Raw genomic sequence first — 72,089 nt, 5'->3', positions numbered from 1 at the left:
CGTTGTGTTTCCACACAAGATGGCAAAAATACAGAACAACAAGTAGGATTAATGGCTGAATCTTCGACCTCACCGATAACACCATACGTTACAAACATAGCTACTGCTATGCGCAGTCTCTTTCCTCAAGATGAGGATGATAAGGCTAATGACAGAGCAGCAAGGAAGCAACTCCTTAATTTACAGATCGCTGAAAATAAAAGGTTAAAAGAACCAAAAGGTCAAAGATCAGCTAGGATATATTCAGCACTGGGTGACCTTGCTTTTGAGTTCCAACAGGTGGAGGAAAGAATCCTCAACAGACGTGCGACCAGACGGTTGGACTCGGGTGGTGGACAACACGATGCTTCAAAGCCAGTCCGGGGTGGAAACTGTTTCGGCTGTGACCAGCCTGGTCACTGGAGTCGTGAACATTTTCGAACGGGAAAGGTTCCGTAGTGCCAACAAACGAACACAAAAGCGTGGCAAAGGACGCCCACCGCAGGAGCCCCAGCAGGAGATACAGACTGGCCCCCTGCTGGACATGAGTGTCAACGACAATGTTATCAGTTCATGATTGACACTGGCGCCACCCATTCGATTCTGAATGCAGAGGTACCAAAGAAACTGTGTGCTTCCTCTTTAAAGGTCGAAGGCTTCGCTGGGGTCACAAGGTTACCTGTCACCAAACCACTTCCGGTTCAGATTGCTGGACCTCCTTTACAGACTGTACCCTGACATTCAAATCGCACAGAAGGAACATTCCTGGTGTTACCTGACGGCTTAACCACCAAGCTGCGACACCACTACCAAGGCTCCTACCACAGCCTGAAACAACAGGAATGGCTGACATCCAACTGCTCTAACAGTGAAAACCCTGACTGGCTGAGATGCTTCCGTGTGTTCTGCCACCCGACTCGCCATATGTTATGATCACCAGTTAGACACTCATACCAGGAGACATTTGACTCCTTTGTATATTTATATATGTTGGAACTCAAGGTGTGGTTGCTCATGTTGACCTATCTTTGAAACAACTAGCATGGTATAAGATGGACACAATTGTGTCCCACATTGTTCACTTGCTCTCTGTCTCGCCTACAAAACCAAAGAACTTAGGTGCAATGATAAGACACGGCGTAGCTGCCAAACATTACACCGACACCCAAATACCACATTTTCAATTGTTTAGGTTTAGCACATAGTTGTGTTAAACACATAACTATGGGCTGCACTTTAGACACCTGTAGGCTACGAGGAGCTAGCAGCTACACAACAGCTGAGCTAAAACGACACATTACACATTTAAGCATATCAAATAATTATAGTTGCTCATTACATACACATAGTTGTCAAGACAGAAGTCTGATAGAAAGTATTCAGTAACAAACGTGTCTGCATCATTCAACTTTCTACAACATGAGCTTGACTTAATGAATTATTGGGGCCACCAGGTGTGGTAAAATTTCAAAATACTATTGCTAAAGCATTCGCCACAAGGGTAGTATTTTTCTAGTATTGGTGACAATATAAATATAAGCATATTTGTTACTTTCACCATATTGAATAAGTTACATAAAAGCTAGGGTTTAGTTGAGTTTGAGTTAATTGTGATATTGCTAAGGGGTCCCCTACCCTAACAACACCCCCCAGTGGACCATAGAGGCTAAAGAGACAATCATTGACCTCAAACATGACCTGTCCTCCGCTACTTGACTATTAGCTGACCTTTTTCTTAGATGTTTCTGAAAGTGATAGTATGACTAACACAGTCCTTTTTTTCAGAAACAGAAGGGGGTGAGTGAGGGTGGATACAGACTCCTTGGAACAAAATCGACAATCATCCGACTCTGACACATTCCATAGTTTTAACATTTTTCCCGTGGGTAAGAAGTTATAACTAATTTTAATTTGAAAATAACGATTTTACACATCGATAGTACTTTAGTAAATCAAATTTAGAATATGGAGGAGGTGAGGGTGAACCAGGTATAGTCTTTGATTTCACTGATATGATCAATACGGTACAAGGGAAAAGGTACGTACTGACTTGTGTTGACAATTACAGTGGTTGGCCGGAAGCAACAACAGCCTCAAAAGAGGATGCAACCAGTAATTAAATGACTTGTGAATGACCTTGTACCCCGACATGGTTTCCCCAAAAAGATTAGGTCAGACAACGGCAACCATTTAAAAAAAAAAAAACCTCACTTAGCCTTGGTCGAAAAGGCTTTCGGACTAGAACACAGGTTTGGGGTACCATCCTGAGTCCCAAGGTAAGGTTGAAAGGATGGACCAGAACATTAAAAACTAATTGGCTAAAATCTGTGCACAGACCAAATTTAATTGGATTGACATGTTGCAATTAGCGTTAATGATCATTCGAAGGTCCGTGAATAAAACTGTTTTACCGCCCTTTGAGTTTTTTCACCCTATGAGCTGCATACAGGTCAGCCATTCACAGGACCAGCAGCCGCCATGGAAGGAGGACTCAGCGTAAAACCAAAATGGTATTTTACACAAAAAATGCAGAATTTGTGTGCCAGTTCTTCTGTACAGATACGAGGATGACAGCCCGCCACTCCAGATTCCCTTCCGGCCGCTGAGAGGGTCAAGATCAAGGTCATCAAACGCAAGTGGACGGAGCCCAGGTGGACTGGTCCCTTCAAGGTCGTGGAACGGACGTCTCACGCCCTTCGATTAGCTGGAAAAGGGGACACCTGGTACCACCTCTCCCTCTACACTCCTGCTGAAGAACCTGACAGATTACCAGCGGATGTCATTGCTGACATCGCCACTACATCTGCCCCACTCGACCCCCAGCAGCGCCTTTTGAGCCTGAGGCAGCTGAAGAAGAACGGGAGCAGAAAACGACTCATTTTTAGTGTCATAGAAGAGCGAGGCTTTAATTACACACACATAATCCTACAGCCCAGAAGACGACGCTGAGAGAGAGATTTTCTACCTATATTACTCTTTTTAACTTCTATATTGTATATCCTTATTTGAGACCAGCCTTTATACTCGAAGTTATCCAATTTCTCTTGCTTGTTTTCAGCATAACTATCTGTGTCGTTATATTAAGTGAAAAGTTTGATGTTTATCCCCGTTTCGTTACCTGAATTACTCTGATTTTGATAGACGAAAAGCAGGATGTCACACCCGGTAGTGTTCCCTGACGGACTGGTGCTTGGGCGTGTTCTACTGTCTTTGTGTCTCAGTTCTTCCTTCCTGACGACAGTGACTGACAAGTGTCTAAGAACAAACAGCGGACTTTAAATAGAGTGGGTCAAAGAGGATAGCAAGACTTATTTTTTGACCTTTGCAGTGTGATTAATTACGGGGGACACAATAGCTATTACCGTGGTAATAACCTCTATATTTGTGACGACTCAACCCTGAACCATCGGTGTCGGATGCAGACAACATACTATGGTAAGTGGTGCCCATCGTCCCTTTTATGTTGTTTTGGGGGTTGACCTGACTGATACAGACTCTAAAGGAATTATTAAAATTAATGTCCTTGAGAGGGCGTTAACTACCTCTACACCCTCTGTAGCACCTAAAGTACCACCCCACCTTGGTGGTGTTTCAAAGGCTCTCACATCTGTGCGTGCTAATGACATCACCACCGAAGGCCTGGTAACTTTGACCTTAGGAGCGGGTACAGGTAAACCTGTGGCTCAGGTGGATGCCAAAACCTGGGTGACTGTGTTGCTTGTTCCGCTGGACGTCCTTTTCCCCACACTTACCGCCCCTTTTAAGTTGACTGACATAAATGGCTCAAACTGTCTTATTTCCTTGTTCTCTGAACCCACGCCACCAGGGTGCGATTTGTTGGCTAGTGTGTACCCTCCTGTTGACAATTCCACCCGACTTCTTCCATTTGTGGCCCAAAAGCTGAATTACACGTGTTTTCAATTCAAAGGACCCTCTTCGTCCCCCAACAAATTGGGTGACATTAACCCTTCCTGGTGCACCACACTGATAGATGGCTCAAGGATAGGCCCTTGGGCACGAGCTGACTTATTCTGGTATTGTGGGGAGCACAGATTGTACATTAGAATCCCAACGTTATCCGTAGGGCTTTGTACTATGGTTAGACTGGTGACCCCACTCACCCTAGTGGGTACCAAATTAACTCCCCTTGTAACTCCTGTCTCAGCGGCCTCTCTAACTTCTTGCCGACGCCGCCATGTTTTATCTCGAAGGAGTGTAAAGGGCTCCTTTGATCTGATGAGGAACCCTGATGGTGTTTACTTTGATGCAATTGGACAACCAAGAGGGGTCCCCTCACAACACAAATTGTGGTGTGAATCCTGTGCAGGTTTCGAGAACCTTCCTATCATTGGTGCTATTTTCCCTGTGACTGCTACTAAAAATGTAGAACGCATTAACTATGTTTTTTATAATCTGTGAAGACTGACCAACCTGACTCGTGACGCCGTTGAGGGACTTGCTGAACAACTTGCCCCGACCTCCCTCATGGCCATCCAGAACCGCATAGCCCTTGACCGCATCCTAGCCAAGGAAGAAGGAGTGTGTGTGCAATGTTTGGTGACCAATGCTGTACCTTCATTCCTAACAATGCTGCCCCCGATGGCTCGGTCCAGAGCGCCTTAGAAGGCCTCAGAGCCTAAGAACTTACTGAAGTTTCCGGTGTCTCTGACCCCTTTAAAGATTGGCTTCATAACACCTTTGGCAGGTGGTCTGACCTAATTAAGTCGGCCCTGGTCTCCATTGGAGTTTTCTTGGCCGTCATAACCTCATGCGGATGCTTTATTGCCCCTTGTGCTAGGTCTCTATGCACCCGCATCATTGTTAGAGCTGTCAAAGGTCAACCCCACCCTGGTTCTGGGCTTGCTATGTCACTGAAGGGGGTCAAGCATAGTGGTGACTTTCAGGGACTGTTAGTTTCCTTCCCTGACAATGACGACATTAACGTTGACTCCCTCCTTCTCTCTCCCATGTAACTATGGCTTGATTGTTTATCGATAGCTTGCTCGAAAACCAAAACAGCACCTACTTTAATGTAAGGCGTGCTTTAGAGGTGTTGCTCTCGTAGGAGAGATCTTTTGGATAAGATCTGAAGGGGGAATTGAAAGATATATATATATCTTCATATATCCATATTTTGTGTTACTTATTAATTTTCATAGTCATATTACATATAGCTAATGTTCCATATTGTACTCTTTGCTTTTCTTTTCATCCCATGACAAAGTGCTCGCACTTGGGCCGGCCTTGAAGTAGAAGGCAGAGAGGAGGAATTCCTCCTTCCTGTGCTTCCCAGGCCGACTCAAGATAAGAGACAATGAGCATGTGTTTGAGGTGAGACAAGTGAGGGCGGGGGGAAGATACTGAAGAGGAGAGGGCTTTCCGGGAAGTTTTCAGATCAACTTGGGCTGCGCATTTGTATGTGTTGTTCGAGGCTGGTCTCATTATTGCCAAAGCTTTGACAATAAAATTACAAAATACCTATTCTGTGCTTGGTGGTACGTTTGAGTTCAGTTGATATGTCATTAAGGAACTTGGGACTGACCAGCGTTTTACATCCCACTTGGAGGAACATCTGGTCAAACGCAACAAAACCTATCTTTGTCTTTGTGTGTTGTATGTAGACCACATGGCTTAGCAGAGTTCAGTGATGCAAATGCATGTCAAGTTGATCAACAGATTGTATTATTCTCCAGTGCAATAACAGTACTGAAATGAAGGCTAAAAGGGCTTAAAGGCCTACTGAAACCCACAACTACCGACCACGCAGTCTGATAGTTTATATATCAATGATGAAATCTTAACATTGAAACACATGCCAATGCGGCCGGGTTAACTTATAAAGTGCAATTTTAAAATTCCCGCCACACTTCCGGTTGAAAAACTCCTTTGGATATGATTTATGCGCGTGACGTCACAAAATCCACGGAAGTGGTTGTACCCCATCGACCCGATACAAAAACCTCTTGTTTTCTTCGACAAAATTCCACAGTATTCTGGACATCTGTGTTGGTGAATCTTTTGCAATTTGTTTAATGAACAATGGAGGCTGCAAAGCAGAACGTTGTAGGTGGGATTGATCGGTGTATTAGCGGCTGAGTACAATACTTACAGCAACACAACAAGGACTACTTACTACGCCTAGCCGATGCTTGCCGCCAAACCCACGGATGAAGTCCTTCGTCGCGCCGTCGATTGCTGGAACGCAGGTGAGCACGGCTGTTGATGGGAAGATGAGGGCTGGCTGGCGTAGGTGGAGCGCTAATGTTTTTATCATAGTTCTGTGAGGTCCGGTTGCTAAGTTGCTAAGTTAGCCTTAGCGTCGTTAGCAACAGCATTGTTAAGCCTTACCAGGCTGAGAATTTTTAACCGTGTAGTTACATGTACATGGTTTAATATTATTGTTGGTCTTCTGTCTATCCTTCCAGTCAGGGGTTTATTTCTTTTGTTTCTATCTTCATTTGAGAATGATGCTATCACGTTAGCTCAGTAGCTAAGTGGGTCACCGATGTATTGTCGTGGAGATAAAAGTCACTTTAAATGTCCGTTTCGCATGCTCGACTCTCATTTTCAAGAGGATATAGTATCCGAGGTGGTTTAAAATACAAATCTGTGATTCACAATAGAAAAAGGAGAGAGTACATAGTTCTGTGAGGTCTGGTTGCTAAGTTAGCTTCAATGGCATCGTTAGCACAGCATTGTTAACCTTCGCCAGCCTGGAAATCATTAACCGTGTATTTACATGTCCACGGTTTAATAGTATTGTTGATTTTCTATCTATCCTTCCAGTCAGAGGTTTATTTATTTTGTTTCTATCTTCATTTGAGAACGATGCTATCGCGCTAGCTCAGTAGCTAAGTGTGTCACCGATGTATTGTCTTGGAGATAAAAGTCACTTTAAATGTCCATTTCGCGTGCTCGACTCTCATTTTCAAGAGGATATAGTATCCGAGGTGGTTTAAAATACAAATCCGTGATCCACAATATAAAAAGGAGAGTGTGGAATCCAATGAGCCAGCTTGTACCTAAGTTACGGTCAGAGCGAAAAAAGATACGTCCATCACTGCCTCTCAAGTCGTTCACTGTAACGTTCCTCATCTACGAATCTTTCATTCTCACTCAAATTAATGGGGTAATCATCACTTTCTCGGTCCGAATCTCTCTCGCTCCATTGTAAACAATGGGGAATTGTGAGGAATACTAGCTCCTGTGACGTCACGCTACTTCCGGTACAGGCAAGGCTTTTTTTTTATCAGCGAGCAAAAGTTGCGAACTTTATCGTCGATTTTCTCTACTAAATCCTTTCAGCAAAAATATGGCAATATCGCGAAATGATCAAGTATGACACATAGAATGGATCTGCTATTCCCGTTTGAATAAAAAAAAATCATTTCAGTAGGCCTTTAACTGTCACTTATAACAAACTTAAATAAGAAGCTTAGAGTAGTTACTTATCCGATCTGCAACTGTGGTGAACTCTATCTTCCGGGTAGTATTACCGACGCTCCGCTGCCTGTCAAATGCCGGAGCTCTTTTAAACACTTTTTCTACCTGCCGGCGGAAACTGAAGTGCCCGTCACCATGGCAACCGTAACCGTGGCAACCGGAACCGTAGCAACGGTTAAACAATCTAACGAAAGTACATTACACCTTCCCAAACAACACATATGAAATGGAAATAAATAAATAATAATAATTAATCCCTTAACCGAAATGATCTATCTGTAGAACTAAAATGGACAATTTATACAAATATGCAAACCTTCAGAACAGCCGCCCCCTGATTTATGTGAAGGAAATCAGTTATACTACTGAAGGTTTGATATACAAGCAGATCAGGGGGGTTTAGGGGGAGTCGGGTCAGAGTATGGGGGAGTCGGGTCAGAGTATGGGGGGAGCTTGATAAGGCGAGGCACTGGTCGATGGTAGGTTCTCTGGCCAGTGTCCACTATTGCTGAGCGAACTCTACCATCCTTCCCCTTAGTGACGGTCTTCACTCTGCCCAGGAGCCAATGAGCTCTGGGTAGCGCTGGATCCACAATCATGACTGGCCGCCCCATGAGGAGAGAGTTGGGCGTGATGGGATCGAGGTCAGCCAGGTCGCTACTTGCATATTCCAATGGTTTGGAATTCCGGATTGCTTCCGCTTCGGCTAACACATTGGCGAGGACTTCAGCTTTGGGGACCTGTGTTCCAAGGGTGAAGTTTAGAGTGGGAGGGGCGCTAGGTGGGTTGTACTGGAAGTCAACTTGAAGAGGGGTTAGTTGCTTCTTAAGCTCCTCTGTCATGTTCACATTGTCCTCAATCACATCTGCTTTGATTACCTCAAGGACTGCTTCTATCTCACTGGCAGCCTTATTGGGCTGGTTTGAGGGTTCCTCCATTTTGCACTCGGCCCCGAGGAAGTGCGTTTGGGTCTGGCTGGGATTAGCACTCTTCAGGTTGATAGGACCTTGGAGAGTCCAACCAAGTGAGGTGTCCAGGACGACAGGGCAGCCACGTGGGCCTGGGAGGATGCGCCTTGGGAGGGTCAGCCTTGCTTGATCGGATCCGATTAGGATGGTCGGTACCACTTCCTCTTCTTGATCAAGCCTCAACTCTGCCAGATGGGGGTACTTTGCCTTGAGCGCCTTTATTGGGTAGCCATAGGTAGAAAGGCTCACGTCAGCCGCGGTGAACACATCGCGCAGGGGGTGCACTTCTCCTAGTCGCCCCTTTGCCATGATCTCCAGGGACACTATCTCACCCGCGATCTGGGTGGGCTTGGGTTGGATGGTGAGGATCTTCATCTGATGAGGATGACCTTTGAGCCCGAGGGCGGTGGCTGCCTCCTTCATCAGGATTGTGCACTCTGCACCGTCATCAATCAATCAATCAATCAATCAATCAATGTTTATTTATATAGCCCTAAATCACAAGTGTCTCAAAGGGCTGTATAATCAATCAATGTTTATTTATATAGCCCTAAATCACAAGTGTCTCAAAGGGCTGTACAAGCCACAACGACATCCTCGGTACAGAGCCCACATACGGGCAAGGAAAACTCACCCCAGTGGGACGTCAATGTGAATGACTATGAGAAAACTTGGAGAGGACCGCTGATGGCATAGGTGGACATCTCCCTCCCATCATGGCGTAGGATGACCGGCACCATCTTGAGTAACACTCGGGGGTTGTTACCACGGACTGGGCCTACGTAGTAGGTACGACCCTCCTGGATCTCACTTGATGGGTCCCGAGGGAACTCTCCGGTCTCCGGCTTGTCGCTTCTAGTATTTAGGTCGTGGAGGACCGTGAGGTGTATCCTGCCGCATTCCTTAATACGACAAGGCCTCTTCAGGGTGCATTGCTTGGCCATGTGCTCACGGGCGCACCTCCAACACTGATTGTTGTCCTTGATCCACTGTTTCCTCTCTTCGGTATTATTCTTCCCAAACTCTGGACAGGCGGTTGTGACTTCTTGTCACCCTGCTTTGGGCCGCCCCTCTCACCGTGGGGGGTGTCCCTCTCCTCCTCAGTGTCAGCCCCTGGGATCGTCGTCATCACCCGGACTGACCCTTCCTTCCTCTTGGTTGCTCGATTGGTCCATTCGTGTCCGCCGTACTTCAGCTCAGCTTTTGTTGGGAGACGGATGTGCTTTACCTCCCTTCTCAAAAAGTCAGATAGCTCCTCCAAGCTGGCTGCTGGCTGGTCGGGATTGAGCTGGTCGTGGCGCCGCCGGAATCTTTCCTCTCGGTGTCTGGGCAGCTTCCTTATGAAGCGCTCCACGGTGGAGCCTGTGTTCAATTCCCTGGCTCCAGTCGGTCACTGCAGCTTCAGCATCGTGACCAGGGAGCGGATGCGGAGGGCGTAGTCATCCAGAGCTACGTCGGTTCGGATCTCAGGTAACTCCCCGAGGGCCTCAACTTCGTCGAGGATGTGGTCCCATGGACATTCCCAGCGGCGATCTAGCTCGCTGATGCTATCGGTGTAGGGCGTGAGGGACTTGGCGTGGGAGAAGCAAAGTCTCTTAGCTATTGGTAGCTTGCAATGGAGTTGGAGTGTGAGCCACTTTTGCTGCTCACTGTGGTACGCCTGCGGTTCTCCTAGCAGGTACTCCAGGCTCAGCCGCATCTCCCTGTAGTTCTCCCTGCTGTCTTGAGTGAAGAAGGGAACTATGGAGCCAGGGGGGTGAAGAGGAAGTGGGTCATATGGTCCTGCATTACGGTGGGCTGATGTTGATGGTGAGGAGGGGGGAGGGGCGTGTGGATACGGCACCCTACGATCCAGAAGGGAGTCCAAGCGTTCGTCAGGCTCCATTTCCTCCTCGTGTGCGCTCTGGGTTTCTGGGTCCAGCGCTTGAGACCTCGCGATACTCCTCTTCCTTTCCTCTGGCGAGCCAGGCCTTGAGGTCGCTCTCGATATCCGGACTGGGGGGGAGGGCTCTGGTTGGCGGGAGAGAGCGAGCTTAGCGAGCTCCAGGCTCTGGACTGCCGCCTTCTCTAGTGCCTCCGCGGTTGCATGGGTTTGCCGTTCCAGGCGCTCCTTGTCAGCGCGGGCTTCTTCGTGCAGACGCTCCTCTCTAGCGAGGGCGTCCTGGCGCTGGTTCTCCTGGGTTTCAATCAACTGCTGGAGTAACTTCTCAGAGAGTAGACTCTCCATGCTTGATCGTCCTGAGTGGCTGCTACGGTGACTGCTACGGTGACTACCTGTACGGCTGCTATGGACGCTGCTGCGCCGGCCAGAAGATAGGCGAGACTTTACCTTCGGGGGCTTGCCTTGAGGATCGGAGTTCTTGAAAAACTCACCCGGATGGAAGGTTCGCGGGTCGGTCCTGTCTAGTGGGGTGGCGGCATCAGGGGGAATTATTTCCTCACCGTTCTGTAAGTTGCCACCTCCTGGTGGATCCTCTTTGCCTTGGCTGGCGATTTCTGTCGGCGGGGGAATGACTGCTGTCAGCGGCGGGCCCGCCTTTTCCTGTCTCTCTTTATCCCTTGGTAGTGAGGAGAAGGGGTGAATACTGGGTTGCATAGTCAAATCTAACTCAGGTGTTGCAATATTGTCCTCCGCCACTTGGGGTGCTTTACTCTCTAAACTACTGGGGCTGTCAGTCTCATCTAAGGTAGTCAAGTGATAGTCCTGTAGTCTAGTGGGCAACCTACGCTCTCTAACAGGGCGTGCTGGTGGTTCTGGTTCTGGGGAGGGGCTTAGGGTTCTCTCACTCTTTTTGGACATCCTAACTGATTAGACTAATCCGGCTCGAAGGACCAAAATGTTCGGGAGCCTGTAAAGGACTGTATATTTACTTTAGGGAGATGCTCTAATTTTCACTATTTACCAAATAAAGATAGTCTAGGAGAGAGTGAGAGGACACCACTTATATAGTTAACCAATTCACTATACAATATAACATACAATAATCTGACAATAATGAACACATTGATTACACTCATACACTCATCCCCACTCACACGCTACCTCCCCAATGAAACCTCCCGCACTAAACCAATTACACAACACACACACACAGTCCAACCTGCGCCCCTTGGCTGGGCCAGAAGATAGTCTGTTGTGGTCCAGCTGATCGTTGGTGCACGTATGTGTGGGGTGGGGTGAGTTGCAAATGCTGGATACAAAGGGGGCGTTGGAGAGGGGGGACACCTCCCGTTGTAGAGTAGAGAAGGGGGGTGGGGGGGTGGGGGGGGGGCTTGGCCGTGCTTCCTCTTAGCTCCCTCACGAGTCTAGTCTGGAGCGAGAGGAGAACCAGCCTCGTCCTGGGTCACCTCTCTGTCGACTAGCCCGTGAGCGCGAGCCACTAACACTCGTACCCCTCGCTGTCCACTTCCCTCGCAGCAAGGTAGCCACGATAGCACACAACTAAACTCTACAATCGTTCACGCTCGCTCTCCAAACAATAAATAGTCACAGGGGAGAGTGTCTCTTCAATAAACTTAGTCCAAACGTGACTGAACCTGGCGTTCGTGAAGTCACTGGGCAGCATGCAAACACAGGTGCGAGCTGCGGTGAGCTAACTAGCGGTTAGCAATGCGCTTCACCTCCACTGGCAACGTGAAGCGCCCAAAACGTCCTTAAACTTAAACTAGTGCACTGGCACTTAACTGTCACTTATAACAAACTTAAATAAGAAGCTTAGAGTAGTTACTTATCCGATCTGCAACTGTGGTGAACTCTATCTTCCGGGTAGTATTACCGACGCTCCGCTGCCTGTCAAATGCCGGAGCTCTTTTAAACACTTTTTCTACCTGCCGGCGGAAACGGAAGTGCCCGTCACCATGGCAACCGTAACCGTGGCAACCGGAACCGTAGCAACGGTTAAACAATCTAACGAAAATACATTACACCTTCCCAAACAACACATATAAAATGGAAATAAATAAATAATAATAATTAATCCCTTAACCGAAATGATCTATCTGTAGAACTAAAATGGACAATATATACAAATATGCAAACCTTCAGAACACAGGTTTTGGAGCAACATATGTTGCCATCCAAGCAACGTTAGCATGGACGCCCCTGCTTATTTCAGCAAGACAATGCCAAGCCACGTGTTACAACAGCGTGGCATCATAGTAAAAGAGTGCGGGTACTAGACTGGCCTGCCTGTAGTCCAGACCTGTCAAGCAAGAATGGGAAATAATTCCACCTGAAAAGCTTCAAAAATTTGTCTCCTCAGTTCCCAAACGTTTACTGAGTGTTGTTAAAAGGAAAGGCCATGTAACACAGTGGTAAAAATGCCCCTGTGTGCCAACTTTTGTGCAACGTGTTGCTGCCATTAAATTCCAAGTTAATGATTATTCGCCCCCCAAAATTACGTTTCTCATTTCGAGCATTAAATATCTTGTCTTTGCAGCCTATTTAATTGAATATAAGATGAAAATGATTTGCAAATCATTGTATTCTGGTTTTATTTACGATTTACACAACGTGCCAACTTCACTGGTTTTGGGTTTCGTGGTATCATCATGTTGTCATTTTTTTTGCAGTGCTGTGTCATATTTTTCAGACATGTGAGGGATATACTTTTGTGAGGTATGGTATGGATAACGGTTGGGAAGCTTTATTAAGAAAATTAGTTTTGTATGGAAGTAGGGCTGTGAATCTTTGGGTGTCCCACGATTCGATTCAATATCGATTCTTGGGGTCACGATTCGATTCAAAATTGATTTTTTTTTTTCAATTCAACACGATTCTCGATTCAAAAACAATTTTTTCCTGATTCAAAACAATTCTCTATTCATTCAATACATAGGATTTCAGCAGGATCTACCCCAGTCTGCTGACATGCAAGCAGAGTAGTAGATTTTTGTAAAAAGCTTTTATATTTGTAAAGGACAATGTTTTATCAACTGATTGCAATAATGTAAATTTGTTTTAACTATCAAATGAACCAAAAATATGACTTATTTTATCTTTGTGAGAATATTGGACACAGTGTGTTGTCAAGATTATGAGATGTGATGCAAGTGTAAGCCACTGTGATACTATTGTTCTTTTTTTTTTTTTTTAATGTCTAATGATAATGTCAATGAGGGATTTTTAATCACTGCTACGTTGAAATTGTAACTAATATTGAGACTGTTGTTGATAATATTCATTTTTGTTTCACTACTTTTGGTTTGTTCTGTGTCGTGTTTGTGTCTCCTCTCAATTGCTCCGTTTATTGCAGTTCTGAGTGTTGCTGGGTCGGGTTTGGTTTCGGAATTGGATTGCATTGTTATGGTATTGCTGTGTATTGTTTTGTTGGATTAAATAATAAAAATAAAAAAAAAATAAAAAAAATACATAATAATAAATCGATTTCTTAAAAATGAGAATCGATTCTGAATCGCACAACGTAACTATATGGAAGACAATGCAGAGAAGCGTACAAGTGGGCGTGGCCTGACTTTTGAGGGAGGAGACCAAAAAGAAAGTCAAGGTTTGTAATGTCTCTCTCTCTCTCTCTCTCTCTCTCTCTCTCTCTCTCTCTCTCTCTCTCTCTCTCTCTCTCTCTCCTCTCTCTCTCTCTCTCTCTCTCTCTCTCTCTCTCTCTCTCTCTCTCTCTCTCTCTCTCTCTCTCTCTCTCTCTCTCTCTCTCTCTCTCTCTCTCTCTCTCTCTCTCTCTCTCTCTCTCTCTCGTCAGACGCTTTCTCTGTCTCTCTCGCACACACGCTTGAAGAGAAAAAGAGGAGAGGACATTCTCTTTGTACTGAATAAAGAAGAGTTGACCGCCGTCCTTTTTTTTAAGTAAGCAGGGTTTGCATGCCGTAAATAGCCCATTAAGCCGCGGTGACTCTCTTTACCCGGAACTGTCCGAGTGGGGGCGAGCTGCTCGGACAACAAAAGCAGCTCTTCTTCCTGAACCAGGGATTTTTTTTTTTGGTTGCCTTTTCTTTCCCCGATTTCCTCCATCGCTGCCAGGCGAAAAACAAATCGAGCGTCGCTTCCCCCAACCCACCACCCCCATCTCCGGATCTACTCGCCCGCCGCCGAACCGAGCGAGCATGGCGGCCGTCACAAGCCCGGAGACAAGCCCTCAGCCCCGGGTGTATTTCCAGACGCCGGCCGGCACCACGGAGGAGCCGGAGACCCCGGTCCGCAAGCAGGGACGCGTCACCGTCAAGTACGACCGCAAGGAGCTGAGGAAGCGACTCAACCTGGAGGAGTGGATCATCGACCAGCTGACGGACCTCTACGACTGCGAGGTACCGTGGAACACCCCGTCCGATCGAAGCTATCGATCAGGCGGCCCTACTAAGTAAACGAGCCGCGCTAATTCAATGGATCGCTTGAATAATCCTATTTTTTAACTTGAAGTTTAGTGCAATATTGGGTAAAATTGAATGTCAATTACACGTCACGATGCGTTGGGGGCTCCTGTTCGACACCACGTTGCAGGTGCTATTCATAGCTCATGCAGCTTTTATAGGCACAATCCTCACACAGGCAGGCTGTGCTGCAAACTGATTGGCCGAGAGAGCTTTAAAGCACACCTGTGCAATAGCCATTGTGATAGCCTGTTTTTTCCCCCTTTAGAAATAACGTTTAGCTCAGGGGTGTCTAACTCAGAAAACCACTGTGCCGCGGCACACTATATTGCCTGGTGTGCCGTGGGAAAATATGCAACTTCACCTAATTGGTCCAAAAAATATTTTTTGCAAATCAATAATCATAATAATGTGCCGTTGTCTAGTGCCTGTGCTGTGTAGAGCTTGGCAGGGTAGCCATGTAATACTCCATATCAGTAGGTGGCAGCAGGTAGATCATTGCTTTGTAGAAGTCGGAATGTGTCGAGGATGGTTTGTCGTGATCCCAATATGCAGAGCACAGCGGGAGACAGCGTGCAGGTAAAAAGGTATGTAATGCTTAAAGGCCTACTTACTTTTTTATCACATCCACGGTAGCTCGCATTCTCGTTGTCTCTCCTTCAACAAATGGACAGAGATTTTCGGTAAGTAGAATCACAGCTGACCTGGACATTGGAAAGTTCTCTTGCCGTCTAAGAAGTGTTGTATCCCAAATAGCTGCAATCGCTTTCTCTTAAGGTATTCATGTGTGATTTCCCCAAGCGTCTGTACGCTTGGGGAAACACGGGCATGTCTGGATGACTTGCCTCCATATTTCCAGTGGTTAGCTCCGAGTTCCGAAACCGCTTTATTATGAAGCTGGCTGTGGCACATTCTTTCTGACGTCACTTCCGGTGTGGGCCGCAGTCTTTCTGGCGTCACTTCCTCTCCGAACTCAGTTTGTAAACGATCAATGAGTCCATACAAAGTTAAGAATACACGGCGCACTTACCCGTGTAAAAATTTGTCAGAGGAGGGGAACCTTAAACGCTGGTTTAGTGTGGCTGAAACGGGACTTAGGCTAAATAATTATTCATTTAAGGGGTTATCCGGCTTAGTGTAGATATAGCCTAATTTTAAGTCGGGGGCAACGTTGAGAAAAATCTACTCCCAAGTGGTAATATCATGGCACGATAACTTAAAAATAAAGACAACTTCAGATTGTTTTCCTTGTCTAAAAATAGAATGAGCATATTCTGAAAATGTACAAATCATAATGTTTTTGTTTTTTTCCCATACTTACATGTTGCGGTCAATAGTATTCTATCTTAATTTGTCGTTATTTATATTTTTGTTACGTGTACAGGGGAAGAAGATGGCACAGGACAGCAGGGACTTCGTTTTAGCCCTGTTTATAACCATATACAATAATATGAAGTGTGAAAACTAACCCAAATATGTGTGGTGTGCGACTATGGCCATGTCTACACTAAGTCGTTTAATTTTTTTAACTAATAATTATTTAGCCTAAACCCTGTTTACACTAAGCCTAATAAGGTTATTCAGGGTAAATGACACCTAACCTTATCCGTGTCCACACACAACAATGCCACCCTGTAAGACCCCACATCCACAACACTGGATATTGTTTAGATAAGTTAAATCTAAGAACTTGTACACAAAGCAACACTGGAGATGTCTATGACGTGTGTATTTTCCGCGCATGCGTACTAGGTCACGTTCCGCCGGCGGACGGAGGGGGTCTTAAATGGTTGCATTGTTGTGTGTGGACATGGAAAAGGTTAGGTGTGGATAACCTTATCCGGCTTAGTGTAAACGGGGCCTATGTGTGGTGATTAGCTGTTGAGTGTTACCGGTAGTGTTGAGCGAGGTGCGGAAGTCCAAGAGGGGCAAGGCATGCTCGGAGGTCCGTGAGGCGGGCAGGAAGTCGGGGGCAACAGCGAGGCGTCAAAGTCTGTGTCCTAGGCGGGAGGTCAAGATCCAAGGTGCAGCCAGGGAACACAGGGAAACGAGACACACCACTCGTGACGCTGGAACGAAAGGTAGGCTGGTGGAAGGCGACAAGGGGAAACACGACACGAGTTTGTACATATGTAGCATCATCTACAAAGATACCGATAATTGCTATTGCGATATCCAGTGGACACATTTAGAACAGCTGTTTCTTTCATTAAAAAAATTTCAGGTTAATTTTTATACTTAGCAAACTCAGTGAAAACATTCAACAGAGCTGCCGAAACTGCCGACAAACTGCCACTGCTAAGCTAACAAACACAACTGAGCTAATTGCTCTGTCACACCTCGCTTGGCATCAGGCTCCGCCTTTTAAAGGCACACTCACAAGCACACTCTGCTCCAATATGAAACGTCTCTCGACTGCATAAGCCAGGTATTTAGATTTTTATTAAGTAACGCATTAATAACTTTGCTTACTAACTAATTACTTTAATAAAAGAGTAATTACATTTTGGTAATGTCATTAGTAAGTATAATAATGACTTTTCAAAAGTAATTTTCCGAACACTGATGATGATACACATGGCCGTAACTACCATTGAGGATATCGAGCTCATGTCCGCAGTATTTTTTAAGCAAATAAAAGAAGATGATATGACGGACTGCAAATATATTTTGTGAAGGACATCGTGTGGATCCTCCTCTCTCAATATACGATCTTTTGTCATGTATAGCCCAGTCCAACTCTAGACAACATAACGCAATTTACTCCACTTTTACTTTAAACATCATCTGATCTGAAATGCGCTGTCAACATAACGTTAAAGGCCTACTGAAATGAGATTTTCTTATTTAAACGGGGATAGCAGATCCATTCTATGTGTCATACTTGATCATTTCGCGATATTGCCATATTTTTGCTGAAAGGATTTAGTAAAGAACATCGACGATAAAGTTCGCAACTTTTGGTCGCTGATAAAAAAAAGCCTGGCCAGTACCGGAAGTAGCGTGACGTCACAGGTTGAAGAGCTCCTCACATCTGCACATTGTTTTCAATCATGGACGCCAGCAGCGTGAGCGATTCGGACCGAGAAAGCGACGATTACCCCATTAATTTGAGCGAGGATGAAGATTTGTGGATGAGGAAAGTGAAAGTGAAGGATTAGAGGGCAGTGGAAGCGATTCAGATAGGGAAGATGCTGTGAGAGACGGTGGACCTGATATTCAGCTGGGAATGACTAAAACAGTAAATAAACACAAGACATATATATACTCTATTAGCCACAACACAACCAGGCTTATATTTAATATGCCACAAATTAATCGCGCATAACAAACACCTCCCCCCTCCCGTCCATATAACCCACCAATAACAACTGGGACGGCGTGGCGAAGTTGGTAGAGTGGCCGGGCCAGCAATCGGAGGGTTGCTGGTTACTGGGGTTCAATCCCCACCTTCTACCATCCTAGTCACGTCCGTTGTGTCCTTGGGCAAGACACTTCACCCTTGCTCCTGATGGCTGCTGGTTAGCGCCTTGCATGGCAGCTCCCGCCATCAGTGTGTGAATGTGTGTGTGAATGTGGAAATAGTGTCAAAGCGCTTTGAGTACCTTGAAGGTAGAAAAGCGCTATACAAGTATAACCCATTTATTTATTTATCATAACTCAAACACCCGCACAACACCCTCAATCCCACAGCCCAAAGTACCGTTCACTTCCGTAAAGTTCATACAGCACATATATTTCCCAAAGTTACGTACGTGACATGCACATAGCGGCACGCACGGACGGGCAAGCGATCAAATGTTTGGAAGAAAGCTGCATACTCACGGTAGCGCGTCTGCTATCCAACTCAAAGTCCTCCTGGTTGTGTTGCTGGAGCCAGCCGCTAATACACCGATCCCACCTACAGCTTTCTTCTTTGCTGTCTTCATTGTCCATTAAACAAATTGCAAAAGATTCACTAACACAGATGTCCAGAATACTGTGGAATTTTGCAATGAAAACAGAGCTGTTTGTATTGGGACACAATGGTGTCCTAATACTTCCGCTCAATCCGTGACGTCACGCACAAAACGTCACCATACCGAGACGTTTTCAGCCGGATATTTCCCGGGAAATTTAAAATTGCACTTTATAAGTTAACCCGGCCGTATTGGCATGTGTTGCAATGTTAAGATTTCATCATTGATATATAAACTATCAGACTGCGTGGTCGGTAGTAGTGGGTTTCAGTAGGCCTTTAAACATTCAACTTAACTGACGTAACTAATGTTGGTTTCACCTGAATAAAATGAAAGTGAAACGCTGACGGTACGATACCGTTGTCATGTCAGTTAGGTGCCGCACCGCCCTAAACGCATAACACACGTAGGGCTTCGCGATACGTGGGGTAGGGTGGTGTGGGTGCTTTTTGCGTTAAGAAGCGCATGTCAAATGTACATTTATGAATGACAAGACACCTAATACATAATTATACCCCACAAGTATTCCTGGCCACATCATGCTCTTTACAATATTGGGACAGATTCCCATCCATCCATTTTCTGCTGGAATAAAGTTAAAGTGCCAATGATTGTCACACACACACACTAGGTGCGGTGAAATTATCCTCTGCATTTGAACCATCCCCAGAGGGGAGCAGTGAGCAGCAGCGGTGGCCGCGCCGGGAATCATTTGGTGATTTAACCCCCAATTCCAACCCTTGATGCTGAGTGCCAAGCAGGGAGGCATTGGCTCCCATTTTTATAGTCTTTGGTATGACTCGGCCGGGGTTTGAACTCACCACCTACCGATCTCAGGGCGGACACTCTAACCACAAGGCCACTAAGCAGGTCATACCCATGATTTCAGCCTTTCAAAGCTCCTGTTAGACCAAATGTTGACTTCGGTAGTCCTCAGGTTCGCTCCCTGCCTCTTGCCATCCAAAATACTGCCGGTTTGTCTTTGGGTAGGACACTTCACCCTTTCCCCCAGTGCTGCTCACACTGGTGAATGGTGGTCGGAGGGGCATTAGGCGCAAACTGGCAGCCACACTTCCGTCAGTTTACCCCAGGGCAGCTGTGGCTACAAATGTCATGTCAGGAGTGAATGTGGAGTAAATGAATGATGGGTTCTCGCTTCTCTGTGAAGCGCTTTGAGTGTCTAGAAAAGCGCTATATAAATATAATCTATTATTATTATTATTAATATTATACTTGTAGTAGCAGTAGCTGGCAGTACATGACAATTTGCAAAGAAAGAAAGAAACAAACAAACCCAATTTACACCACAACAACTTGGTAAAGATCCGGAACGCCTTTAAAAGCTTCAATGTAAACACAAACGTGTAAAAATAACTACTTAAAGTGTAAAGTAAATAGTGTAAAACCAATAGTTGGCAGGATAGGGCATTTTTGTGAAGATATTAAGTTGGACTAGTTTACACCAGCACAACTTAGTAAAGAACAGGAAATTTTTTAGAAACTAATGTTCATGCACGACATGGGGACGGCGTGGCCTGAGGGTTCCTGGTTAGTATCCTAGTCACGTCTGTTGTGTCCTTGAGCAAGACACTTCACCCTTAATCCTGATGGGTGGTGGTTAGGGCCTTGCATGACAGCTCCCACTGTCAGTGTGTGAATGTGTGAATGTGGAAATAGTGTCAAAGCACTTTGAGTACTTTGAAGGTTGAAAAGCGCTACACAAGTATGACCCATTTACAACGTGGAAAAATAATACCAATGCTGTAACATGCATGCTGGGCCAGGAGCTGGCAGTAGATAACATTTTGAAAAGAAACAAACTGGGCTTTTGTTGTCCCAATTTACACCACAACAACCTGGTCAAGGTCCGTGAAGTCTTTAAAAGCTTCAACGTGCGCACAGAATATATTCAAAAGTGTAATATAAAAAAAGCTGGCAGGAGATTGCATTTTGTAAAAAAACACACAGACGACACAAGACCAACCTAACATAGAACCAGAACATCGTTGAAAGCTTCAACGCTCACACAGATGCGCCAATATGACCAGGGTTACCTCCTGCGTCTCGATCCCCAGTAGTAATGGTTCTCCTTCCACACATCCAACCCGTTGCGGCGTCAGTCGCTGGTAAGCTGGAAAGCTCATGTCATCTCTCCTGAGCTGCCACTGACCCACAAGCTATTCGTAGAGACTTAGCAGGTTCATTGTCTTCCTTGCAGAGGGACGAACACCTGGTTGTCATATCGGATGTGGCACTCGTTTGCATCAGTGTGGAATATCTCCTGTGAAGTGTCAGGAACTCAACCCACTACTTAAAGGTGATTAAGTGGCCCAGAGAGTATTCTGTGATCAATGTGTTTTGATTGTCTGTCAATAATGGATGGACCTCTGAGACTTCGGGCAGGCAGAAAGTACATCATATGGAACATAATGGAAGATGTAGGGAAATCGGGAGTAGGTCTTCCCCTTTGCAACTTTACTAGCTTCTATTCTTCTAGGAATACTTTTTCTGATATCTTGAAGTGAGCCTGAGGGGATTTCTGCACATCTGCAGGATTGTAGGTCAAGGTCTGTCACTGTGACTTCGAAGCTCTTCAGTCAAGTGTTGTAGCTCCCTTCTGAGATTTTTTCAACACCAAAGTGAGTAAAATTTGCATATTTGAAAAGAGTTGGATAATTTCCGACTGTCTCTGAGGCCGGGAATGAGTACAGGCTGGGATCCTGAGGCGCATGGAAGACAAGAAAAGAGGAAGAAACTTTGTGTGCAGTGAGAGATGTGCAAACCCTGGGGTAAGCTAACCATGAATGAATGCATGCCAAAAAAAAAAATTGTGAAACAAAACATTTTAAATAGTTTCATTTTGAAAGGACAGATTATTTTGCATGTCAAATAATTAAAGATTACACATTTAAAAGTTTAGACCAGGGGTGCCCATTAGATCGATTGCGAGCTACCAGTCGATCACGCAGGGTGTGTCAGTTAATCGGCAGCCAGGCATTAAAAGAAATAGACCTAAAAATTAGCGATCATCAATCTTTACTCTGACGTCACTTTCGACACTTGATTGACATTCACGGCACCCGAGGATCTTGTGAGATGAGGCTGGCTTCTGCGAGTTCAGTATTAAGAAAAAAACGACCGTCAGGAAGGCGAGAAGCACTTTTTATTTCAACATACTCTCGCACTGTACCTCCTGTGAAAAGCCTAAAGATCGACCGCACAGTTCCCGTCTTCACAATAAAAGCACTGCAGCATCCTGCCTTCGCTAACAAAATAAGAGTTTCAGAGTTTGCCGTCAGTGTATTTCTTGTAAAATTTTATAAAACGTGTATGGAAGCTGGACACATTAGATGCCAAAAACCAACCACTTTCATTTGGTATTGGACAGAAAAGAGGACTTTTTTTCTCTACACAATGTAATTTTGAAATTGTTGAAGCTATCAACACTACTGTGAATCCTTTCTGATTCCAGTCAATGCAAGTCATCAGAATCAAGTAATACAACAACTTCTATTCTTGTCTTCATGAAAGAAAGGAATCTATATGTGTTAAACATGCTTGTTTTTTTATTAAACACCTCTAACATGTTAACAAAACATGTCAGTTTCATAAATAAATTTACATAAATATTATATATATACAGTATTTTCCGCACTATAAGGCGCACCGGATTATAAGGCGCACCTTCAATGAATGGCCTATTTTAAAAGTTTGTTCATATATAAGGCGCACCGCATTATAAGGCGCATGGAATAGATGCTACATTAGAGGCTGGGGTTACGTTATGCATCCATTAGATGGAGCTGCGCTAAAGGGAATGTCAACAAAACAAATAGTGATTGTACTGACACTTCTACTTGCTGCTCTCTGTTCAACAACGCACTGTTCGAGTTTATCCTCCAACTGTAGCCATCTCGCTTTGTTCCCTCGGAAACTCTGTTTAGTCTTCCTTACTTGACGCAGGTCATCATGTTGCTTCCTCCACTTCCGCACCATTGATTCGTTAATGTTAAATTCTCTCGCTGATGCTCTATTCCCGTGTTCTACTGCGCGACTGATCGCCTTGAGTTTAAACTCTGCGTCGTAAGCCTGTCTCTTAATAGGAGCCATTTTTGGGTCTTTACATAAAGTTTAGGTCTCGCAACTACGGGACTTCATTTTCCCCCGTAGAAAAAGAAGTTCTTCTTCTACGGTAAGCAGCCGCCGACTTCATTTTCCCCCGTAGAAGAAGAAGCGCTTCTTCTATTTCTAATACGAAGTAGCGTACAGTTCTAACTTATATCTGTCAGTAGACTCGCTACGGAAGCGCTAAAAACTACAACATGGCTGACAGGGAGAAGACGCAGTGGAGGTGGAGGTACTAAAATAACACCGCCCACAAAATGGCGCATCCTTAAGAGACGGTCAGAAAGCGTATCGAAGACACTCTGTAAAACATAATCTATGCAACATTTTAACCAAAGAACCGTCATTACATGTTACAGTGTTTCCCATAAACTGCCAAGATACCTGTGGCGTTGGGGGTGTGGCTATAGGCGTGGTCACCGTGACATCATCGAGTAATTTGCATAATTTACTACAATGATATGATTTTCTCTAAAAAGGCTAAAAAAAAATATACTTACTAATTAATAATAACAGTTTTGTTTTAAACGTCCATCCATCCATTTTACAATATAATTACAACACTGTATGTACATATTTATATACAGATTTGAACAATAAGTTATTCACTGAAATATATTCATCAATTGTGGTTCTTACAAAAAATATATCTTATAAAATATAAAAGCTGAAATGTCTCAAAGCTCTGCCCCTTTAATTAGTGCATACTAAATAATTTAACTTTAGCCTACTACTACAACCATATTATTTACCAGCAACATAAAGTGAAACAGAGGCAGAGGTGTCCTGCCACAGTCAGTAACAAATAAACAGAAAACAGTAGTGGTGGTAGATAGACACAAAGCTTCATCAAACATCTGATCCACTGAACAAAGAGCTCCAAAAATCTTGATCCTACACTTCTCTTTTGTAAAGTAAATCTGAACAGCTGATATGGGCATCTACATCAACTATATGATTTGCCTGAGAACCTTGACAGGACACAAAAAAAAAAAAAAAAAAAAATTGTTTTTTTTTGTTGCGGCCTTAATTCTTTCATGGCGGGCCACCACAAATAAATGAATGTGTGGGAAACATTGTAAGTAGACCACAAGGAAGTGTTTTGATTGTAAGAAAAAAAATACAACCCTTTTTAAAGAAGTCCAGCCCAAACGCTGATTAATTGATTGGTAATTGTTTCCCAATAGAGCGATGAGTCAATAGAAAATCCTCAATCCTCATGGAGTCCTTTAACATTGACAACTTCTTATCACAACCCTGCCCCTCTACAAAAATGCGAGGATACTTTTGGCTCAAATGTGACGCACGTGCTGCGAACAGTATAACCAGAGACTTCAGCTTGGAGCGGATATGAGAAGACCCCCTAATCGTCGACTCAAGAGCTGCAAAGCTCGTCTTTCCTCTTTTGTTCGCCACGTGTGTCTTTATTAGGGTCTGACTGACTGAGGCCCTTTAAGAAAGGCTTTTTGAGTCTATTCGGAAGGGTATTGGTGATGTTCCTCACTCATGTAATCCTTTTGAAGAACACCACCAGTCGTCCTGGCATTCCTGCCTGCCAGCGTGTCGTTTTTTCATCCAGCCACCTGCTCCATCAGTCCCAACAACAAGGAGACTGGCGCCATGGCAACAAAGCGTGGCAATGTTTTACCCGCGTAATGAACCCATCCTTGAAAAGCCCCCGCCTCCAGACTCATTATTACTTCAGGATTAGAATGGGAGTCATTACAGTATTCTAAGGTTTAAATAAAACTGACTGGTTTTTATATTGGAAGACAGCCATCTTGACTAGTAAAATTATTTTTAGCGTTTGAATGATTCCCATTGTAACTAGTTTGTTTGTTAGCAATAAAGCCCAAGTTGTGTTGAGAGTCCTTCCTTTGAGAATCTACAGAGTTAACAACACAATGAGTAAGTGGGAAGTCCAATCCGTGTACTCCAGGACACTACGTACACACACACCCGCACACAAAGATTGGGTTACAAGTGGGAAGCGGGACTTGAATGAATTGGTGAGCAGGAATGCAGTCAACGGGGGGAGGGTCTCACGAGGAAAATGTCTAACACGGGACAAAAATATAATGGGCTTCTGCAGGAGGTGATGCATTCACTCGCTTACCAGTTAGTACATACTAGCCAAAACATACAATCTCTACATGCACCATGCTATCCAAAGCAAGAGTAGCAACTTCATGCTACGTGCTAATCTAAATATTCATTTATTGTAATCACAATCCCCCCCGCCCCCAGAACAATTAACTTTGGCTCAGGGATAAGCGGTATAAAATGAATGGATGGACGGACGGATAATTAAGTCATTCAATGTCAGGGTTTCCCCTTAACTGCCAAGATACCTGTGCCGTTTGGGGCGTGGTTATGGGTGTGGTCACAATTACATCATTGAGTGATTTGCCTAATTTGCTATGATTTGATTTTCTTTAAAAAGGCTCAAAACATTTATACATATATTTAAAACAAATCTGTTTTTATTAATATATTTTGTTATCGTTTTGCCATATTTTCAATTATTGCTGCTTTTTTGTACATGGTATTGTATGAGATTTTTTCAAGTGTTTACAGACTTTTCATGATTTTTTTTAAATAAAAAAAAACCGACTAGCAACAAATCTAGCATCTTCTTTTGGTGTTATATAATGTACTCGTGGTGTGAGACTCTACTTCTGTCCCTCAATGTCCCTGACTAAGGAGGCTAAAACAAACATGACGTCACACTTGCTTGGCGCTGTTGCTCTAGTTGGACTTTTTCTTCTTAAAAGTCGCCACTGTCCTCTTAATATTTGCACATTTTGTAGATGGCTGTCCGCGGGTATATCTACAATATATACCGTATTTTTCGGACTAAAAGTCGCAGTTTTTTTTCATAGTTTGGCCATGGGTGCCACTTATACTCAGGAGCGACTTATGTGTGAAATTATTAACACATTACCGTAAAATATCAAATAATATTATTTAGCTCATTCACGTAAGAGACTAGACGTATAAGATTTCATGGGATTTAGCGGTTAGGAGTGGCAGATTGTTTGGTAAACGTATAGCATGTTCTATATGTTATAGTTATTTGAATGACTCTTACCATAATATGTTACGTTAACATACCAGGCTCGTTCTCAGTTGGTTATTCATGCGTCATATAACGTACACTTATTCAGCCTGTTGTTCACTATTCTTTATTTATTTTAAATTGCCTTTCAAATGTCTATTCTTGGTGTTGGGTTTATCAAAAACATTTCCCCCAAAAATGCGACTTATACTCCAGTGCGACTAATATATGTTTTTTTCCTTCTTTATTATGCATTTTCGGCCGGTGCGACTTATACTCCGGAGCGACTTATACTCCGAAAAATACGGTATATAAAAATCACGTCCACATCATAGACATGCTGACAACGCTCCAAACAATGGCGTGTGTTTTGTTTACATCCGGTTTCGGTAACATCAACGTTTTTTTTCAGTGGTCAAGTTTTCGGTACATTACTTAGGCTATATATATATATATATATTAATTCATGCTGTAACGACCAGCTAATGTTAATGGTTTATGGTCGTGTGGTTTGGATTTGACATACATTTTTCCCATGTTTGTAAACACACCGTCCGTGCCTGAGAGGTGATTGGCAGAGAATGAGGAAGTGTTGTTGTGTGTCCGGGGGGTAAGCGAAGACTCAAGGAGACGAAAGTGTTTTCATGGGAGGTAAAACCTGTTGGAATTGTGCCGTTGTTTGTTGTCATAAATTTGGTAATAAAAGTTATAAAATAGCATCGGACGTGATTTCTTTCGGGGGCTATAATATATTATATTACCTTAATTTGTTTTCAAGTACAAAAAAGCCCTTGTTTTCAAGGTGTGGAGGTAATAAAAATGCTGTAGGGGAGCACCACATTTAATCAAGCGGAATCCCTGAATGTTAAGATAGCCAGCATCATTAGCTGTTTCATTAGAAATAAATGACACTTTAATTAATCTGACAAAAAAAAGGAATAACTTTTTTAGGGCTGTCAAAAATAACAAGTTAGTTCATGTGATTAATCACAAAAAGGTATCGCATCAATCATATGAAGTTGCAGACAAATCGCGCAATTCATTTTGAGCGTACATGCTCCTTTACCTTAATCACGGATAGTACCTGAAAGGTGTGTTGTTATACAGTCAGTGTAGACAGTGCAACGATGATACTGACTGTTGTGCTCGCTGGTAAATTTCACTTCAAAATAAACCCAGACTGCACTTTAAAAAAAAAAGTTATGATGAAATATATTAACATGCGTTCATGTAAAACATTTAAAAAGGTTTCCTTTAGGACATTCTGCAGTAAAATTGCATTTGTGTCCAAATATTTGGCTCTTTTTTATGATAATTTAAACTACACATGCGAGTAATAACCCGTGATTAATCATGATTCATCTAAAATTTAAAAATGTAATTGATCCAATTCAACAAATGTATTATTTGACAGCACTAAATGTTTTGATGGTCACTTTTGTCAGAATGTAAACATGAACTCCCATCATGCCACTTTTTATCTTGTTTTAATTAGATAGCGGGTGGCAGAAATAAGTAGTGGGTCATTTTTACAGGCAACTGTTACCTAAATAGACGAGTATATACAGTGGCACGTCAATTTAAGAGTATTTTGAGGTACGATCTGGGCCTGCTTTTTGTTATGTTTTAGTTTGTGACCATCAATTTAAGTTACGAGCTTGCTCAACGAGCTGGTAAGTTGAGGTACCACAGTCCTGTCCTTTTACTATCTGCTTCTTCCTACTATCTTTTGGACATGTTGGATGGTGAATTTGTAAACAAGAGCTCTATTCTAATGTAACCTTGAAATAAACTCAACGTTTAGATGAGTAAACATCTTAACACAAATGCAGTGACGTCATGACAGTGAACTGAATATTTAAAACTTTTGAAGTTGAGATAATTACTGGTAGTATTATTAGTTCAGAAAAAACGTCTTCATTTTGCTGTTATAAATAGCTTGTGGTTAGACATAGTGCAGAGGGAACTGTAATTTCCTAAATTGGCCTCAAGTACGCACTGCCACGCACATAAAAAAACATGCCGCATTTATGTAGAACTCGCACTTTAAAGGTCTAAATAGTAAACAGTGTTTGACTAGGGCTTCACTACAAAGAGTAGTTGATGCACGGCTGGACTGAAAGACCCCAGTGTGTCTCTGCATGCAAACCCCCCACCCACATTTGTGTTAATAGGTTACATGTGGCCCCATGCGGTGTGCACACACCCAGTTTGATGGTGTGAGGTGAGTCAGCATGTCTTGTGTTTTTCTAAAAGTGTAAAAAAAATGGGGGAATCACAAGGATCGGATGTTTGCGAAAGAGAGAGAAAAAAACGTAGACGGAGGGAGGGCACAAATGTAGAAAGAGAACAGGGGATGTGAGTCATTAAGCGGAATGTTTAGGCATTTTATCAGAGGAAGTGGACAAAAATAAACACTACCTAGAAGTATAAACAACATGAACACCGCACTTTCCCCTTCATAACGTACCGTACACACTCATGAAATAAATAAGTCATCATAACTACAGTGGAACCCTGCCCAGCATTCATATTTGCGGATTTGTAAAAAAAATATGTGTATACCAGTTTAGATTGGTGATAAAGTCAGCCCATTTGTGCTTTTTCTCTGCAAAAATAGGGCATTTGTTCACAGAAACCAATTTGATAATTTGATTCATCATAATTTATAGATACCATATTTTTCGGACTACAAGGCGCACTTAAAATCCGTTCATTTTCTCAAAACTCGACAGTGCGCCTTATAACCAGGTGCGCCTAATGTACGGAATAATTGTTGTTGTGCTTACCGACCTCGAAGCTATTTTATTTGGTACATGGTGAAATGATAAGTGTGACCAGTAGATGGCAGTCACACATAAGAGATACATGTAGACTGCAATATGATGGCAGTTACACATAAGAGATATGTGTAGACTGCATTATGACTCAAGTAAACAACATCAACATTTTATATGTTTCATTGAAAATATAGAACATTACACACGGCGCTCAAAAATCTATCAAAATGTTTTAGTACGACTTTTGTAAGCAATGAAGCCGCACCGCTTGATGGATTGTACTGTGCTTCAACATACGAATATTATTCTGGTGTGTAAAAAAGAACAATTTCCCTTGTGGATCAATAAAGTTTGTCTAAGTGTATAAAGTAAGACACATTATCTGGCGTTTTGTTTCACAATACTATGCAAAAGCAACTTTTCTTACCTTCTGGTACCTGCTGATCTGTATTTCAGATCTGCAAAAGTCCGCCTTTGTCGTCCTTGATGACACCGTAGTCGATTATCTTCTTTTTCTCTATCTTCTTGTTATGGGACATTCATCCTGCGCTGTTGCCATTTCTAATATATAGTAGTGTTAAGTTCTTACTTATATCTGTCAGTAAACTCGCCATGAAAGCGCTAAAACATACCGGTGTAGTGAATTTACATTATTCACCCAAGGAACTTTAGTTATTAGAGTTTTCCGGTCGGACGGTTTTTCACCGGTACAACAAAGATGACGGAAAAAAGACGCTGCCGAAGGTGAGCCACGTAAATAAGAAACCGGCGCATCCTGAAGCGACTGTCAGAAAGCGGCTTGAAGATGATCTGTAAAACATCATCCATGCAACATTTTGACCAAAGAACCACCATTACATGTTTTGTAGACCACAAGAAAGTGTTTTCAATTTAGAAAAAAAAGAAAGAAATATGACTCCTTTAATGCGCCCTATAATCCGGTGCGCCTTTTGTGTGAAAATAAACCTGACTAGACCCGCTCATCGGCAGTGAGCCTTTGATAAAGCATAAACAAACCAGCATAATGATGTTTGATTGATTGATTGATTGAGACTTTTATTAGTAGGTTGCACAGTGAAGTACATATTCCGTACAATTGACCACTAAATGGTGACACCCGAATAAGTTTTTCAACTTTTTTAAGTTTACAGTTTTGATTATGTAGCGACCTGTTTGGTTCCGCCCTCAAAACATGCAACAAGGTGAACACAAGTGAATATGCAATCATAAATCGTTACTCCAATTACAACAGACAAGCGATCTGGATCACATTTAAAAAGGAGAACACATCTATAATCTCAGATTGATAGGAAGGGGGATTCAGCAGGAGATGGTGACACAGGAGACGGAAGCATGTGTTGTCACTAGGGCTGCACGTATAATCTATTTTAAATCGTAATCAGATTAATTACAAAACAAATATAATGGAACCGTGGCGGTATTAATCGGAACTCCGCTTCACAACGCACCTGGTCTGCCAGAGAATAAGATGTAGCAGAAGAGATCTGTGGCGCTAATGTGGCAACATTTTCGCTACATTTTGCAAGTAGAGGTACAAATTCAAAGTTAAAGAGTGTGTTTTACAAGCGATCACAAAAGGCCAAACTGAGTTCCGCCTCCACAAGCCCAGAGAGTGTGCATAACCACCTTCGTACATGCATACAGAAACTCCCCAAAAGTGTGCAAACCAACCTTTATCACTACCATAAGTGCTATGAAGACACAGTTTAGAGACATTTTAGCAACACTAAAGCCTGGAATATACTCTTGCGTCGCGTAGCTTGGGTAGGCGACGCTGTCGTGCCCCCTCCCCCTGCGTTGCGTAGCCTCCCGCAAGGCTTGTGTGCGTTGCCAAAAAGTCCTAGTTTCGTGTCGCGGGCCACGCAGAACGCAGAGCTGTGATTGGTCAGTTTTTGCCGAGGAGGGTCCATGAACACAGGCGAGCAGACTTTGTGCTTGAAATGCACACATTATTGTATGAAAAGTGATTAAACATTTGCATAAAAACTGATATTGTGTACTTGCGCTCTAAAAATAATTACTGAATGTGTGTTTCTCAGCTTTGTGTTGTTGTTGCGTCCAGAAGAAGTCACAAAGTACGACACTCTTTTTACCTTTTATTGCCAATCTTGTGCTAACAGGGTCGACACATTCCTTCTCGTGCACACACATATTTTTCATATTCCTCACGCACAACACTTCTCATTCTCCATCTATAGTCTGTAATCTATAACATTTGTGAACTCTGAACATGACCATACAGATTAACACCAGCATGTCGTTGCCTCAACTTGTTCAGAAGTTGCACAGTCCATCGTCACGAACATATTTTCCTCTGGTTTGTAATTAAAACATCCATTAAAGGTAAACTGATGTTTCTGAATAATTAGTTCCAGTGTAGACAAATACGTCGATGTTGTGGTTGTCGTCTATCGTCACTCTTCACAAGAAGGAAATACAGTATCTCGTCAACAACAGCTGCAGTTGCTCCTTCTGGAAACACTGCCCCTTAGTGTTTTGGAAAATAATTACAAGTCTGGCACCACCCGCCACGGAAGAACTATACCTCAAACAAGACGCCGTCAGAGGGGCACGCGATCTACGTGACGCGAGAGTAATACACCAGGCACAAAATGCACATGTTGAAAGCCAATATTTACGTACAGTAGCAAAGGTTTGAAGTCTGGCTAAACCACCAGTGTCATTATTATGAAAATCATTAATTACACTTATTATTTACATTTGTACGCTTCTCTGGGTTTCTGGTTTGTAATCTTTCTCCTCGCGCTCGATCGTGTAGGGAGGTCTGCGAGCTCACTTTGCTTCGAGGGAGGTACTTCGCCCTTCCCCCCTACCTGGCGGATAATTCAAAGGCCTTTGGATTGACGTGAATGTCATGATTCGTTGCCCGGGTTATGTTTTGTTTAGCTTGGTATTTCCTTAGATGTTGGTTAGTTCTGTTTCAGCAACTTTTTTTGTTTTCTTAGTTGCCGATTTTTGTCACCTGCCTCTGATTAGTGGTCGGGATGCTCACCTGCTCCTGGTCAATAATCAGAGAGCTTTTTTTTTTATGTCTAGATGATGGTAAAAGTGATAGCAAAGAAGCAGTTAGTGAAATAAATAATACAGAAATGACAATGAACATTATTACACTACAAATGCAGCAATAAAAATACCAATAGAAATAGCACTATTGATAATGAATAATAACAATAATTACCTCTATTATCAACAATACAATTGTTTTTCAAATGCAACAATACATATATGTAATGATTACTTGAATGACCAAAGAAAGCAGATAAATGGAGGGAAAGAAGGAGAAGCGAACTGTATTAACCTTGTAGATTGTTATAGTAACAATAGGTTAAGCTTTGTCAGTGTGCTGTGTATTACCCAGTTTGCCATAGGGCAACAACGTTAATATATGTTTAATGAAACGTGATTATATGCATGACTTGTATACTGTATGTACAGTATGTGTATATGTATGTTTGCACAGTGAATGTATATGTACAGTATGTGTATATGTATGTTTGCACAGTGAATGTATATGTACAGTATGTGTATATGTATGTTTGCACAGTGAATGTATATGTACAGTATGTGTATATGTATGTTTGCACAGTGAATGTATATGTACAGTACGTGTATATGTATATTTGTACAGTGAATGTGCGTGTGGATGTACGAACTTTGAGTGTGTAGGTATGTACTGTATTTGTGTATTTTTGTGGGAGCGCAGGTACCTAAGTGTGCGCGTATGTATGTACTGTATATATGTATGAATAATTGTGTGTATGTGAGCCTTAGCCTTTTTGATGAAATACATAAACAGGTTGTGTCCAAAGTGTGGCCCAGGGGCCATTTGTAGAACGCAAATGTTTTATTAACCCATGGCACACTGTATAAACAATTTTTAAAAATGGAAAAAATTGAGCAAAAAGGCATAAAGTTTCGAGAAAAAGACTAAGGATAAAAGACAAAATTATCATTTAAAATCCCGTTTTGGGGAATATAATGAAATTGACATTACAGTTTTTGCCAAAATTGTGAAAATCATGTTAGCTACTTCACTAATTTCCTTTGACCCTTAACACCAGGGTACGATGTGGATGTTTTGTTCAGATAGGTTAGCATATATTGTACTACATTGGATTGGTTATAGCATCCTTCAATGTTTATGTATCCAACCCTTGGTGAAAATTGCTTAATCTGTATTTGATGTAAATTAAGTAAGACATTTTTGCCGACTATAATCAAAAGCACCTATAATAATAATAATAGTAATTTAATAGTTACAATAAATATCAAACAGAAATTTTCCATGAACATGTAAAAATAATACAAAAACGACGACGCATTGCATGCATTATTTTGTCCCGGGTCAAGTCGGGCTGTTGCCGCACGCAGCGATGACCTCACTGTTTCCAGTGTTGTGTTTCAGTACTGGCTCAACTTGACAAGCTTGTCGTTTTGTGCCATGTCCCACGGGTCGGCCTGTCAGCCATTGGTAAGGGATTAAGAAGAAAATGGTTTCTGCAAAACCACTGAAAGATATGCCATGGAGGTATTTCACACTGCTGCTTGCAGTCACTTCACTGCCCTTCACGGTCATGTCAGTGTAACATGTATACGTTGACGCCGCATAGAGCGCTGAATCGTCCGTCAACGCCGCTGCCACATTGACGCTTAGAGTTAACATTTATAATCATCATGAAAAGTTACATTTTTTCATGCCTATTTGTTTACCAAATACTATATGTAGTGTTTGTGTGACACATACAGCAACACGTATACAGCAACACATATACATATACACATTCCGGCTGTCACCATTAGTACTAACAGGCGTAACACCGTACTGAAGCCTTTAAGGTCGCAATCATAGGCAAACATGGCATAACTCTTCTCAACTCCGCACTAAACTAAATTAGATTTCTTTGTAATTAATTCATGAACTGATGAGACAGTGTTTTAACTCAATGTTATTGATTTGCATGTCAGTGATGGTGCACCAAAATAGAAGCTAACACTTTTTACAAAAGGCTAAGGAGTCATTGAGCCATCGACAGAGCAAATGTGTGAATTAATTCCTATGGTTCGTGCATGCCAGCCAAGTGTGACATAATGCTATTCTGTGATAATCCTTGTTTGTGTGCGTTCTTAATTTTTAATCTCTGGTTGAAGTGAGAATGTGTGATCTTTTACCTGCATCACACTCGCACACACAGACACATTGAGTAAATGACTTAAAGGGGTCAATTTATGATTTATTTTCTGCATTTAAAACATTTCATTGTGGTCTACATAACATTTAATGGTGATTCTTTGGACAAAACTTTGCTTGGATTATGTTTTAAAGACCATCTTCAAACTGTTTTCTGACCGTCTCTTCAGGATGCACCATTTGGTCGTCTTCCCACCGTCAGCCATGTTGCAGTTTTACCGCTTCCATATCGAATCTACTGACAGATACACTACAGTTCAAAAGTTTGGGGTCACATTGAAATGTCCTTATTTTTGAAGGAAAAGCACTGTACTTTTCAATGGAGATAACTTTAAACTAGTCTTAACTTTAAAGAAATACACTCTATACATTGCTAATGTGGTAAATGACTATTCTAGCTGCAAATGTCTGGTTTTTGGTGCAATATCTACATAGGTGTATAGAGGCCCATTTCCAGCAACTATCACTCCAGTGTTCTAATGTTACAATGTGTTTGCTCATTGGCTCAGAAGGCTAATTGATGATTAGAAAACCCTTGTGCAATCATGTCCACACATCTGAAAACAGTTTAGCTCATTTCAGAAGCTACAAAACTGACCTTCCTTTGAGCAGATTGAGTTTCTGGAGCATCACATTTGTGGGGTCAATTAAATGCTCAAAATGGCCAGAAAAAAAGAACTTTCATCTGAAACTCGACAGTCTATTCTTGTTCTTAGAAATTAAGGATATTCTACAAAATTGTTTGGCTTTATTTTATCAAAAAACATTAAACATATGTTCCAACTCCTCCACTTGGGGCATTAAACATATGTTTCTTATTGCAAGTTTGTCCTTAAATAAAATAGTGAACGTACGAGACAGCTTGTCTTTTATTAGTAAGTAAGCAAACAAAGGCTCCTAATTAGTCTGCTGACATATGCAGTAACATATTGTGTCATTTGTCATTCTATTATTTTGTCAAAATTATTAAGGACAAGTGGTAGACAATGAATTATTAATCTACTTGTTCATTTACTGTTAATATCTGCTTACTTTCTCTTATAACAAGTTCTATCTACACTTCTGTTCAAATGTAATAATCACTTATTATTCTGTTGTTTGACACTTTACATTAGTTTTAGATGATACCACAAAATTGGATATGAATCCGATACCAAGTTGTTACAGGATCATACATTGGTCATATTCAAAGTCCTCATGTGTCTAGGGACATATTTCCTGAGTTTATAAACATAATATACATTTTTTTAAAACCAAAGAAGATGTTGTGATGCTAAAAAAATTTGATGTAATCATAGTAGTATCGACTAGATACGCTCCTGTACTTGGTATCATTACAGTGGATGTTAGGTGTAGATCCACCAATGCCGTTTGTTTACATTCAGGAACGGCGTTATGGGACGGTGTGGCGAAGTTGGTAGAGTGGCCGTGCCAGCAATCGGAGGGTTGCTGGTTACTGGGGTTCAATCCCCACCTTCTACCATCCTAGTCACGTCCGTTGTGTCCTTGGGCAAGACACTTCACCCTTGCTCCTGATGGCTGCTGGTTAGCGCCTTGCATGGCAGCTCCCGCCATCAGTGTGTGAATGTGTGTGTGAATGGGTGAATGTTGAAATACTGTCAAAGCGCTTTGAGTACCTTGAAGGTAGAAAAGCGCTATACAAGTATGACCCATTTATCATTTATCATTAGCGGTGACGCCGGGGAGATACGGTGTGTAGTGAAGCATGTTTAGCTATTCCTCGTCCTGCAGGGATGATATTTGTAAGAAACTTACTTTACCGGTACTTTTAGAGGCGGTATAGTACCGAATATGATTAATTAGTATCGCGGTACTATACTAATACCGGTATACCGTACAACCTACATTGTATTAGTCTTATTAGCAACAAATTGGCAGTTTCTTGTGCTCGCTGGTTAGACAGCATGTTGTCCTCTCTGGTTTGGTGGATGTGACCCTGAGGGGACATGCTGAGTCAAAACACACGCACAAAATTAAACAACCAAAAAAAGCAACCCAGTGAATGGCCGGGCCAGACCAAACAAGTCGATGTGCAGATCGTTTAACTGTTACAGTGTGCACCTATGACTCTGGGCGTCTTTTGGAGGGTCAGGCTTCGGTGACATTGGTACTTTGAGCAACTGTGGTGGTTGTAAGAGAGCAATGATGTGGAATCTTTGCTGTAAGATTGTGCAAGCAATTGACACCGCATCCCTGATTATAGCAATGAATGTTTCCTGGCATGCTGTGAGCAGCCAGCCTGTGTGGTTTGCTGTTCTTCTTTAGCCCAGCATGAGATACTGGAGGCTCTAATTCCTTTTACATGACATGACAGGGCTGCTTTTGCATTTTATCTATGCTGATAAAGCTGTAAGGCTCCGGCAGGGGGACTGAATGAGGAACATGAAGGCACCAGATGACTTTAGAATAGCTTATTTGTCTGAGTACTTGAGAACAGTTGGGACTGACCCAAAATAGATACTACTGTATTTGGATGCTTCCAACTTTCAGAGCAGTTAGAGGAAGTGCTGCCAATAAACACAAGAAGAAGAACTGAAAAGGTGTGGCATACTGTACTTATTAACCAAAACAGGATGTCACAGGAGGATTGATTATGGATTCATCTACAACAGCCACTTAACTTAATTGTGCTTCTGCTTTAAGATATACTCCACCTCTATTCCCTTTACTCCCCCTTCTTCCTGGAGTCATGTGACCAAACAGGAAACTGTGTTAACCCCTCACTCTATAGTGTAGAGCAAATCAACCCCCATGCACCCAAAAATGCATAAAGTACAACGCCAATGCTTCTTATTGGAAGAGACAGCGTCTGATAAGGAGAGAATATGGAAAGCGACAATGACAATGGTGTGATAACTTCTCCAGACTGTTTATCTCTCCTAATGCTGATTAATTGAAATTTGAATACAAATTCAGATAGAAGCGTAAGTTTTGTTTACATATATTTGCGACACTGTCACTGTTGCATATGCTTCCTGGTACACCATGTCCTCAATTGAAGTTCATATGTGATTCTAGCACAGTGTTTTTCAACCATTGTGTGCCGTGAGATACAGTCTGGTGTGCCGTGGGAGATGATCTAATTTCACCTAATTGGGTTAAAAATACTTTTTGCAAACCAGTAATTATAGTTTGCAAATTATGTGTTGTTGTTGAGTGTCGGTGCTGTCTAGAGCTTGGCAGAGTAACCGTGTAATATTCTTCTCTATCAGTAGGTGGCAGCCGGTAGCTAATTGGTTTGTAGATGTCGGAGGCAGTGTGCAGGTAAAAAGGTATCTAAGGCTTAAACCAAAAATAGACAAAAGGTGAGTGCCCCTAAGAAAAGGCATTGAAGGTTAGGGAAGGTTATGTAGAACGAAACTAAAACTGAACTTGCTGCAAAGTAAAAAAAAAAAAACAGAATGCTGGACGACAGCAAAGACTTACTGTGGAGCAAAGACGGCGTCCACAATGTGCATCCGAACATGGCATGACAATCAACAATGTCCCCACAAAGAGGGATGAAAACAACTGAAATATTCTTGATTGTTAAAACAAAGTAGATGTGAGAAACATCGCTCAAAGGAAGACATGAAACTGATACAGGAAAATACCAAAAAAAAGAGAAAAAGCCACCAAAATAGGAGCGCAAGACAAGAACTAAAACACTACACACAGGAAAAAAGCAAAAAACTAAAAATAAGTCACAGTGTGATGTGACAGGTCGTGGCAGTACACCTACTTTGAGACAAGAGCTATATTGATGCATGGTTGGTTATGGTTTAAAGTCATATCCAACAATTGCGACGACTTTTTGCTGTCAACTGAGTTTCGTTTTTTAATGATTTCTGCTGGTCGGGTGCCTCCGGATTTTTTTCAACGCAAAAAATGTGCCTTGGCTCAAAAAAGGTTGAAAAACACTGTTCTAGCACACAGGAAACAAAAATAGACCTGCCATATTGCTGCATCTTGTCCCGCACTCATATTTTCATTCCAGTTCTTGTTTGGACATGTCTGTCGTGTATTTACCTCTGTTCTGAGCGCTGGTCTTCTCACCTCTTCCTGATTAACACTAATCCAGCGTCGTCAGCTGCATGGCGCTGGTTGGTTCATTGTATGCTTGCTGTTTCGTTAGTCTATCTGGATCTTGCATGTGTTTTGCACTACCTTCTTACTTTTTTGTGATACACTCATGGTCGATTGCCCTGTCCATGCTGGTTTCAGCTGCTTTTCCCTAGTAAAAATACTTTCTACCTGCAATTGTGCACATTAAACCTACTGACTGGGCTTTCTTGGCACAGAGTGATCAATCTATATTTGAAGGAATATGACAACAGGAAGGGAATTTGCGTTGTTTGTCACATAAACGGAATGTGGGTTTTTTCTTTATCATTAAAAAAACAAACATTTTTACAAAATAAAACAAAAGAACTCAAATAAAAATTATATGGTTCTTAATTGCTCTTAATTAACCTGCTCAGTGGCCTTGTGGTTAGAGTGTGTGCCCTGAGATCGGTAGGTCATGAGTTCAAACCCCGGCCGAGTCATACCAAAGACTATAAAAATGGAACCCATTAACTCCCTGGTTGGCACTCAGCATCAAGGGTTGGAATTGGGGGTTAAATCACCAAAATGATTCCTGAGCGCAGCCACCGCTGCTGCTCACTGCTCCCCTCACCTCCCAAGGGGTGAACATGGGGATGGGTCAAGTGCAGAGGGTAATTTCACCACACATAGTGTGTGTGTTACTATAAGTGGTACTTTAATTTTCTAAACTTTAATTAGCCAGAACAATATCATTTTATAACATATGTCTTCTGCCAATAAAGTATATATTGTGTGGCTATTTATTTATTAACTTGGTTATTAGTGTGTTTTAGTACTAGGGCTGCAACAACTAATCGATTAAAATCGATCATAAAAATAGTTGGCGATTAATTTAGTCATCGATTCATTGGATCTATGCTATGCGCATGCGCAGAGGCTACTTTTTTTTTATATATATAAACCTTTATTTATAAACTGCAACATTTACAAACAGCTGAGAAACAATAATCATATAAGTATGGTGCCAGTATGCTGGTTTTTTTCAATAAAATACTGGAAAGGATAGAAATGTAGTTTGTCTGTTTTATCCGATTATTAATCGATTAATCGAAGTAATAATCAACAGATTAATCGATTATCAAATTAGTTGTTAGTTGCAGCCCTAATTAGTACTTTTTGAGCATGTTCAACAATACTGTTATAGCTTTAGACAAGACTTAGACATTAGACTTAGACTTATTCAAACTTTAATGATCCACAAGGGAAATTGTTCCATACAGTAGCTCAGTTGCAAAGTATGGAAAGGATAATGCACACAAGGGCACACAAAGAAGGTGAAAACAAAAGGTATAAAGTAGACAAAAAATGTACCAAAGTAGCAATATAAAATATAATATATGTCATCCATCCATCCATCCATTTTCTACCGCTTATCTCTTTTTTGGGGTCGCGGGGGGTGCTGGAGCCTATCTCAGCTGCATTCGGGCGGAAGGCGGGGTACACCCTGGACAAGTCGCCACCTCATCACAGGGCCAACACAGATAGACAGACAACATTCACACTCACATTCACACACTAGGGCCAATTTAGTGATGCCAATCAACCTATCCCCAGGTGCATGTCTTTGGAGGTGGGAGAAAGCCGGAGTACCCGGAGGAAACCCACGCAGTCACGGGGAGAACATGCAAACTCCACACAGAAAGATCCCGAGCCCGGGATTGAACCCAGGACTACTCAGAACCTTCGTATTGTGAGGCACATGCACTAACCCCTGTCCCACCGTGCGGTATAATATGTAAAAATTACATATTATATATACAGCATATAATATATACTAATATATTATATTATATTTGTATATACTATATACATTATATAACAAATCCCAATTACCATGTACAGTATTACAGTATATGTAACATTATTATTATATATTATATTATTATATTATATTATATTTTTATATACTATATACATTATATAACAAATCCCAGTATATGTAACAGCTGCAGCAAAAAAAAGGGCAGCATAAAATAGAGGGTAGATCCAGCAGAAAATATTCATTATAAACAAAGAGAGGTAGTTAACATAGAAGCAGTCAGATAATAGACCATTATCATCTTTTGCTGTATGTCGAGTGATTATACAGCTGGATGGAGTGCGGAATGAAGGACTTCTTGAATCGCACACTGTGGGAGCGAAGCTGAAGGAGCCTGTTGGAGTATGAGCTCCGCTGTCCCTCATGTGTCTGGTGGAGTGGGTGGGCAGGATTGTCCATGATGGCCAGCAGTTTCTCCAGTTTCTCCAGTGTCCTCCTGTCCCTCACTGACACAAACGCCTCCAGGTGCGTGCCGTTTGGCCGGCTTTCCGTATCAGTTTGTCAATCTGGTTTAAGTCCCTTTTGCTGGTGCTGCTCCCCCAACAAACCACTCCAAAGTACAGGGCACTGGCCACAACAGACTGATAAAAGATCTCCAACAGCTTGCTGCACACATTAAATAACCTGCTTCCCTTCTTGTATGCAGCTTTGCTGTTGTCCTTCTAGTCTAGTCTGCTGTTCAAGTGGACTACCAGGTACTTGTACTGCCACCTCCCGGCCCTGGATGTTGATGGGCTCCACAGGGGTCATTTTCTTCTTGAAGTCGATGACCAGCTCCTTGGTCTTGTCCACCTTAAGGAGCAGATGGTTCGCCTGAGACCACTCCACATTGTCAGCGATTAGTGTCCTGTACTCCAATTGTATTATAATAATGACAACTGTGATAATTTTGGTGATATGAATTGTTTTATATCGTTATGTCCTGAATAAGATACTTGCTGTGTTTTTTGTTATTTGCAGGCTATCTTAATTAGTTTCACTTTTTGTAGTCTGATCTTGCTGCACGGCCAAGACTATGCTAATTTACATACGTTGTATGAATTGTTGCATCTGCTTTAGTGTCACATAACCATGCAGTCTTTTTTTTAAACATAAGAATATTACATACATTGACATTCAGATTTTCTGTTTACGAACTTTGGTGGACACAGCTGTGTTACATAAAGTTGTGTTTCCACTTTTGTAATTTAGTGCTTTTATAAATCTACTGGCTAGAGTTACAGGGCATTGAACATGTGCTAATCACTTCCTATGACAGTCCTGATATTGTGGGTGTCTTAAGGGTCCAGTTGTCCAGTTCATTTTGTGCTTTCGCATTATCATTGCTTTTAAACAAAGTAAACATTTGCAGCTTTCTTTTAAAAGAAGAGAGTCTCGTGTTAGGCTGTGTCACATGGGACATCCTGTCTTTCAAGACACTGGCCACATGTCTCATTCTGCTCAAGAATTGTTTAACGCCACGCGGCCTACTTTTCCTACCATTTCCTGCTTGGCTCCGGCCATCACTTCCTCTATCTGGAGTCGCCTCCACCTCCCCTCACTCTATTCATCCACCCTTCCCCTCCATTCTCTCAAAGGTTGTTGTTGATGAAGCAGGCCAGCAGCCATCCTGAAGTCTATTTTTACTCTTCCTTACCAGCGAAAAAAGCCATTATGTCACCCATTTTCAACCCGCTCGACCCGTTTTAAGGGGAAGGATGCTTTTGTCCACACACCTCCTCCAGCGAATCGGTGTAAAAATGTTGGTTATCAGTAAAAAAACCAAGGTGATTCTTGTTGGTGACCATATTTAGACATCTTCACGCACACAATACACATATCTTTTTACCCTCTGGCATGTAACTCATGGCTGGTGGGGATTTCACATACAATTTACCATAATACCTGTATATGTACTATAACAACACCTTACAGTAGAGGTGTCAAACTCATTTTAGATCGGGGGCCACATGGAGAAAAATCTACTCCCAAGTGGGCCGGACTGGTAAAATCACGGCACGATAACTTAAAAATAAAGACAACGTCAGATTGTTGTCTTTCTTTAAAAATAGAACAAGCACAAATTTACACTTACTGTCTGCGGGGGCCGTTCTCCCAGGATGCAGACGGACCACTCCGGACGAAGCGTGCAGGTAGGAGTATGATTTATTGTCATAAAACTTCCAACATACCAAACGACACGAAACAAACAAAAGGAAAGCGTGCCGATCGCACGATAAGCTAAGGAACAAAACTTAGTCCAGGAATCAGGAGTCGAGAAACAGGAATAAACCCAATCGTAACTGTTGCATATAGCAAACAACGAAGCCAAACAGTGTGTGGCGAGCAACGTGAATAAATAGCTCTCTGATTAGTGCCCGGCAGCAGGTGAGCATCCCGGACACTAATCAGAGGCAGCTAATGTGGTAACCAAAACAAACCTAGGGGTGCACAAAACAGGAACTAAGTGAGTCCTAAACTAAACAGAACATGACTAAACAAAACATGATCTGGGCCACGGATCATGACACTTACATGTTGCGTTTAATAATTTATTTGTCGTTATTTATATTTTCTGAATAAATCGTGTGATAATGTTCATCAGTCAACTCATTGCTGTTAATTTTCAATCTATCAAGATAAAAAATTATATCAAAATCAAATTACAGGATGTTATTTATGTAGTTTGATCATTTTCCTTGACTGACTGACTAACATCATGTGGTTTATTTTGTACATATGTAGCATCATCTACGAAGATATAAATAATTGCTATTGTGACATCCAGTGGACACATTTAGAACAGCAGTTTCTTTCATTCAGAAATTTCAGGTTAATATTTATACTTGGCAAACTCATCCCGCGGGTCGGATAAAACCTGTTCGCGGGTCTGATCCGGCCCTCGGGCCATACGTTTGATACCCCTGCCTTACAGTGTGGGATAGGGCTGTAGTTGGCTATGTAAAGCCTATCGTAACAAAATGACTGAAAATTATCAGTTGCTTCTCTGCGCTGCTTTGGTGTGCACGTGCTGTGGGCGTGTACGTGTGGATGAAACAGCTGTGAGTGACAGCTATGAACGCCTGACTAATTCTTCAGCCCAGCGGGCAACTTTCAGTCAATGTGATTGTGAAAAATATAAATAACTAGAAAATTCCTGCGCTTCCGGCCGGATGCAACTGAGATAGGCTGCAGCACCCCCCGCGACCCCGAACGGGACAAGCGGTAGAAAATGGATGGATGGAATTCCCGCTGAAATTTTGATGGGCCTGCTATATAAGCCCTGGACCTCTTGCCGGGGGTCGCCGGTAGCTGCCGTCCTTATTAGATTGTGCTGAGTGTCTGAATCTGTGAGTTTTAGGTGTAACTGTACAAAATGAGCCACAGGGCTAGCGTAAAACTGTAGCATATTTACAAAAAAATGCTAACACTTAGCATCTGTGCTAACGATAGCATGATAACAGTCAGCATGTTTCATATACCAAGTTATACAACTCAAAAGTGTATGGCTGCGGAAATAGAAAAAAATGTGTAAAAATAGATGGGAAAGTTAGCAAGCCTAAGTTATTTGGCTGGCATGCTATCAAGTGCGGCCCTGCGATGAGGTGGCGACTTGTCCAGGGTGTACCCCGCCTTCCGCCCGATCGTAGCTGAGATAGGCTCCAGCGCCCCCCGTGACCCCGAAGGGAATAAGCGGTAGAAAATGGATGGATGGGCTATCAAGTGCATGCTAACAGATACCAAGTTATATGACTCTGGGCTAAACAGTAGCAAAAGTAACTCAAAAGGTTAGCATGCTAATGTTAGCATGCTAGCAAGCTAAAGTGAGCATGATAAAAGTTAGCTTGTGTCACATACCTAGTTATATGACTCTAAGGCAGGGGTCACCAACCTTTTTGAAACCAAGAGCTACTTCTTGGGTACTGATTAATGCGAAGGGCTACCAGTTTGATACACACTTAAATAAATTGCCAGAAATAGCCAATTTGCTCAATTTACCTTTAAGTCTATGTTATTGTTAATAATTAATTATATTTACACTTAATTGAACGGTTTAAAAGAGGAGAAAACACGAAAAAAAAAACAATTACATTTTGAAACATAGTTTATCTTCAATTCCGACTCTTTAAAATTCAAAATTCAACCGAAAAAAAGAAGAGAAAAACTAGCTAATTCGAATCTTTTTGAAAAAATTAAAAAGTAATTAGTAATTTTTCCTGATTAAGATTAATTTTAGAATTTTGATGACATGTTTTAAATAGGTTAAAATCCAATCTGCACTTTGTTAGAATATATAACAAATTGGACCAAGCTATATTTCTAACAAAGACAAATCATTATTTCTTCTAGATTTTCCAGAACAAAAATTTTAAAAGAAATTCAAAAGACTTTGAAATAAGATTTAAATTTGATTCTACAGATTTTCTAGATTTGCCAGAAGAATTGTTTTGAATTTTAATCATAATAAGTTTGAAGAAATATTTCACAAATATTCTTCGTCGAAAAAACAGAAGCTAAAATGAAGAATTAAATTAAAATGTATTTATTATTCTTTACAATAAAAAAAAAATAATTTACTTGAACATTGAATTAAATTGTCAGGAAAGAAGAGGAAGGAATTGAAAAGGTATATGTGTTTAAAAATCCTAAAATCATTTTTAAGGTTGTATTTTTTCTGTAAAATTGTCTTTCTGAAAGTTATAAGAAGCAAAGTACAAAAATTACTGAATTTATTTAAACAAGTGAAGACCAAGTCTTTAAAATATTTCCTTGGATTTTCAAATTCTATTTGAGTTTTGTCTCTCTTAGAATTAAAAATGTCGGGCAAAGCGAGACCAGCTTGCTAGTAAATAAATACAATTTAAAAAATAGAGGCAGCTCACTGGTAAGTGCTGCTATTTGAGCTATTTTTGGAACAGGCCAGCGGGCGACTCATCTGGTCCTTACGGGCGACCTGGTGCCCGCGGGCACCGCGTTGGTGACCCCTGCTCTAAGGTGTATGGCGGAAATAGAAAAACGAGTGTAAAAATAGATGACAAGGTGTCAGTTGGAAATATTTGCCATTACAAAGGTGCGTACCTATTCAATGGGCCCGCAGCGATTCTTTTTCGGAATAGCGTTGCCATTGTAACACGAAAAGTACCCCACTTGAAGTACTGCTCTTGCCCTTACCGAGACCTTTTCGACGGTATAACATATGTGGGGGTTCGTTGGGCGGTTCGTCTCGTATTAAGCGTAAGAGAAACGTGCGGAACAAGAATAATACAAGTTGAAGTATGAGCAATAATAATATGGGCTGCTTGCATTGCAGCAGGCCCATAACTAGTTCTTGTTTATTATCAATGTTTTTGCCAACAATTCACTGAAAGCAAGTAGCAGCTACAAAATGACCTGAGCAAATGTAAAGGTTATCCACATTTTTGTCTGCGCTTCCTGTTTTTCACAACTTTGTGCAGACGGTAGTACTGTAGATGTTTTTCCCTGTTTGCTCAATTCTGACAGCCCGAAACACTAAATCCTGCCAACTCACGGTCAGGTTTTTCCAGCTCAACCAAACTGTTGGTGAAAAAAGCTAGACTTGCTTCATCCACAGCCTAATGGGAGTGTAAAATGTTAGTGCTGACCCACTTTGTGTGTGTGTGTGTGTGTGTGTGTGTGTGTGTGTGTGTGTGTGTGTGTGTGTGTGTGTGTGTGTGTGTGTGTGTGTGTGTGTGTGTGTGTGTGTGTGTGTGTGTGTGTGTGTGTGTTTGTGTGTGTGTGTGTGTGTGTGTGTGTGGGTGTGTGTGTGTGTGTGTGTGTGTGTGTGTGTGTGTGTGTGTGTGTGTGTGTGTGTTAGATTAGGAGTGTATGCTTCTGTTTTTACAACCGTACGTGTCATTTGATCTGTTCACGCCTGCTACTACTACTACTAATACTACTACTGCTACTACTACATACCAAGAGAAATCTTACCTGGGCATTCCTACTCCTCTCAGCACACACACACAAAACTTATTTCATGCTGTCACATCTCATTCTCCTTCGACTTTGCACACAGATAGCATGTTTGCTTCCAAATTTAAAGTCCAGTCGTATAGCTTATCATTTTTTAATGAGGGTATAAGTTTTAGATGAAAGAGAACATAATTAGATGTACATATGTGAGTGGGGGACTTAAAACACAACACTTTAATCTGTGTCAGTTTAATATCCTAACAGAAGGTCTTTTTGGGGGATGATTCATCGCTGAGCTGTCAGGCTTGTTATGATCCTCCAGTGCAGGTTGACAAGCAGGAAGTAAGCTGCTCAACAAAACGGCTTTTATATTTGTTGGATTTATTTTAATACATTTTTTTAAAAATGTGTCGCCCTTTTGGATCTCCTGCGCATCAATTTTAATACATGCGTTCATGTTTGGGATTCCAAACTTTTTTCTCGAGGGTTGCAAACTGAAAAATCTAAGAACCATTTACAAATGATTAATTTTATAAAAATGCTATAACCAATAGATAAATTATATATATTTAAAGAAAAAAGCAGCAATGATTTTTTTTATGGGTCACAAAGCGTATTAATATTAGTTTTTAATAATAAATAATAAATACCGTATTTTTCGGAGTATAAGTCGCTCCGGAGTATAAGTCGCACCGGCCGAAAATGCATAATAAAGAAGGAAAAAAACATATATAAGTCGCACTGGAGTATAAGTCGCATTTTTGGGGGAAATTTATTTGATAAAACCCAACACCAAGAATAGACATTTGAAAGGCAATTTAAACTAAATAAAGAATAGTGAACAGGCTGAATAAGTGTACGTTATATGAGGCATAAATAACCAACTGAGAACGTGCCTGGTATGTTAACGTAACATATTATGGTAAGAGTCATTCAAATAACTATAACATATAGAACATGCTATATGTTTACCAAACAATCTGTCACTCCTAACCGATAATCTTATACGTCTAGTCTCTTACATGAATGAGATAAATAATATTATTTGATATTTTACGGTAATGTGTTAATAATTTCACACATAAGTCACTCCTGACTATAAGTCGCACCCCCGGCCAAACTATGAAAAAAAACTGCGACTTATAGTCCGAAAAATACGGTAAGCTTGGAACTTTTTTGTCTGTCACTCACTTTATTCTCAAATATTTGGACCTATTCCCCTAAAATTATGACTTTTTTCTTTTATTATGATAGCTTTATCCATCTAATATTTCAACTTTATTCTCATAAAATGACTTGTTTTGGGTTGCTTGTTCAAATATATTTTGTGAATGCGCTGCTGGTTCATAAAAATAAGCAGCGAGCCGTAAATGTGGATACCCCTGCACTAACTTGACATGCTTCTATCACTCGGCGGGCTTCTTATCAACACAGAAAACTGCACTCTCTTTGTTTGGGGGGGGAGGAAAACTGCCGAGTGTGCAAATATCTGGCAGCTATCTTTGACACCTGGCAGCACAAAGAAACCCGACCTAAAGTCAGCCACTCCGGAGGGTTGTTTTGGGAATCCTGCGCTTTCTTTCTGTCTCCCCCTCTGAAGCCTGTCTTCCGGACTTTTCCAACCCCCACCCCCTCTCTCGATACGCTGGCTAACCTCCTGCCTTCCTTCCCTTGGCGCAATCCCTCCCTCATGCTCTTTGAATCCACGCCAGCAGCCAAATCGATTTCAAGTAGGGAGTTTTAAACAAGCACGTTTGCGTGTTGGACAAAAGAAAAACACTTTTTGGAGTGTGTTTTTATCCCATCCATAGCTTTAGTTTTCTTGCGCAATTTCCAAGAAAACTCTTATAGTTTGGCATCTTTTTATGCTGCAGCCATCTTTTTTATTGCCTTCTAGTAGCACGTGGTAGCCACATGCTGATAGCAGTCTGTCTGGCTGTGAGGATGTCTCCTAATACTTTGCTGCTACCTTCTGAAAGGGTTTTGTGTGTATCTCTCACACGCACACACACACCCGCTCAGAATGTAATCCTTATTAGCTGCACTGAATTTACATTAACACACACACACACACTCTTCACTGCGGCTTTTTAATCTCCATGTGTGTAACAGATACTGCTGGTGAAGAGTTTCCACCTTCAAAAAAAAAAGGTGGATTTGGTTAATGTGACACACACCGAGCATGTAGTGCCTGTTTACTGTGTGAGTGTGTGTGAGTGTGTGTGTGTTCTTGTATTTCTACCATTCTTGAGACATCAACAAGGAAAACTACCTTCCATATGAGGACCGGTGAACAAGTTACGACCGAAATCATGGTCCCAATACGGAAAAACCATTGCATCTAATAGAGAATGTCTCATTTGCACCCCTGCTGGTGAAATCCATCAAAATTAGGGTGGTCCCAAAAAGGAAGGATTTTTCAAATTGACTGTGTGACGGTTTTAAAAGTGCTCCCCCTCTGGCCAACATATGTAATAACAAGTGTATGTAAGAAATTGAAATGCGCCCCCTTTGGCCAAAACTTTTTTTTTTTTAAATAAAAAAATATGTATATAGAGACATACTGTAATAACTTGAAGTAAATAATGAGGATTAAAAAACAATTACAGTATTTTTCGGAGTATAAGTCGCTCTGGAGTATAAGTCGCACCGGCCGAAAATGCATAATAAAGAAGGAAAAAAACATATATACATCGCACTGGAGTATAAGTCTCATTTTTTGGGGAAATTTATTTGATAAAACCCAACACCAAGAATAGACATTTGAAAGGCAATTTAAAATAAATAAAGAATAGTGAACAACAGGCTGAATAAGTGTACGTTATATGACGCATAAATAACCAACTGAGAACGTGCCCGGTATGTTAACGTAACATGTTATGGTAAGAGTCATTCAAATAACTATAACATATAGAACATGCTATACGTTTACCAAACAATCTGTCACTCCTAATCGCTAAATCCCATGAAATCTTATACGTCTAGTCTCTTACGTGAATGAGCTAAATAATATCATTTGATATTTTACGCTAATTTGTTAATAATTTCACACATAAGTCGCTCCTGAGTATAAATCGCACCCCCGGCCAAACTATGAAAAAACTGCGACAAACGATAAAAAAAAAACTAAAAGCAGTCTTTTTCTCACAGTGTCGATTTTTTTCTTATAAAATTGGGAACAACTTCTCATATTATTTCTGTTTCTGTAATATTGCAATATTTTCTCGTGCAATTATTACTTTTTTTATGTAAAATTATTTATTTTTAATGCAAAAGAGTGACACTTGTCCTATACAATACGACTTGTATCACAATATTGCCAATTTTTTTGTTGTTCTTGTAAAATAGTGACATTTTTGGTGTAAAATTCTGATTATTATTATAATGTTGCCAACATTTTAAAGTTTTCTTATAAAATTGTGACTTTTGTCGAGTAAAATTACGACTCTTTTCATAAAAATTGCCAAAATGTTCTTGTGAAATTGCGACTGTTATTGAGTAAAATTCCAACTTTTGTAGTATTGCACAAATGTTCAGTTTTTCTTGTAAAATTTTGACTGCCGTTGAGTAAAATTACGACTTTTATTATAATACTGCCAAAATTCGAAGTTTTTGTTGTGAAATTGTGACCTTTTTCTTGTGAAATTCCAACTCATTTTTCACAACAAGCTTTTTTATATTTGCATAGTATGTATATAATATTAACGTTGTAAATACAAATCTTTATATATCTAGAAAGGGTGGTCCGAAAGAGGTAGGCATTTTTCGGAGGTCTCAAGAAGGTAACAAATACAAGAATGTGTGTGTGTGTGTGTGTGTGTGTGTGTGTGTGTGTGTGTGTGTGTGTGTGTGTGTGTGTGTGTGTGTGTGTGTGTGTGTGTGTGAGTGTGTGTGTGTGTGTGTGTGTGTGTGTGTGTGTGTGTGTGTGTGTGTGTGTGTGTGTGTGTGTGTGTGTGTGTGTGTGTGTGTGTGTGTGTGTGTGTGTGTGTGTGTGCGTGTGGTAGGGCACTGGGCAGGTGCAGAGACAGCTGGTGTGGGCAACTCGGACCAAGAGCAAGATTCCTGGAGAAGCATTTGAAAATAGGGAGGCCGCTGAGCATGGGAAGAGGGGAAAAAAAACATTTTGAGTTCTTGTTACCAATCGTGCCACCTATCACACACACATACGCACACACCCTCGTAGATGATACACTAAGCCAGTACATGTACACGTACATGTATACCAACCTCAGCCATGTTCACTTGTGATGAAAAAGAGGAACATGGAATGAAAGGATAAGACATTCATAAATAGAGCCAAATATTCTGTTAATTTAAATTACATTGTGTTATGATTGACCGCACGGTGGCCTTGTGGTTAGCGTGTTGTCCTCAGTCATGGGGTTTTTGGTTTGAATCTCCGTTTGGTTGCCTCTGTGTGGAATTTTCAAGTTACCCTGGTACAGAGGTGGGTAGAGTAGACAGAAATTGTACTCAAGTAAGAGTACTGTTACTTTAGAGATGTATTACTCAAGTAAAAGTAAGGAGTAGTCACCCAAATATTTACTTGAGTAAAAGTAGAAAGCATGTTGTGAAAAAACTACTCAAGTACTGAGTAACCTGTTCTTTAATGATGACGGCAACAAATAATGCATAAAAACATAAAAATAGCAATGAGCAAATTCAGAGCCAGGAATATCTCTAAGCAACTAAAACAATAATATATATTAAATAATAATACATTAGCATAAAAAAAATTAAGGCAAATTGAGCCACAATAACTTAACAGCACCATAGGCTCAGTAGGCAGAGATTACAAAGGAAAATAACAAGTTAGCCTTTACGCAAACCATAAACTGATAGGTGTGGACTGCACCTGGGAACACACTGATTGGTGTTTCTATGCATGCATGCGTGCGTGCCTGTAAATGTGTGTCTCTGTCTGTCTGTCTATGAGGCTGCAGTGCGTTTTGTCCCCACACAATGTACATTTGACAGTGATTCATAGCAGGGAAGCTAACATCAGCCTACGGTTACAGCCAAAATATCTACTAATGTTACTTACCGCGATGTGCTTCCTCAAATTTGACGTTGAGTTCATGTAAGCTTAAACTTGTTATTTGCCGCTGAAACTTTATGTTCAGTTAATCATGTGACCGCCTGGCTCTGTTTGATTGGTGAAACGGAGTGAAACATCACCAGTGACTGCATTTGATTGATGAAACACAGGCATGCGATAGATCCTACTTTGAAGTTCTGTCTGACAAACCAAAACAAAAAAAGCGTGCATTAACAGATCGATAAAAATCCATAGTGAGTAGCGAGCTGAATGTAGATTAATGGAGCGGAGTAGAAGTAGCGTTTCTTCTCTATAAATATACTCAAGTAAAAGTAAAAGTATGTTGCATTAAAACTACTCTTAGAAGTACAATTTGTTCCAAAAGTTACTCAAGTAGATGTAACGAAGTAAATGTAGCGCGTTACTACCCACCTCTGCCCTGGTACAGGGGTCGGCAACCCAACATTTTTAAAGAGCCATATTGGACCAAAAAAAAATCTGTCTGGAGCCGCAAAAAATTAAAAGCCTTATATCAATCAATCAATCAATATAAGTGTTATAATGAAGGCAACACATGGTGTAAGTGTCTATATTGGCTATATTAGCCTACTATCAAAGGCTGACGCAAATCTTCGTTGACAGAAATGTTGTATTTTAATTTTTATTCTACACATTTTTACAACATTGGAAATCATTAGTAAAATGGAGCCTTCTCACAGGATGAGATAACTTCTGGAAATGACTGGCTCAGAATGGTCAAAGGTATAGATGTCTGTGTCCAAGTTTAAGGAAACGACAGGCTGTCTTCTTCTAATATATTTATTACAATCTTTGCAAGCTGGGTAACGTTTGCTGTGGTCTGGAACAACATGGCACACAAACAACTATGAGAATTGCAGCCAATATTACATACAGATAATGTGTCATGAGACATGCAAATATAGATTAAATACACAGAGGAAATAAGTGAAGGAAATTAAATGAGCTCAAATATACCTACAAACAAGGCATATTGATGCAATATGTACATACAGCTAGCCTAAATAGCATGTTAGCATCGATTAGCTTGCAGTCATGGATTGACCAAATATGCCTGATAAGCACTCCATTAAATCAATAAAATCAACAAAGCTCCCCTTTGTGCATTCACGTACAGCATAAAACGTTTGATGGACAAAATGAGACAAAGAAGGAGTGGCATAGAACAAGTCTTTCTGTGGCAGCATCGGAGAAAGTTGTACATGTAAACAAACTACGATGAGTTCAAGGATCGCTGAAATTAGTAGGACAAAGCGGTGTTTGCCAAATAGTTTCATCAGTGAAGCATGTATAACACAAACAGTGGGATTTCTAACAATTAGGAAGGTTTGTGTCATGTTTGTTCTCCTACAGAAAATATATTAAAACAAATTTCTTCATCTTTTTCCATTTTCACACATCTCTGAAAGAGGTCCAGGGAGCCAATAGGGCGGCTCTAGAGCCACGGGTTGCTGACCCCCGCCCTAGTGTGTGGGTTTTCTCCGTGTACTCGGGCTTCCGCCCACATCCAAAAATCGTACATTTCAGGTTAATGAGAGACTTTAAATTGTCCATAGGTGTGAATGTTTGTTTGTCTATATGAAGTCAGCTGGGGTAGGCTCCAGCTCACTTGTGATCCTAACAGGGTGATTTATCTTCAACATGCATACAGTTACAATACCAGGAAATGGGTGAATGCAATATGATTCCATGTTATAATTCGGTATAGCTCGGTTGGTAGAGTGGCCGTGCCAGCAACTTCAGGGTTCCAGGTTCGATCCCCGCTTCCGCCATCCTAGTCGCTGCTGTTGTGTCCTTGGGCAAGACACTTTACCTACCTGCTCCCAGTGCCACCCACACTGGTTTAAATGTAACTTAGTGTGAGATGTCTCTGTCTCGGGTTCCTCTTGGACCACCAGGGAAGGCACAACACTCTCGGATGTGGTTTTACAATTGTTTTAATTATTTTCTCACACAAGTCTCTCCCGGCTTTTCAGCCTTTGCTGCGGCGTTTTACAATTGTTTTACTTCTTTTCTCACACCAGTCTCTCTTGGCTTTTCAGCTCTTCTTCCGCACAATGTCTCTCCTTTGGCTTTTCAGCCCTCTCCTCCTGTACCCGCTCCTGCTTTCCAGCTCCGCTCCCCTCATGGTCTCTGATGCTGCTAATAAAGGGACAGGTGATTAGATAACTCGTTCCAGCTGAGCCATCCACTCACCTGTCTGCTGCTTCATGGCCGGCCCCCGCACACACCCCGCCCGCAGGGAACGCGCGAACCACGCCCCTCTCCACATGCCTCCACGGCCAAATTTAGGCCGGGCAGCCGTCCGGCCGCGCCCACTACCCCTACCCCCCCCCCCCCACCGCGGGGCGAAAGAGGAAGTCCGCCACGGCCATCTGCGTGCCCGGCCTGTGGACCACCCGGAAGTTGTAGGGCTGTAATGCCAGATACCAGCGGGTGATCCGCGCGTTGGCGTCCTTCATGCGGTGGAGCCACTGGAGCGGTTTGTGGTCTGAGCAGAGACTGAAGGCACGCCCCAACAGGTAGTAGCGGAGGGCCCCGACCGCCCACCGGATGGCAAGGCACTCCCTCTCCACCGTGCTGTACCTTGTCTCCCGGTCCGAGAGTTTCCGGCTGATGTACAGCACGGGGCGGTCGACGCCCCCCACCTGCTGAGACAGCACCGCCCCCAGTCCCCGGCCCGACGCGTCCGCCTGCAGACAGAAAGGGATGTCAAAATTAGGCATGTGCAGCACCGGCTCCTCGCAGAGTGCTGTTTTTACCTTCTCAAACCCCCGCTGGCACTGCTCCGTCCACTGGACCAGTTCTGGAGCACCCTTTCGGGTGAGGTCAGTCAGCGGGCCGGTCCAGTCCGTGAACCGGGGAATGAACCGGCGGTAATAGCCCGCCAGTCCCAAAAACTGCCTCACCTCTTTTTTTGTCTTGGGGGGTGGACAGGCCGCGATCGCCGCCGTTTTGTCCACTTGCGGCCGCACCTGTCCCCCTCCCAAGTGGTACCCCAGATACTGTACCTCCCGCCGGCCAACCCCGCACTTTGCCGGGTTGGCGGTGAGCCCCGCCCGCCTCAGGGACTCGAGCACCGCCCCCACCCATCGCATGTGTTGTTCCCAGCTGCTACTCTGGATGATGACATCATCCAGGTAGGCAGCCGCGTATGCAGCGTGGGGTCGTAGCACGCGGTCCATGAGACGCTGGAACGTGGCGGGCGCACCGAACAAGCCAAACGGAAGTGTCACAAATTGGTACAAACCGTCCGGAGTTGAAAAGGCCGTTTTTTCTCGGGATTCTGGTGACAAGGGAATCTGCCAGTAGCCCTTGGTCAAATCCAGTGTCGTGAAAAAATTAGCAGTGCCCAGCCGATCCAGGAGCTCGTCGACCCGAGGCATTGGGTACGCGTCAAACCATGATTGTGCATTCACCCTGCGGTAATCCACACAGAACCGCACAGTCCCATCCTTCTTCCCAACCAGAACAATTGGACTGCACCACGCGCTGTGGGATTCTTCTATCACCCCCAACTCAAGCATGGTTTTTAATTCCTCCCGAACTATTTTGCGCATGTGTTCGGGAAGCCGATATGGCCGAGACCGCACCGTAACCTCCGGGCTGGTCTCAATATGATGGCGGAAGAGACTCGTGCGACCGGGCCGCGAGGAGAACACATCAGAGTAGCGCCGCTGTAACTCAGCAACCTCCGCTCTCTGCGCCAATGTGAGCTGGTCATCACAGGACAGCTGAGGGGCCGGGCCAGAGCGCGGGATCTCCGGCCCCAACTCCTCCTCTTCCCTCACCACTGTCACCATGGAAACAGGCTCCGCCTCCTTCCATGCCTTCAGCAGGTTCAGATGGTAGATCTGAGTGTCTCCACGTCGGTCCGAGCGCCGAACCTCATAATCGACATCACCCACTTGCCGTGCGACCTCAAAGGGCCCCTGCCACTTTGCAAGTAATTTGGAGCTTGAGGTTGGAAGCAATACAAGCACTTTTTCTCCCGGTGTGAATTTGCGTAGTTGGGTCCCCCTGTTATACGTGCGCCGCTGACGCTCTTGGGCACGGAGCAAATTCTCACGTGACAAGTGCCCCACCTTGTGGAGTTTTGCTCGCATGTCCATGACGTACTGAATTTCATTTTTGCTGGAGCTTGGACCCTCCTCCCAGCTTTCTTTAATGACGTCCAGCACTCCGCGAGGCCTCCGGCCGTACAATAACTCGAAAGGTGCAAAACCAACTGAGGCCTGAGGTTCCTCCCACATCGCAAACATTAAGGGGTCCAACCATTTATCCCAATTCTGTTTGTCCTCGTGCATAAATTTACGGATCATGGTTTTCAGCGTTTTGTTTAATCTCTCCATCAGCCCATCCGTTTGTGGATGGTACACGCTGGTGCGGATCGCTTTAATTCCCAGTAACCCGTAAAGTTCCTTTATCGTGCGTGACATAAAGGACGTGCCCTGGTCAGTCAGAATCTCTTTCGGGATTCCAACTCGGGAGATGACCTGAAACAGTGCTTGCGCAACACTCTTGGCAGAGATAGAGCGCAAGGGCACTGCTTCGGGATAGCGCATTGCGTAATCCACCAGGACTAACACAAAGCGGTATCCCCGTGTGCTCGGGTGAAATGGTCCGATGAGGTCCATCCCAATTCTCTCGAACGGGACCTCCATGAGCGGTAATGGGCGCAAGGGCGCCTTTGGGGTGGCCGCCGGGTTCACCAGCTGGCAGTCCGGGCAGGCCGCGCACCAACGGCGCACGTCTGCCCGGAGGCCTGGCCAATAGAATCGGACCATGACCCGATTGAGTGTTTTCGCATACCCTAAGTGGCCAGCCATAGGATTAAAATGCACCGCCTGAAAAACCATTTCCCGGCGGCGTTTTGGCACCAACAACTGGGTGTGTTCCTCCCCGGTTTGCGTGTCACGGCCCACTCGGTATAATCTATCCCGAATAATTGAAAAATGGGGTATACCCTCGCTTTCCCCGGGCGCACCAGCTGACCGTCAATATAATCCACCTGGTCCCAGGCCTCGTGCAAGGTTTCATCACGGGACTGCTCGAGGGGAAAATCCTCAGTAGGTTGCCACCGGGGGGCCGGGGGGGGCTCCCGCGAAGCCCCCACCGGTTCCCGCTCGGCAGTACCGGATGAAGCCGCGTCGCCGCTGAGAACTGCGCGGATACTCCCCTCTCCTACTGTCCGTGAACGCACCCCCACGCATTGTGTCACCAAATGGTTGAATCCCGGCCAATTCGTCCCTAGAATTACGGGGTGCGTAAGGTGCGTGCTTACGGCAACCTTGACATTATGCTTTTGATTATTATATAAAATTTCCACTGGCACCATAGGGTACTCGTGCACATCCCCATGAATACACCTCATTTTCCCCCGTGTCGCCTGCCTCAACGCCCCGGGTCGAACCAGGTTTTGGTGGATCATGGTCTGTTTGCAGCCCGAATCCACCATCGCCCGATATGTACCCCCTTGTACCCTTACCGGGACACAGTACGTCTCCCCTCGATCGGGGGCGGGTGCTGGAGGCCCGACAACCCGCATCACCTGCCCCACCTCCATTATGGAGCACTCCCGGCGCACGTGCCCGGGCCGTCCGCACCTCCAGCACACCGGCCCTGGTGTTTGAGGTGCCATCTGCGAGGGAAGCCCTTTCTCCGCAGCGCCGGTACCCTGGAATTCACCAATCGGAAAGATATTATACCCCCGTGTGTCCCCCCTTGTGTGTCTCTGGGTGCGTGTGGGTGTGTGTTCTTTTTGCATGCCCGCTTGGGGAACCTGTTCGCGGGCCCACCCCATCACCCCGCCGGGCGTGGTCGCCGCTCCAGAGACGCCCACCCCCCCCCCCCTCCCCCCCATAGCGGGGCGAGTCGCCGGCGGGGTGATGGGGTGGGCCCGCGAACAGGTTCCCCAAGCGGGCATGCAAAAAGAACACACACCCACACGCACCCAGAGACACACAAGGGGGGACACACGGGGGTATAATATCTTTCCGATTGGTGAATTCCAGGGTACCGGCGCTGCGGAGAAAGGGCTTCCCTCGCAGATGGCACCTCAAACACCAGGGCCGGTGTGCTGGAGGTGCGGACGGCCCGGGCACTTGCGCCGGGAGTGCTCCATAACGCCGGGCGTGGTCGCCGCTCCAGAGACGCCCCCCCCCATAGCGGGGCGAGTCGCCGGCGGGGTGATGGGGTGGGCCCCTCGGCCGTCTTGGTTTCCGCCTCCCGCTGGACCGCCAGGTGTTCCTCCGTCAATTTCACCGCTGCTTTGACGTCCGGGGGGCTGTGGTACCTGACCCACGCGGAGGTCCTGGCCGGGATGGCCTCCACGAACCGCTCCAGGACGATGGCCTCCAGCATTTTTTGATCCAACCCGTTAGGCTGGAGCCAACGGGTTGCTGCGTCTCTCAGTTGGAACGCCAGCACGAATGGCCGGTCCCCTGGTCCCAACTTCATGGCCCGGAACTTTCGCCGATGGTCTTCGGGGCTGCTGCCGACCCGGTCCAGTATGGCGTGGCGCAAGTTTGAATACTGCATGCGAGCGGCCGCCGGGAGACTCAACGCCGCCCGCTGCGCCTCCCCCACCAGGAGCGGCAGCAGCTTCGCGCCCCATTCCTCCTCCGGCCACTTGCATGATGTCGCCGTGGCCTCGAAGACATCGAGGAATGTCTGGGGGTCCTCCCCCTCCACCATGCGCTTCATGGAGGACATCCCTCCCGCCGCCTCTGCTCTGTCCATTAGCGCCTGCAGCACCTGTGTCTGCTGCCGGCTTGCCGTCAACACTTCGGCCAGCACTTGGCCCAGTGCCTCCAGCGGGGATGTTGTCGACATACCTTCTGTGGTCCGCCTTGTTGGGTGCCACTGTGAGATGTCTCTGTCTCGGGTTCCTCTTGGACCACCAGGGAAGGCACAACACTCTCGGATGTGGTTTTACAATTGTTTTAATTATTTTCTCACACAAGTCTCTCCAGGCTTTTCAGCCCTTGCTGCGGCTTTTTACAATTGTTTTACTTCTTTTCTCACACCAGTCTCTCTTGGCTTTTCAGCTCTTCTTTCGCACAATGTCTCTCCTTTGGCTTTTCAGCCCTCTCCTCCTGTACCCGCTCCTGCTTTCCAGCTCCGCTCCCCTCCCCTCATGGTCTCTGACGCTGCTAATAAAGGAACAGGTGATTAGATAACTCGTTCCAGCTGAGCCATCCACTCACCTGTCTGCTGCTTCATGGCCGGCCCCCGCACACACCCCGCCCGCAGGGAACGCGCGAACCACGCCCCTCTCCACACTTAGTTATTGGGTTTCTCTATGTAAAGCGCTTTGAGTCACTAGAGAAAAAGCGCTATATAAATATAATTCACTTCACTTCACTTCATGAACACATGGATTTTGAGGTAGGGCATGTAAAATGTCACTTAATAAATGACAGGACGCTTCATATCAAAACAATGTATCAGATTCCGCGCCTTGTGCTGCTCTGTCATAGATAAGTATATACAGACATGCAGCATGGTGATAAGTATATACAGACATGCAGTATCGTGATAAGTATATACAGACATGCAGTATTGTGATAAGTATATACAGACATGCAGTATTGTGATGAGTATATACAGACATGCAGTATTGTGATAAGTATATACAGACATGCAGTATCGTGATAAGTATATACAGACATGCAGTATCGTGGTAAGTATATACAGACATGCAGTATTGTGATAAGTATATACAGATATGCAGTATTGTGATAAGTATATACAGACATGCAGTATGGTGATAAGTATATACAGATATGCAGTATTGTGATAAGTATATACAGACATGCAGTATAGTGATAAGTATATACAGAAATGCAGTATGGTGATAAGTATATACAGACATGCAGTATTGTGATAAGTATTTACAGACATGCAGTATTGTGATAAGTATATACAGACATGCAGTATGGTGATAAGTATATACAGACATGCAGTATTGTGATAAGTATGTACAGACATGCAGTATGGTGATAAGTATATACAGACATGCAGTATGGTGATAAGTATATACAGATATGCAGTATCATAATAAGTATATACAGACATGCAGTATCACTATAAGTATATACAGACATGCAGTATCATGCTAGGATTGTACGCAGAAGCTCCGGAATTGGATCTCGGCCAGACATACCAGGAAGATATGTAATTGTAAATGTGTTTTTTGCACTAACAAAAAAAGAAATTGAAAAATGTATCTCCATGAATTTGTTTAATTACACAACATGCACCAAATGTAATTCAAGTTTGATTGAAAAACATTAAAAAACCAGTATAAAAACCTTTTCACATAAATCAAAAAAAGTGGCTTTTTTTTTGTAGGGAGGGTGGGATTAGGGACTCAAAATCAAACACTGCCCCGATTTAACTGGCCAATTGTATAAGACTGTGTAGTATGTGTTTTTATATCTAATGTTATGTCACTAACATACTACCTGTAAAATCCGGATAAAATAATGTCTCATCGGACTTTTCGAAAACATTGCCAATTATTATTCAAGCGAAATGAAACTATGTATTCTCTTTCTAAACACATGATTCTGTAGAGCAGTGGTCCCCAATCACAGGTCCGTGGACCGGTACCGGTCCGTGGCGCATTTGGCCGCAGAGAAACATTAAATCATTTATAAACGACTGCATTTTCTCCAACTTAACTTTCGCCTGTCCCACTAGACACGCCAATAAGCTTGTTTATAGATGTACAATATAACACCCCTCATAGTAAGTTGTCATTTGTTATATTTGTTATAGCTTTGTGACATGATACAATGCACATTAATGAACATATAGAATAGAATTGTGACAGATTGTAGCCAAAGGCTATTTCCATCTGCATCTTATTGCAAAAAAAAACAAACCCAGGGTTCCCACTAATTCAGCGTTATAGTGACTTGTATTTTTCATGCACTTATTTTTGCTGTATTTATCTGGCACAAGTGGAAAGCCAGTCCCTGAAAATAATGCCTAACTTAAACCGGTCCGTGGTGCAAAAAAGGTTGGCGACCCCTGCTGTAGAGCGCCTGGATATGTCATCTTGCTCCATTCTCTTTGTTTGTCCATACTCTCCCTTTGTGGAAACACGTCGCCCTCTAGTGGTCAAGTAGCTCATTGCAAGAAGAAAAGGAGGATTCAGAATACAAATGACTCAATTGATAACTTACTTTATGGCTGAAAAAGGGTTTTTTGCATTTTCTCTGTGTTTATTCACGGCTTGCTCAGGGTTCTCTTCTTCTGTCCACCAGGAGGAGGCCATCCCGGAGCTGGAGATAGACGTGGATGAACTGCTGGACATGCCCAGTGACGTGGAGCGGGCTGCCAGGGTCAAGGTAGAGGAGGACACTTTCTGGATGATCGGGTCGTGGCACATTCTAAATAAATAACTAAACAACTTGTGAGAATTCAGTCGAAATATTATTAATTAACATTTTTATTTTTAAACGTGCCAAGCTGCAATTTTGAAGACAATTACAATAGGGAAATTACCAATAAAGTCAAAATATGGGAATAAAGTCATAGGAAAAAAGTAAATAATGTCCTTCAATAAAAATACAAATTTTTTTGTAAAATAGCAAAAAAGCTAAATGTTATTACCGTATTTTTCGGACTATAAGTCACAGTTTTTATCATAGTTTGGCCGGGTGTGCGTCTTATACTCAGGAGCGACTTATGTGTGAAATTATTAACACATTACCGTAAAATATCAAATAATATTATTTAGCTCATTCACGTAAGAGACTAGACGTATAAGATTTCATGGGATTTAGCGATTAAGAGTGACAGATTATTTGGTAAACGTATAGCATGTTCTATATGTTATAGTTATTTGAATGACTCTTACCATAATATGTTACGTTAACATACCAGGCACGTTCTCAGTTGGTTATTTATGCGTCATATAACTTACACTTATTCAGCCTGTTGTTCACTATTCTTTATTTATTTAAAATTGCCTTTCAAATATCTATTCTTGGTGTTGGGTTTTATCAAATAAATTTCCCTAAAAAATGTGACTTATACTCCAGTGCGACTTATATATGTTTTTTTCCTTCTTTATTATGCATTTTCGGCAGGTGCGACTTATACTCCGGAGCGACTTATACTCCGAAAAATACGGTACTAACAATAAGTTTTGCCACCTATAATATGAGATGTGACCAGCGTTTTCTTAAAGGGGGACCCACGATGATTTTAATCTACATTTAAAACACTTTGTGGTCTAGTTAATATGTATTGGATATGCTTTGGTGTACATTTTGAAACCACAGTTACTTTTTGAGTCCGCCTGCAAAATGTGCGATTCCGGAGGCGTTCCCAGACTGCAAAGTATCATAAATAATCTTCTGAAAATGTACACTGTTTAAATATATATCTTGCTGCTTTTTTTCCCCCCAGACTGGGCCAAAAATAAATATAGATCAGACCTGGGCAAATTAAGGCCCGGGGGCCGCATACGGCCCGATAAGCTTTTAAATCTGGCCCGCCGGACGTTCGCAAATAATTTTTATACATCTTTAAGATGGAAACTGTAGCTGCCATTATGATGTGCAGTGATGTTTTCAAATGACCGTAAGTCTTGAACTATACAAAGTATTTCAATGGTTGGAATCTGCGCTTTTGCAAGATATACTAGTTACTATGGTAATCTAATTAGTTACTATGGTCATCTAATTAGTTACTATGGTAATCTAAGACAGTTCAATCAATCAATCAATGTTTATTTATATAGCCCTAAATCACAAGTGTCTCAAAGGGCTGTACAAGCCACAACGACATCCTCGGTACAGAGCCCACATACGGGCAAGGAAAACTCACCCCAGTGGGACGTCAATGTGAATGACTATGAGAAACCTTGGAGAGGACCGCATATGTGGGTGACCCCCCCCCCCCTCTAGGGGAGACCGAAAGCAATGGATGTCGAGTGGGTCTGACATAATATTGTGAAAGTCCAACACATCAGCGAGAGTCCAGTCCATAGTGGGGCCAGCAGGAACCATCCCGAGCGGAGACGGGTCAGCAGCATAGAGATGTCCCCATCTGATGAACAGGCTAGCGGTCCACCCCGGGTTTGGAGCAGAGTAGAAAAGAAAAGAAAAGAAACGGCAGATCAACTAGTCTAAACAGGGAGTCTATTTAAAGGCTAGAGTATACAAATGAGTTTTAAGATGAGACTTAAATGCTTCTACTGAGGTAGCATCTCTAACTTTTACCGGGAGGGCATTCCATAATATTGGAGCCCGAATAGAAAACGCTCTATAGCCCGCAGACTTTTTTTGGGCTCTGGGAATCACTAATAAGCCGGAGTTCTTTGAACGCAGATTTCTTGCCGGGACATATGGTACAATACAATCGGCAAGATAGGCAGGAGCTTGACCGTGTAGTATTTTATACGTAAGTAGTAAAACCTTAAAGTCGCATCTTAGGTGCACAGTAAGCCAGTGCAAGTGAGCCAGTATAGGCGTAATATGATCAAACTTTCTTGTTTTTGTCAAAAGTCTAGCAGCCGCATTTTGTACCATCTGTAATCTTTTAATGCTAGACATAGGGAGGCCCGAAAATAAAACGTTACAGTAATCGAGACGAGATGTAACGAACGCATGGATAATGATCTCAGCATCGCTTGTGGACAAAATGGGACGAATTTTAGCGATATTACGGAGATGAAAGAAGGCCGTTTTAGTAACACTCTTAATGTGCGACTCAAACGAGAGAGTTGGGTCGAAGATAATACCCAGATTCTTTACAGAGTCACCTTGTTTAATTGTTTGGTTGTCAAATGTTAAGGTGGTATTTTTAAATAGATGTCGGTGTTGAGCAGGTTGTCCCCAACCACCGGGCCACGGCCCGGTACCGGTCCGCAGACCGATTGGTACCGGGCCGCGCAAGAAATAAAAAAAGAAAAAAGAAAAAAATATATATTTTATTTTATTTTATTTTTTTTAAATTAAATCAACATAAAAAACACAATATATACATTATATATCAATATAGATCAATACAGTCTGCAAGGATACAGTCCGTAAGCACGCATGATTGAATTTCTTTATAAAAAAAAAAAAAATTAAAAAAAATTCCGCACCTTCTCTCTCTCGTATTACCACTCGCACCACAGCTAACGTTACCCATGCTGCTACCTCTCTGCTCCGCGAGGGCGTATGTGACGTATGTAAGAAGGTGCGCTTGTTTAAGTCTCTGTGAGAAGGAGAGACAAGAAAGAGTGAGAAGAGCCTGTAGTGTAATGCCTGCAGCTGAAAGCAACTGCGTGAGAACGTATACTCGAAAGCCCAGCCCTACCTTTACGTTCATATTTCGCTGTTTGTTGCATTTTTGTTGCGTTTTGCTTGATTGTAAAATATACCGATCGGGAGGGGGTGTGACGTTCATATGTTGTCAATATTCAGTGTTTTATCATTCATAGTTAATATTGTAAATCCCACATTCTTTATTTTCATGTACATTCTGGGTGTCTCATTCAGTAATAAGATGTAAAATTATATTCCGTTTAAGGCGGTCTGTCATAACGTTTTTAGCATTCAATCAGACATTATTGTGAGGTTTTGTATTAGTGTTCCTAAAAATCAGACATACCGGCCCCCAGACACATTTTTTTCTCTAAATTTGGCCCCCAGAGTCAAAATAATTGCCCAGGCCTGATATAGATTCACCCGGTCACAACAATAGGTACACCTGCCCGCTCTCCTGCAAAAAAAAAGCTTGTATGTTCGTGTTATTATAATTATATTTTTTGTGTTTCATCATAGCCTGAAGCAGAGAGGGAGGAGCTCAGGGCCAAATGCATTAACTTTTGGCATTGTTTAAAGGCCTACTGAAATTAATTTTTTTTATTTAAACTGGGATAGCAGATCCATTCTATGTGTCATATTTGATCATTTCGCGATATTGCCATATTTTTGCTGAAAGGATTTAGTAGAGAACATCGACGATAAAGTTCGCAACTTTTGGTCGCTGATAAAAAAAAGCCTTGCCTGTACCGGAAGTAGCGTGACGTCGCAGGTTGAAGGGCTCCTCCCATTTCCCCATTATTTACACCAGCAGCGAGAGCGATTCGGACCGAGAAAGCGACGATTACCCCATTAATTTGAGCGAGGATGAAAGATTTGTGGATGAGGAACGTGAGAGTGAAGGACTAGAGTGCAGTGCAGGACGTATCTTTTTTCGCTCTGACCGTAACTTAGGTAAAAGGGCTCATTGGATTCCACACTCTCTCATTTTTCTATTGTGGATCACGGATTTGTATTTTAAACCACCTCGGATACTATATCCTCTTGAAAATGAGAGTCGAGAACGCGAAATGGACATTCACAGTGACTTTTATCTCCACGACAATACATCAGTGAAGCACTTTAGCTACGGAGCTAACGTGATAGCATTGTGCTTAAATGCAGATAGAAACAAAAGAAATAAGCCCCTGACTGAAAGGATAGACAGAAGATCAACAATACTACTATCAGGAGACACCGAACCAAACTCTGGACCTGTAACTACTGGTTAATGATGTGCCGCCTGTCAAAGCCTAGCAATGCTGTTGCTAACGACGCCATTGAAGCTAACTTAGCTACGGGACCTCGTCAGAGCTATGATAAAAACATTAGCGCTCCACCTACGCCAGCCCTCATCTGCTCATCAACACCCATGCTCACCTGCGCTCCAGCGATCGACGGCGCGACGAAGGACTTCACCCGATCATCGATGCGGTCGGCGGCTAGCGTCGGATAGCGCGTCTGCTATCCAACTCAAAGTCCTCCTGGTTGTTTTGCTGCAGCCATCCGCTAATACACCGATCCCACCTACAGCTTTCTTCTTTGCAGTCTCCATTGTTCATTAAACAAATTGCAAAAGATTCACCAACACAGATGTCCAGAATACTGTGGAATTTTGCGATGAAAACAGAGCTGTTTGTATTGAGATACAATGTGTCCGAATACTTCCGCTTCACCCATTGACGTCACGCGCAAACGTCATCATACATAGACGTTTTCAACCGGAAGTTTCCCGGGAAATTTAAAATTGCACTTTATAAGTTAACCCGGCCATATTGGCATGTGTTGCAATGTTAAGATTTCATCATTGATATATAAAGTATCAGACTGCGTGGTCTGTAGTAGTGGGTTTCAGTAGGCCTTTAACATAAATATACAACGGTGTAGCAACATTTGTAAGTCAGAAAAAAAGTTTATGAAATATCTCTCGCAGTCTTTGATTTTTCTGTTTGCGGCCCCGTTGTCTAACAAGTTTTCGGACAGCCCCCGGTGGTCTTTCCGTGACCTTGAATTTGCGCCTGATGATACAAACGCTGTCTGTGATCTTGCAGGACTTGCTGGTGGACTGTTTTAAACCCACTGAGGTAAGGCCGCACCTTGGGGGACTTGGCAGTGTTTCTCCTGGCGTGTGTTTTCACTCACTCTCCCGCTCCAGGAATTCATCTCCGAGCTCCTGGACAAGATCCGAGGGATGCAGAAGCTCTCCACGCCTCAGAAGAAATGATGACGTGCTGCCCTCCTTTCTCGCCCGCCTCCCTTCATCCTCATCTTCCTCTTTACCTCACCCCTCTTCTGTTAACTTCCTTCTAACATCATTGGACCTTCTCACAAAATCTTCCATCTGTCCACGGGAAACTAGGGTGAGGACCAAGCCTCTTGAAGCACCCGTCGGGGGTTTGATATTTACTGTAGACCACCTTGTTGTCCCCCCAATGTAGACTTGAAGGTTCTCTCTGTTTTTAGACCGGCGTCCACTGAGGAAAATGGGATTTGTTTGTGGGAAAATATTTTTTTCCTCTCCAATAATGTGCACTGTGGTCCGTAATGGAGGCCCGCACGTGTTCTGGGGGGGCGGGCGAGTCGGGGAAGTGTTTTCTGCTGTTCCGTACGAGAAAGTAGTTTTTTTTAGTAAAGGACTGGTTCCTGTTTTTCAAAGTCACTCGCTCTGACAGTCCTACAACGAAGCTGCCTTGTTGTTTTTATGACGATGATTATTTCCACTCTTCAACCCCTTTCCCATGCTGCTAACTCTCCTCCCTTTTCTGACCATTTTTCAACCCACTTCATTCTTCCGCGCTCAGCTCATTGTGGTCACATGAGCGGAGGAAAATGTCGCCCGGGTTCCACGTGGAGACTTTTCCCCACGTCATCAGTAGGTGGGACAAAGGGAGGGCGCTGTTTCGCGTGAAATGTGTTCTACCCTCTTTTTGTTCACCTCACATGGTGTCGGGTGTGTCTCCCACACAGCTGTGCGTGTGTACGTATAGCTGCGGCTGTCAATCACGTCCGAGCCGTCTGTTTCAAACCTCCGGCCAGCCACAATCAGGTCGGACACTTGACAGGCGGCCAATAGGAGAAGCACAAACGTTTGCTGCGATTCCTGTGGTCTGTCACACACACACACACACACACACACACACACACACACACACGCACACACACACACACACACACACACACACATTCTTGTATTTCTCACCTTCTTGAGACCTCCGAAAAATGCCTACCTCTTTAGGACCGCCCTTTCTAGATATATAAAGATTTGTATTTACAACATTAATAATATACACATACTATGCAAATATAAAAAAGCTTGTCGTGAAAAATGAGTTGGAATTTCACAAGAAAAACTTCGAATCATGGCAGTGTTATAATAAAAGTCGTAATTTTACTCTAAGCAAGTCAATATTTCACAAGAAAAACCGAACATTTGCGCAGCATTATGATAGAAGTTGGAGTTTTACTCGATAGCAGTCGCAGTTTTGCAAGAAAAGCTTAACATTTTGGCAATTTTATGAAAAGAGTCATAATTTTACTCAATAACAGTCGCAATTTTGCAAGAAAGGCCTAACATTTTGGCAATTTTATGAAAAGAGTCGTAATTTTACTCGACAAAAGTCACAGTTTTATGTTGGTAATATTATAACAATAATCGGAACAATCATCATTTTACTTAACCTCTGAAGGCCCAAGCTGTTTGTTTACATGCTTTTTTAATTTCTCTTTGCTATTTGGGCTTATTGGACCCTAATTAGAATAAAAACTAAGAATCATCTTTTGATATGATGTACTTAGTCCATAAGTACACAAACGTGTACTTAATGTTTAGTGACATGCTAATTCTTATTTTTACACTTTTTTTCCCCCAAATTCCATTGTATGTTATACTCTTCTGACACCAGATGGCAGTATAAGTGTCCACATAAGCGGCCATAAGACCCCAATTCAGTAGTGTACACAATTTTGGAAATAAGAGCTAAAAGGTGCTGTCCACGCATGTGGCCACTAAGGTTAACAGAAGTCACTAGTTTACAAGAACAACAAAAAAAATTGTATTGGGATAAAAGTCAGAATTTTAAATGACAAATGTCACCATTTTGCATTAAAAAGTAATAATTTTACGAGAAAATATTGCAGTATTACAGAAACAAAAGAATATGAGAAATTGTTCCCAATTTCATAAGAAAGAAGTCGACACATTGTGAGAAAAAGGTAAACTTTTAGTGTATTTTTTATTTTATTTTAATTTTTGGTTGGTAATTGGTTTTTAATCCTAATTATTTACTTCAAGTTATTACAGTATGTCTGTATATACATATTTGTTTTATTATTTTGGCCAAACGGGGCGCATTTCAATTTCTTACACACACTTGTTATTTCATATATTGACCGGAGGGGGAGCACTTTTAAAACCGACACACGGTCCATTTTGAAAAATCCCTCCTTTTTGGGACCACCCTAATTTTGATAGATTTCACCACCAGGAGTGCAAATGAGACATTCTCTATTAGATGCAATGGTTTTCCGTATTGGGACCATGATTTATGTCCTAACTTGTTCACCGGTCCTCATATGGAAGGTACTTTTCTTTGTTGATGTCTCAAGAATGGTAGAAATACAAGAACACAAACACACACACACACACACACACACACACACACACACACAGACACTCCCTATGTCTTCTCTCTCCTTGTTGTGTTTTTTTTTTTCTTTGTTTTTAAAGAAACGGATGTTGCCTTAGGTATTATTTATGTTACACAAACCAAATACACGTGAGACATTTTTGTTGTGGGTTTTTTTTAACAAAAAAGGTAACAACTGTAAAGTGCGTTACCCAGCAGACCTGTGGCACGTGGAAGAGTTTTTGTTAGTTTTTTTTTTTAGAAGTGAGTGTTTAATACTTAGGCCTTGATACAGTGATCCTGTTTAGATGAACAATGTTCTTGACATTTACCGTTTCAATACTGGTGTGTGTGTGTTTTTAAAATGATCATGAAACTCGTTTAATGCCAGGCCTTGCATTTATTTACACTTACAGGAAACAAAAATTCAGAGGTCTTTTTTGGGTGCGATTGTATTTGCCTTGTCTGCCATGTTCCCAAACAAGTGCTGTTTGCAGTGCAATCACAATCGAAACTGGTGGATTTTTCTTTCCACGTCCCATTGGGAGTGAACCTTTCTAGACTGTTATTAAGAAGTCTTGAGTTTTTTTAAGAAAAGGAATTGTCACTGCGACTTTTTAAACACAAGAGCTAAATCATGCAGGATTGAATCGAACCAATAAACAAATGTAGCAATATCAACAACAGGTATTGTTTTTGCCCAATTTTGTTACACTTTTATGCAACTTTAATAAAAACACATGGAAAAAGTGAAATGTTGCCCCTTGTCTTTGTCACGCAACAAAAATCTTCAGGAGTACCGTATTTTCCGGACTATAAGGCGCACTTAAAATCCTTTTTTTCCCAGTGCGTTTATAACCCGGTGCACCTAATGTACGGAATAATTCTGGTTTTGCTTACCGACCTCGAAGCTATTTTATTTGATACATGGTGTAATGATAAGTGTGACCAGTAGATGGCAGTCAAACATAAGAGATACGTGTAGACTGCAATATGACTCAAGTAAACAACACCAACATTTTATATGTTCCATTGAAAATATAGAACATTACACACGGCGCTCAAAAATCCATCAAAATGTTTTAGGACGACTTTGGTAAGCTATGAAGCCGCACCGCTTGATGGATTGTCGGTGCATTAAACATACCAGTATTATTATGGTGTGTGTATAAGGTAAGACATATTATCTGCCGTTTTGTTTCGCAATACTATGCAAAAGCAACTTTTCTTACCTTCTGGCACCTGCTGATCTGTATTTGGGATCTGCATAAGTCCTGAAAAATTGTGCGTATCCGCCTTTGTAGTCCGTGTCGACACCGTAGTTGATAATCTTCTTATTTTTCTCTATCTTCTTGTTATGGGACATTCATCCTCCCCTGTTGCCATTTCTAATATAAAGTAGTGTAAAGTTCTTACTTATATCTGTCAGTAAACTCACCATGAAAGCGCTAAAACATACCGGTGTAGTGAGTTTAAATTATTCACCCAAGGAACTTAAGTTATTAGAGAGTTCCGGTCGGACGGTTTTTCACGGGACACATTTCTGGCGGATGAGGAGATGCTTCTTCGTTATTGATTTAAGTAAAGTTTGAATGTCATTAAACCAGTTAGCTCCATCTTTTGACACTTCTTCCACACTCGTCCTTGCACGCTACACCGCTACAACAAAGATGACGGGGAGAAGACGCTGCCGAAGGTGAGCCACGTAAATAAGACCGCCCACAAAACGGCGCATCCGGAAACGACTCTCAGAAATCGGCTTCAAGATGATCTGTGAAACATAATCTATGCAACATTTTGAGCAAAGAACCACCATTACATGTTATGTAGACCACAAGTCCTTTAGTGCGCTCTATAATCCGGTGCGCCTTATATATGAAAAAAGCTCGAAAATAGGCCATTGATCGGCAGTGCGCCTTATAATCCGGTGCGCCCTATGGTCCGGAAAATACAGTATAGGTGAGTAGAAAAAACATTCCACTGGACAGATTGTTCGTAGGTTATTGGCAATGTTTTGTTTTTAATTGCACCTGACTGCGCTGATTGGAATTAGTAATTAGCAAACACAATAGATTCCAAGATAGTAAAATAATAAACAGAATAAAGTATCAGACAAAAACAACATATTTATTGGCCTTAGTGTACTATTTTTTATTAGTGTGGTCAACCGATTATTTGTTTTGACTCAAATTAGTCCGACTTTTAAATATTGATTAATTACAATTTGTTTTACATAAATAATCTCAAAAACCTGCAGTTTATACACACGACGTCCTGCAAAAGCTCAGATGTGTCAGTGCACATGCAATGTATTATATGGAACCACATCCACACAATGCCACTACCCACTCACTGATGTGGTTTTTATTGCAAACAAGTTGTTGGCAGGTCTTAGATTTTCAATACAACTACAAGTCTAATATGAAGATGTGGTACTCCATGGTACTCTGGTGGTATCTAGTGGTTGAGGGTTCAAACGACACCTCTAATAGGATTTGCACATATTTCAAAGAGAAATGCTTAGATTAATGTGGTTTTCTTGGAAAAGGCATTATAAAATAACAGGTTTACAGTATATCAAAACATGACCGTTATAAAGGGAGTCAATAGGGGGCAAAAAGGGTCCTCAGCAGAAAGTACCAAGCTAATAAGAGTATATTAAGTAGATATAGTTCTGACATTATAATACAACTGGTAATGACGCAATATGTTACCGCATATGTCAGCGCCCAAATGAGGAGCCTTTGTATCACCTGTTTCTAAATGGTTCTATTATCATTTAAATACCAAATAATACAAACCCCGTTTCCATATGAGTTGGGAAATTGTGTTAGATGTAAATATAAACGGAATACAATGATTTGCAAATCCTTTTCAACCCACATTCAGTTGAATATGCTACAAAGACAACATATTTGATGTTCAAACTGATAAACTTTTTCTTTTTTTTTGCAAATAATCATTAACTTTAGAATTTGATGCCAGCAACACGTGACAAAGAAGTTGGGAAAGGTGGCAATAAATACTGACAAAGTTGAGGAATGCTCATCCAACACTTATTTGGAACATCCCACAGGTGAACAGGCAAATTGGGAACAGGTGGGTGCCATGATTGGGTATAAAAGTAGATTCCATGAAATGCTCAGTCATTCACAAACAAGGATGGGGCGAGGGTCACCACTTTGTCAACAAATGCGTGAGCAAATTGTTGAACAGTTTAAGAAAAACCTTTCTCAACCAGCTATTGCAAGGAATTTAGGGATTTCACCATCTACGGTCCGTAATATCATCAAAGGGTTCAGAGAATCTGGAGAAATCACTGCACGTAAGCAGCTAAGCCCGTAACCTTCGATCCCTCAGGCTGTACTGCATCAACAAGCGACATCAGTGTGTAAAGGATATCACCACATGGGCTCAGGAACACTTCAGAAACCCACTGTCAGTAACTACAGTTGGTCGCTACATCTGTAAGTGCAAGTTAAAACTCTCCTATGCAAGGCGAAAACCGTTTATCAACAACACCCAGAAACGCTGTCGGCTTCGCTGGGCCTGAGCTCATCTAAGATGGACTGATACAAAGTGGAAAAGTGTTCTGTGGTCTGACGAGTCCACATATCAAATTGTTTTTGGAAACTGTGGACGTCGTGTCCTCCGGACCAAAGAGGAAAAGAACCATCCGGATTGTTATAGGCGCAAAGTTGAAAAGCCAGCATCTGTGATGGTATGGGAGTGTATTAGTGCCCAAGACATGGGTAAATTACACATCTGTGAAGGCACCATTAATGCTGAAAGGTACATACAGGTTTTGGAGCAACATATGTTGCCATCCAAGCAACGTTACCATGGACGCCCCTGCTTATTTCAGCAAGACAATGCCAAGCCACGTGTTACATCAACGTGGCTTCATAGTAAAAGAGTGCGGGTACTAGACTGGCCTGCCTGTAGTCCAGACCTGTCTCCCATTGAAAATGTGTGGCGCATTATGAAGCCTAAAATACCACAACGGAGACCCCCGGACTGTTGAACAACTTAAGCTGTACATCAAGCAAGAATGGGAAAGAATTCCACCTGAGAAGCTTAAAAAATGTGTCTCCTCAGTTCCCAAACATGTACTGAGTGTTGTTAAAAGGAAAGGCCATGTAACACAGTGGTGAACATGCCCTTTCCCAACTACTTTGGCATGTGTTGCAGCCATGAAATTCTAAGTTAATTATTATTTGCAATAAAAAAATAAAGTTTATGAGTTTGAACATCAAATATCTTGTCTTTGTAGTGCATTCAATTGAGTATGGGTTGAAAATTATTTGCAAATCATTGTATTCTGTTTATATTTACATCTAACACAATTTCCCAACTCAT

General features: G+C 42.5%; 1 protein-coding gene across 1 annotated transcript; it reads left to right on the top strand.

The window, feature by feature from the left end:
* The first annotated feature begins 14,107 nt into the window (after window positions 1-14,107).
* Window positions 14,108-67,908, top strand: ppp1r14bb (protein phosphatase 1, regulatory (inhibitor) subunit 14Bb). The gene is made up of 4 exons (XM_062066075.1): window positions 14,108-14,663; window positions 60,070-60,153; window positions 65,157-65,189; window positions 65,261-67,908. Exons 1-4 carry the CDS (start codon window positions 14,463-14,465, stop codon window positions 65,327-65,329), a joined length of 387 nt encoding a protein of 128 aa, XP_061922059.1. The 5' UTR covers window positions 14,108-14,462; the 3' UTR covers window positions 65,330-67,908.
* Window positions 67,909-72,089: the final 4,181 nt, after the last annotated feature.

The sequence above is a fragment of the Entelurus aequoreus genome, linkage group LG12 (assembly GCF_033978785.1).
Source record: "Entelurus aequoreus isolate RoL-2023_Sb linkage group LG12, RoL_Eaeq_v1.1, whole genome shotgun sequence".
NCBI classification, from domain to species: Eukaryota; Metazoa; Chordata; class Actinopteri; order Syngnathiformes; family Syngnathidae; genus Entelurus; species Entelurus aequoreus.
Note: the sequence above shows the minus strand (reverse complement) of the source record. Positions and strands in the feature narration are given on the sequence as shown.

Coding starts and splice junctions, on each gene's coding strand:
- ppp1r14bb (XM_062066075.1), top strand. CDS start 14,463: ATGGCGGCCGTCACAAGCCCGGAGACAAGCCCTCAGCCCCGGGTGTAT. Junction 60,154..65,156: donor AGCGGGCTGCCAGGGTCAAG/GTAGAGGAGGAC, acceptor GTGATCTTGCAG/GACTTGCTGGTGGACTGTTT. Junction 65,190..65,260: donor ACTGTTTTAAACCCACTGAG/GTAAGGCCGCAC, acceptor CTCCCGCTCCAG/GAATTCATCTCCGAGCTCCT.